The following is a 72,089-nucleotide window of genomic DNA, read 5'->3' on the forward strand; positions in this document are numbered from 1 at the left end:
GGTCTGGTCAAGTCTCGACCGGTCGATGCACGATCCAGACCGCCGTAGTCACGAGCTTTTTGATCGAGACCACCTAGTGTGAATAGTCAACCGGTCATATCCATTGTTTTTATTGTTTTTTGAACACTATTGTACACGTTGTGGCAACGTGCAGATAGAACTTGACTGATTGTGACCGGTAGTGAGAACTGTACATCATAATCCTTGCTGTGACTTGACCGAATCGAGACCGTTAGTATGAATCGAGCTTAACCAATAAAGAACATGAAAAAGATAGAAGGGCTTTAGCATCCCCAGTTTTTTCATTGAAATTGTACCCCTAGATATACAGTAAAAATGGAATTATCTAAATTTTTTTCTAGATATTATATGATAAAATTATCTTGTCTTATCTTGATAGTTTTTTAGTTATATATTCCCAACATTGGTCATGAGCACATAAACAAATATATATTATATTATATTATATTATATTATATTATATATATATATATATATATATATATTATAATTGCGAATGGGACTTTAAGATTATATAATTACTCCACGAAATTACTATTATTTTCTTTAGTTGATATTTGCCGAGTCAAATGACAACTACATTAATATTTATTATGTTCAATATTATATAAAATTATTAAAACATTGTAAATTCTCTCAATTATGTCATATCAATAAATTTATAAAATTATCATAACACCAAATCCTGGTCAACTATTTATAGTCAGTACGACTACAAATTGGCACCCATTTAATCCGAGTAAATAAATAAATTATAAATAGGTCCACGTTAGTGTCCATTACAACATAAATAGAATAATACGAGTAACATTGGACATAGATTATCTGTCTCATTGTTGCTCCCGTCGCAGTATGCCGCCAAAAATATAATTAAATTTAAATGTTTTTTTATTTACAACAATTTATTTTAAAACATTAACCAATGGAATACTGAGGTCTGTTAAAGTTGTAATAGTTTTTATACACTCTCATTTAAGTTCCAAACGATTTTTTCTAAAATTATTAGGCTACAGCATATGTTAGAATACAACCATGTACAAATATAACAATGTATTGTTATTTTAAATATGGATGAAATATTAAAAATTATGTCTTACAGCAATAAATAATATTTATAAATACTTCTCAATGGCGATAAAAGAAGTGCGTTAAAAAAGGTTTAGTTTTTTATTTATTTTATATTAATATTAATACTCATATACTCTTAGCAGAAATGATAAACAATTTAATTTGTATGAATGAAATGATTTAACAAATGCAAATAGAAAAAGACAAATAACATTGGGCATAAATTATCTGTCTCATTGTTTTTATTTAGGTACAACAATTTATTTTTGTCAATTCGAACATTAACTGTATGATAAATTGTTAGCTTCTTCAATCATTTTTGATAATAATTTCATTAATACTGGAAATAATCCTATAACCATAATAGAAACCAAAATACGAATTTTTTTTCTTCAAATTTTGAAAACGAGAACTAAAATCAACGTATTGTTTCTGTACGTACCTATAGTAACTATTCTTGCATAATGTAGTAGGTACTTAGCGATCTAGTGGTACACTTGACAATGGTTATACGATAATGTGCACTGACGTGCGATATATGTGGCGCTCTTTGTTAGCGATAGATAGCGTTTTTACGCTGTTGCAATGAAACAGTTGTGTTTCGATCTATTTACGATCCAAATACTTCAGTAAATCGTTGTAAATGATTTAATGTTATTGAAAAATGCTCATAAATGTTATTAAGTAAATATGGTTTTTAAAAAAAACATCGATTTTTCTCTGCGACCATCGCTAGAATTACGAGCTATTTTTTTCGAGTTTGAGTTTTTTATTTTATAAAGGTTGAAATACGTGAACCGTTAATCGTTTCTCGGCCTTTTGGCTAAGATCAAAGTGTAGTACTTGTTCTTCAAACTCATGACATTGCCGGACACCCGAGTCTCCACCGAAGCAAATGAACACGTGACCGAAACAGCTAAAAGGAAAATCGGCCGTCAACCGACCAAAACAGAGGTCGCTGAATTCCTTTCCGGAGAATGCGAGGGCGCGTTTAGGGAGACCCGTGGCTCCGGCATGTTCAACGTTTGGACAAGAGCGCGCAACGCGTTGAAGCGGCTGGAGGGGTTGGCTGGGGCTTAGACCCGTGCCCCTCCATCCAACACGGCGGTTCCACGATGAGGGCGAAACAGAGGCGAAAAGTGATGAAAACGATACGGGACGGCAAGAGGACTCAGCGCAGCGACGTCTTCGTCGACAAACCAGACCAGGGGCGAGCGATGGAGTGCGTAGGAGCACACTCCACCTCTCACCACTTTTTGAGGAACGGCGACTTCATGCGATTCGCGGACTGGCGGTTTGTCCACCGTGCCCGCCTCAACCTCGTACCGCTAAATGGGGCCTCGTCGTGGAGGGTCGGTGACCGCAGGTGTAGGCGATGTGGGTACATCACAGAAAGTTTAGCCCACGTTACCAATTACTGCATGCCGAAAATCTACATTGTAGATGCGACCGTCGTCTTCGAAAACAGGATGGCGGCGTTCCAGTCAGCGGCAGCCGAAAAGAAGGCAAAGTACGAGGAGCTTCGCTTGGAGATGGCAGCTCAGCACGTGGTGGAGGTGGCTGTGGTGCCATTCATTGTCGAGTCCCCTGGGAGCATGGAATCCCGACAACGACAGCTTCCAGCGGCTAATTTGTAGCCGCTCATACGAGAAGCCAGTGGCGTAACTGGGAAAAAATCTAGGGGGTGGCAATATAATATATTTATTATTACCAAAACCCCGACACCCCTCCCCCTCACCAGTTAAAACATATTTTTATTGTATGTATTTTATACACTATATCTAATTGTTTGATTTTACATAAGTCGTTTAACTCTTTTTATGGTTTAGATAAACATAAATTGTATGTAGCAGGTACTAGGTACCAATATTTTTAAATAATACCCATAAGAGTTCATTAATAAAAGATGCTATTTGTACTTTTGGATTATTTGGGAGGCAAAATTATACCTTTATTTCTCAAAAAAAATATCAGAGGGGGCACTTCCCCTCCCTTCACCCCCTCCCATTTATATTATATTATATATTATAATATAAATATATTAGTTGCGGACCGTGCACGCGAATTGTCGTCCGTTGTAGCGTAGTGGTTAATTCTATAAACATCCAAATACAAATATAAAAATTAATATTATGAGAGGACGCGTTGCAGCGTCTCGTTTTTCAAGGCACGGTGTACCGGGGGAAAAGGTTATTGAGTAAGAATTATCATTGTGCTATGAGACCTGTCTCGCGATCGTATTTATTATTTCATTTTAATATGGATCATCGTAATCGTCATTGCTTTTCGCGTTGGTGCGTTCAACGCAATTTTGTTATCATTGTTATTGGTTGGTTTTTATTTTATGATTTATTTATTTCTGGTGTGAAATTCGTATCAAAATATTAAAATATTGTACTAATGTCATTCGCCACTATGCCTGATGATTTAATTAATGTAATGTTGAATGATGGAATAGTAAACTACTCGTACGAAAAAAAATATGAAATAAAAAATAAAAGACCATGTTCTAGAGAATATATATTGAACTCATAAATAACATTTGTTATGTGTAATAAACATGAATTACATTTTTGTTCTTATACACATTATATTAGTAGGTATTACTATAATTTTCCTGAGAATATTCAAAATTATCGTTGATAATTATTAGGTAATCCAAGTAATTTATAAATAACTTTATTATAAACAAATACCCGAAACTCGGTCGTTCAAGGTGGCACTTTTGCCATTCCGACATTGGGTACGGTCTTCTGTATGCCACGCACAGTGGGAGGAATTGCATTTCTAGCTGGCCAAAAATAGAAAATTTAGGTATGGTGATTAACGATTACAACCAGGAATATTTGTTGCCACTGATATGACGATGGTAAATATATCACATTATGTAATAATTGTTGATTAATGAACTGATAGGAGTAGGTAAAATACTGAAAGATTATTGAATTTAGCGTATCATATGGTAATCGCTTGTTATTCGCAGTTTTCATTTTAGTTTGTCCATTGTCGTTATTTTATAAGTAAAAATCTAATTGTTTTTTTGCTAAATCAAAAATAGATTAACCAATAGAAATAATTAAGTTACATTTGTTCTAAGTACTATTTATTAATTAAAATGTCGTAATAAAAATTCATAGATATCATGAATTTAAAGAAATTCAAATTTATTTAATTTTCATTTTATAGACAATTTTTTTAGAGGCTCTTAGAGGTGTGAAATTTTTTTTAGTTTAAGCTTATATATATACACTTTGAAATATGACATTTATAAGTTGCCCCAATTTGCCCCTTATTGAAATAAATATATTTTTTTAGATGAAAGAAGCAACGTAAAAAATCGCTGTTTATTCGAAGTTTTGAAAAATAATGTTTTTGCATCAAGTACTTATGAATCACGAAACGCAATAAGTACTTATAAAACTCATTGGCTGGGAGAAAAGTGGGAGTTTAGAAGGCAATGAGAAATTTGATTAATGTATTAAAAAAAGTTGAAGAATTTAGTAGTAAGTTAAATAAGAAATAGTTAGACTCAAATCACTTTTTGACTAAATTTTTTTAAAAAAAAATGATGTGATTGGATTTAGAATTTAAAATTCTTTTATTGAAAAAATGTTAAGAATCGTATGAACCTTTTACAAGTTCTGATAGGACACGTTAATCTTTTTTAAAGTCAAGTGATCGTTCTAAGCGCAGACAAATAAAAAAACTTGAGAGAAATAACTTTATCATATAAATGAATCTGTGCAGTAAAATTGACATTGTATGTTGAAGAAAAACGTGCTGCATTCAATCTTGTTTCCCACGCAACCGAGTATTCTTATCAACGTGTGATAAAGATGAGAAAATTTTATAAAAATGAAGCGAAAAATAAATATAGTTCTTAAACAGATGATAAGGATGTAGTATTTATCATTAATACTCGCATGACTAAAAATTCGTATCACAAAACTAGATTAGGTACTAAAAAACATGAGGCTGATATATATCCTTCGTATGATAGAGTTCAGTTAGTTAAAGATAGATGATAACCTGAAAATATTATTATAAGCGAAATAATTCCACTTTAGAGGCAAGGGAAAGTCAAAGGAAGATGCCCAAGAGGCAAGTAATAAAAACTATAATCGATTCAGAGTACATCATTCTCTAAAATCATAACGTATTTATACAAACACATATCTTTTTAATTTCTTATTAGTGTCATCTGATCTATTAATTACAAGTTTAAGAACACAACTGAACAAATCAAAAACTAAATTACCTCCAGAAGCCATTAATTTACTTGATATCGAAAGCTCAGAACAGAAAGAAATAGAAACTTGTAACAGTGAAATAAGTAGTAGTTATTCTGAATTTTTTATTTTTATTAATTTTTTTGTTATCCGATTAAGTATCAGATAAATTAAATAGTTGAAAATAATGCATTTTTTTTTTAAATTTCTTACATAAATGTTTATTGTTAAAAAATAAAATTATTTTGTTTGTAATATTATCCAACTTCATAATTTCAATGTTTACTTGCCTCAACTGTATTTTCTAAACAGTTATCTATCTCGAGATAAGTATTGAAGTAAGTTATTAAAATTAAAGTAAGAAAATGTTTGTGCATATTAAATCAATAAAAAAAATATTTATTTGTGAGTGTCGAACTTTGTTTGATAGGTGCTAAATTTTTGGCCAGCTAGAAATGCAATTCCTCCCACTGTGCGCCGGTCACCGATATCGTCTTGGTCGCCGATCGCGTCCATTTCGTCAGCAGCCTCTCCTTGACCATCTTTTTGGACCTCGAGCACCGTTTCCACGTCGTTTCGACGCGCCATGCCAAACCCGAAATCGTTGTCGGCCGCCAACGACTGCAATATCTGTGACAGATCAACATCGGCGGGAAATGTTGGCGACGATGCGTCCATCTTTTGCTGCACGATGTCATCTGAGATACAACGGTACCGAACTGGCGCCCAACCGTCTCGATATGATTTAGTTATTAAAATTCAAGACTGCGGCGCTCCTGCGTGCTTTGAATTTTTTAATGTTCAACACAATCTCGGACGGATCTCGACGACTCCGGTTGTTACGATAACAATACGGATTGTTGCGGTTCACGATTTTTATGATTTTTATTGGTTAGCAGCATAAATTAGTATATATATACGCAGATCAAACATATACACTACAAACGCGTGTACAAAAATAATTATTGAATTAATATTTAATAAAAAAAAAATAAAAAAAATGTTTGCATAGAGTTCAGATGAGGCAGTCCTCGACCTGCCCTATGAACGACAAGCAGTAGCGTTTTTACTGGAGGGAGTGGTGATAGGTGGACCCCCCCTTGACCCGTGTAAAAACTAAAAATATGAATGAGAAAATTGTTTATTAAAAATCGTTTTGGCGATAATTTTATGTCAATACTGTTTACTTTTTACAAAAATGTTTGCTTCTATAGAAGTTTGACTGTTAATCGAGTTTGAATAAAAAATAATTTTTGTTTTAATTTTTTTATTGATACCTATATTATTATATTATGCCATTGTGGTATAAAGTTTATGGAAATTAAAATTACTTCTCGTGTATCAAGCATTAGAAAAAAATAAATGGGATATGTATGCAAATTTTAAGTAAATGCAAAATATTTTTGCCTCCTCTCCTTGTAGCTTCACAAAACCGCCACTGTCAACAAGGGCATCGAGGTGATAACCAGGGACGCAATTTCAATGAAAAAACTGAAAATGCTGAAGTCCTTCTATCTTTTTCATGTTCTTTAATGATTATAGACACCCGCAAACCATACAATTCAACAGTTACTAAAATATTTGGTAAATATATGAATATTTCTAAATTTAAATTGTTCGCTTTGATTTTATATTTTTATTACGCGTATTACCTGTCTGTAAACACAAATGTTTTATCACATGATTACTTTTATACTTTTAAATTTTGACTGAAGTGAAGGATATTATGGTTTTATAATGATGTTTATATTTTATTTGTTAAACACTTTTTCGGATACAAATACTCGTCCAAAAGTTTTTTCTTGGACCTTTTTTAGATTTTAAATTGGCATGCGGTGGTACTTTAGATAGGTCATTTTTTTAAATCTTAATAGTTTTTCTAGATGTGAGAAAAAAACTATCCTAAAATGGTAAAAATATGCAGTTAATATGACTTTTATATTTCAAATTTTAGTTATTTAGTCATAATCCCAAAAGTAATGTAGCTAGAAACTTTTACCCTACAGCAAAAAAACTCAAAAACTATTACGTTATTCTATACATAATGAGGTATGAGTATTTAAATGTAAATTAACATAAACACATTTGGGGGTGCTAAGCACACCCAAGTCCCCCAAATTGCGCCTATGGTGATAACAGCTGTCTGGCGCAGGGCCGCTATGGGCAGTGTGAGTGTGTACCGGACTGTCTCACTATCTCCTACTGAACAATCCGTCGAACTGGACAGTCGTCATCAGCTTCACGACAAACGCAGTAGCGCAACTAATAGGTGGTTGGCGGGTTATGACCCCCCCCCAAATTTTTCTGAGGTTTTTACAAATTCTACGTAGGAAATAAAATGATTTATCTTGAAGGCACAAAACGGCTGATTGATATGAAATATGAATATTATTTGTATTATAATTGATAATAATAACACGACAATATGGAATGTTTTGTAACGTTCCGTTCAACTTTAAATCATCAATAACATTGCTACTATGATTTTTCTATAATCAATTGTTTAATACTTTTTTGTGGTATCACAATATGAAATAGAAGTTAAACAGTTTAATTTTTAATTTTAATATTTTACTCATAAACCTAACTTACACTTACTTCCTTATCGCTACCAAACACCTACAGAAAATCCTTATTTTTTTCTAAATTCACAACCCCCCCCCACAATACCAGTCCTAGTTGCGCCCCTGGATAGACGTGTTAGTCACCAAAAGGAACATGGAACGTGAGAGACAAGCTCTGTGAGGGACAGCTCTAGAAAAAGGAAGCGAGAAAAAGAGTGTGCCACTAAGACCGGGAATATTTTATTAAAACTATATAACTTGATTTTTTATTTTAAATACTAGACATTATTATTATTATTTATATTTTACTAACATAATACACAGATAAAATATTTTGTATAAAAAATGAAAAAGTAAAGAAAACAATATAACATATATAACAATAATACATAATACAATGCATTATCAACCCTGTATAGTTAAATATATATTATATATTTTAAACAATGGCAACAAGAATAATAAAATAAATATTTTATAAGTATATAAAATTATAGTTTAAATATATATATATATAACCGACATAAGCAATAAAATGCATGAATATAAAAATAATTATTTAATTTTTAGGAAGTGTCAGTTGTAACACGAGGTAATACATGTGTTTGGACACCTTTACTAGCATTGTATACTTGACCAGATGAAAATGGTACCATTTTAGATTCTGTAAAATAAATGAATTTTATAAGGCACAGTAAAAATATTATGATAACAATTTTGTTTTATTGTTTTATCGTATAGACATTGATATATTATTGTAGATCCAAAGCAATAAATTTAATTAAAATTAATAACAATTACTATTATATTACCAGTATTGTGACGAGAATTGGATGGATAGTAACGAAAAATATTTAATGTTGGTATAGGTAAATATCCACTCATCAGTGGCATGACTTCAACAGAAATACTCTGTGTCACTGAATTTGGAGCAAATGTAATGACATCTAAAAAAAAACAATAAATACATAATAAGAATGTTTCAGTTTAACATTGTTTATAAATTTGTTAATATAAAATACAGAAAAACCTCGATAACACTATTCTTGTCCAGGTATTATATGGTTTACAGGTGTTACGTAAATAAATTTTTGAACCAAAAATTAAAGAAGAAATTTTTTTCATGCTCAACCTGATTGAAACATATACAGATACTTCCTCATCATATAATAAAAAACAAAAATATTTGTAATTTTTTCCAAAAATAGTGCTACTTTATTTACTGTTTTCTTTATTATTTACATATTTATTTTACTATAGAATACTTTTTTGAAAATTGTAATACATACATACATGTATTATACATAGTATAAATAAATAAATAAAATTATAAAATATTTTTAATAACTCAAATTTTTTTTTGTCCCCCACCGATTTGAGTTATTGAAGCTTTTTGTAAGTTAAATTTTCGATAGCTCAAATTTATTTTTGCTTTGGACCGATATTAGTTATCGAAGTTCCTCAATATAACTATTATTTTAATTGTTTAAAAATAAATAATATTATACCAGATCCACGACCACAAACTGCCCACATAGTTTTGTCTACAACAATTTCGTATTTGAATGATATTTCATTTGGGGCACTATTTGGTAGTTCAGTTCTTTTAAAATTTGCTGTATATAAACACACTGTATTCATACGACAGAATTCTCCACTTTTACCAGCCATTTCAACTCCACTATCAATTAACATTAAAGTCTATCCAACACACAAAAAAATTATATACACATTTAAAACAAAATTTAAATAATAATTGATATTTACTTTATAATCATTGACTGTAAATTCCAAGTTTAAATCATGAAAACATTCTGGTTTTTTAGGTGATGAATACTTTGTATGAAAATTAAATACTAATGATTCGGCTAAATTTCCTATTGTATCTGTTGACGACAAATCAATTTCCCACAAGTATCCAATAACTTCACCATTTCTTAAGTGCTAAAAAATAAGTTTTTGAGATTAATTAATAAAAATATAATTTATTTAGAATTCACAAAACTAATATAATTTCAAAAGGTTAAGTAATTAAGTAATTTAAAAGTTGGTTTAATTAAAATCAATTAATTTAAAAAAAATACTACAGATATATTACATAGTTTAAGAAAAATGTGCAATTATGAAGAGGTAAATACCTCCGAAAAGGAACAATTCTTCAAGTCCGCAGCATGCAATCTTCTGCCTAAATTTAAACTCCTAATGTTTAACCCAACGATAAAAGAAAATAATTCACTAACTTTGTGAATATTTTTTAATACTTACAGTTATGGAATCCAATGTTGAATTCAACGAAGTTAATTTGACAATAGAATTAATAGGCAATTGACTAATACCAATTATCTCTGGTTTGCACAAAGCTAATGACCAATCAGTATGGCAAGCAATGTTTACACCAACAAATTTACGATAACGACAAGTATGTAACCGATGAGTAATAGTTAATGGAAGACTAAAGTCTATAGAAATACAAATTATATCTTCATCATCTGATGACGTTTCACATTTTATCCATAACTAAAAATATATATATATATAGTTAATATCAATCAGCACTAAAATATTATCTTACAAACAGAAAAGTTACCTTATGATGAGCTGTTCTGGGATGATCTTTTAAAGATGGTAACTGAGCGAATAATTTAATTGGTAAAGTTAGTGAATTACTAGAGTTTATTGAGATTGGAGATTTTACATACATTTCAGAACTATATTCTGTTTCATCTTCCAAACAAAATGTCAACCCTGGAGTGGAATGTAATCTGATTTTTTCAACAATCTAAAAAATAAACAAGCACATTATTTTAAGAGCATGATAAAAGAAAAATTATGTAGTACTTTTTTTGATTTGGTTCCAAACTGAAGAGATAATGTTGCAATTTCTTCAATACCAGCAAATAAACATTTATCATGTATATCAAGATGAGCAGTTGAGTTAACATTTTTTAATGCAAACATAAGACCAAAAGGTATGTTAGTCAATAGCTCTAAACGAGGCTCTAACTTCACAGACAATTTATCCAAAAAATAAATTCCTGATTCTATGTTCTTTGAGTTCTAAAAATATTATTGATATTCAAAAATTAAAAATAATTTTCATAAGAAGAATATAATTCAAAAATTATGAATGATTTGAATATTATATTTTATTTTATTACCATACAACTACTATTTTGTTTTTAGATCAGAATATTAGTTAATATTGTAGTTTGATAAAAATAAATACATCTGTCAGTATTAATATAATTATCAATGTCAATAACGAACGTTAATATTTACATTTAGTGTTAGATCAATAATATTCATTCCAGGAACAACCGCTACATTACTTGCAGAAATAATATCATGAAAATTATTTTTGTTATAATTCGTTAATGGTTTTCTCCTTTGACTATCTTGGCGTCTATTTATAATTTAAATAAATACAAAAGAACCATAAAATAATAACAACCAAATATACCATTGTTTACCTCAAGTATGATTTTTGATTTAAACAAGTGATACCAGTAGAGGCAAAGTGGCCATCTTGTTGATAAATATGATTGTAAGCCATAGGCAAAATATTGCCTTTCTTTATATCATAGCTATATGAACTTCTCACATGGTTAAATTTGTTTTTCATTTTTTTCATAGCTGAGCCAACAACCACAGAAATGGCAATTTTTGGACATATAATAGTTTTAGGGAGATTGCAATTAAACTTCAATGTCACGATTGATGGATAATTATCTTTTTCGTTATTGCTTTTTACATCTATTTGATCTAATACTATTACATTGTCTATTGGATATATATATTCTAAAAACATAAAAATAAAATATTGAAATAAAAAATTAATTTTGTAACTGTGTTACAAATAATGCAAATATTTAAATGTATATCTTTAGGTAGCCTGTATGATATTTTAATTTAAAAAAGTGATCACAAATAACCATAAAAACTAAATGAGAAAAAAAAAAACAAAAAAAGGTTTTATTAGAAATTGTGTTAATCTATATTCTCAAATAATTTATAAATAATAAATATTTCTGACACAATTGTAAGGCAATTTCCCTCCATGTTTGTGAAAATTTCTTTTGTAAGCCTTTTTAATATTTCATCATTTACATTTTATATTATTTAAAAAGTTTTTAAAAACAAAAATTTAAAAGATTTTTTTATATTTATAATTAAATCAAATATTCTTTAATAACATTGAAATTCACTCATGTTTTATCTTATAATTTTTATTTTCCTACTAGTGATTTGAAACAGCTAAGCCATAATTAAAAATTACACGACATAGTGTTTTAGGGATATCCAATTACCACAAAAACGTGTTAGACAACTGACTATTATAAGATACTTTACAATGAATATTGCCTTTTCCCCTCACATTGTATAGAAACTTTTCAATCTCCTGTTAAGAGATGATTTTCAGATTTTTTTTTGCATTTTTATTTTGAGATTAAAATTATATAAGACTAGTAAACAAAAACAAAAAATCAACAAAATCTACATGATCCATAATTTATATTATTTTAACTAAGTTAAAATACAATATAATTTGTATTCATAACCAACTTCGAAAATTTGGTTAACACTTAGATAGAAAGTTTAAAGATGTTGAATCTCGATTCAGGTGTTGGATATTTAAAAAAAAAAAACCAAACGGACATAGTTAATAAGATAAAAAAACGTTTGTAAGAATAATTCTACTAGATATTTAGGAGTAAAAGACAATAGTGTATAAGTGAATGAAATAGAGGGCAATATTGATAAATGCATTAAAAAAATATGTTTCAACAGTGCTATAGAATAAAAAAAGCTCAAAGAATAATGAAAGTAGCATAGGAAATGGGCTGTTTACAATTAGTATTAGTTTAAATAAAGGTTTTATAAAATATGGTTTATTATATTAAGAATCAGACTAATATTTCTGTAGGACTGAAGTGATCTTTTTTTGGATTAGCTTATTAAAATATTGCCTTTATTAGATAAAAATTCTGTGATTACTATGGATAACGCTACACATGACTCAGTAAGAATTTAAAAAATACCAACATCCAAATGGACAATGAAAATTATATAATGGTTTGTGGGTAAAAATGTAAAAGTGAACAGTTCTCTGATTAAAACTCAATTATTGTAGTTAGTATCTTATATATATATATCAACAAGGCCAAAACTGGAGGGTTCAGGGGTCCAGACCTCCCCCAAAATTTTTAAAAGTAGAAACATTTTAGTTTAGTTAAGGTTATTTTTTTTTGTAAATAATTTTATATTATGAAGAATTCTGATGATATAAGTATAACTAGAAAACAATAATTTTTGGTGGTAATTATATAACTAACTCCTTGTTAATAAACACACTGTTATTAAAGTGTGTATGGCATCACTATAGTTTTATTATATATTTTTAATGGTTTTTATGAATATTGAATTTTGTTTTGCTATACATAATTATAAATGGTATTAATGTACTTAATAATTATTTCTGATTTTGAGTTAAATTGAATATTATTTGAGTACAATAAGTTTTTATTATTTTATATTACCCGTTTTTGAATCTTGAATCATACTTAACATCTGATCAAAATGATCTTGTCTAACTTGCATATTACATTCAGACGAAGAAGCTAATTGTAAACAAGTTTTTACAAACCTATAATCAAAATATAATCGAATAATTACATAATAATAATAGACAACAATTAATTAATAAACTTACTGATCTACATTGCCAATTTTTTTAAAACATTTAACTAATTCTAAATTTGTTTGTACTATTAATAATTTCCAGTTGTCTTGTTCGAATAATTTTAAGGCTTGAACTAAAAACATAGTTCTCTTTGTTGTGTCTCCTGACAAAGTGTAGAATTTAGCTAGTTGTAAACCAACTAAACTATGTGCACATCTCATTAATTTATTATGTTTATACGTACTAATGGCTAATTCAGCTAAATCCTAAAAATAAATTGAGATATTAAAATTATAATAACTAGACATACAGTCTATTGTACAGTACCAAATAATGTTTACTAAAATGTTCAGAAGATGAGAGAGTAGTCTTAAGTGTGGCTACAGATTCAGTAGCTGCACTCAAATCGTGACCACTTTGCATTCCACTACATAATACTTGTACAGTATGAAGCTGTTCAGTAGTTTGAACACTACCTGGTAGTAGGCCACAAAGCTCACCTAACTCAAATAACTTAAAAAAAAAAAAACATTTAATAATTAAAATGTATATATTAATTATTGATTTATAGTAAAAATTAAATTATCATATATATAAATATACTTTTTTTAAAGAATAATATAGAAGAGGAGCTGTATGATGAGAACATTCTTCTAAAAGTTCTGGTTTTTTAACAGATTTATAAATTACTAATATTTGAGCACAACATTGTAGAACCCAGCATGCAACTGAACCTTGAGGACATTCAATTTCTAATGTTTTTAAATCACTTACAGATTGATGGAGGAACATTAATGCTCTTTCAGCCACCTATAATACAAAAAGAATTGCTAAAAAATATTAAATTAAATAATCAAGTATACTATATAATAAACAATTTTTGGATCATAATTAAAACTGAGCTTAATATAAGGATAGAAAAAATAAAATCAAAAAATAACACTTACATGCCAAGGTTTGGATGCAGCCATCAATAAAGACGCCTGACGTGAAAACAAATAACATCTGAATTCAAGAAGCGATAGTTGTCTACTCTTAATAGCTTCCCTTTGTTTTCGACTTATATTTTCCATAAATAATACAGCAGACCAACGTTCTAAAGCCCCTTGGAATTTAGTTAACCATTGAGGAACATCTAAAAAATGAATAAAAAAAGTTAATTTACTACTTCAGTAACATAAAAACAATAATTAAATTTGTTTACTTCCAACTTGAGAGTTCAATATAAATTGAGTAAACATGGCATCTAGTTCATCATACTGGATTAAAGCTTCATCGTGTAGTCCAAGCATTTCAAGAGCAAACGCTAACTCTTCCTATGGAAATCATTTAATTATTTATTAAATTTAAAATATATACTGTAAAAAAGGGTTAAATACTTGGTATAAGAAATATTTGCAAAAACTCCAAGAAGGATCATTTCTTTGTTCTCTATAATTTCTTATATTATCTTCATACTTTAAAAACAATCTATCAAATGCAGACAAAATTAAAAGACGAACATTAGTAATTAATGCTCGCCATGCACTGCTACCGCACCTAACTTCTGATTTAGGAGGATTTATTACAGATAGACAGCTAAATAAGAATGAATAATTTAATTTGATGTTACATGATGAAATAAATATAACACAAATACCGATCAGCTTTTTTCTCAGCAAAATCGCTTTTGATCTTGTCAAAGACAGTTGTTCGAGGCAATAACTTATTATGTTTTCTCAGATCATATGTTTCAACTACAACTATTACCCAATCAATTATATTGTGTTTGTTCATTTCATTCATCCATTTGTCAATTTCATCTCTTAACAGTGATTTATACACTTCCATGTCCTGCAATAATGTAGTAAATTTTAATATTAATAAACATCAATTAAGTGCAGGTTTCAATAAGTTGATGGAACAGAAACATGTTAATTTCATCAATATGATTATTTTACAGGCTAAAGAAAAAATAATGGGATACAAGTACTCCAAGTCTTCAATATTTCTCACCAGACACTGTGTCCAAAATGTGTGCATAATAGGACGGCTAACCAGATTTCTACTGCTGATCTGCTCGGCTACAGCATCTTTGTTGAATGGCACAAATTCTGTGGACAGTGTGATCATTTTCATGGGTCTACCGTACTGACGCCTCCATTCTATTGACTCCTGGCTGAGCGACTGGCTAAGCACAACTTTCAGGTTCTCAAACAGTTCTTTATCACCGGCATCTGAAACAGCAAAACACCAATTTCAGTGGGACGATTGACAGGCGTGAGACATTTAAACGTGTGCTTACATGTAATCAGAGGTTTGTGGTCAGATATCCGGAGCGTATCGACACCTCTAACAGGGTTCGCAGCGGACATCATTTCTCGACCACTCGATTCACCGGGCACGACGACATCATAATCCACGGGGACTATTTGACCCCTTCGAGGGGAGTACGCGGTTAGCTGCGACGGGCAAGCTAACACCAACACTTACACCACGACGACATCGACGACGGTTGTGGCTCGCAAATCGCGACCAAGTGACACTACCTTACGACGATTCAACAAATCAAAACATTCGGTAAGACAGTGCAGGACTGATTGGATGATTTTTATTTGTTTTTTTTTTTTTTTTAATTATTCCGACGCGTAGAACCTTCTCAACCCAGAATTATTATATTATTATTATCGTCGTCCAAGTCGTTATCAATAAAATGTGACACAGATTAAAAACACTGGCCAGTCGTAATCGATGTGTAAAAATGTTATCAGATCCAAACAATGAAAACATACAGTGATAGTACTGGTAGTTTTGATAGCTAATTATTTTAATTATAGACGTAATGTCACCATGTTTTGTAAATCCTCTATTAATTTTTACTCTTGAGTTACTCGTGATGGTGCGCAATAGCGACTAATTATCTCAATTACTTTCACTCCTCTCAGTTCCTAATTGCTGCGAAATGAGTTCCGACACGCCGACCACGAGTTTCATTTTCCCCAAACGGGAAGATTGCGTTTACACTCAGTGCTACTGGTACATATTGCTCATATTCCGTGTGCATGGCCATTCTTGTGTTCAGAAAGACACACGCACATGCATATGCATACACAACCACTCACGGGTACCGTCTTTCATTCGATTTTGACTGATAACGACCATAGTTCTTTTAAACTATATAGTTATTAGTTAAAACATAGGTGGATTAGTATACCTCTGGTAATAGATTAAGTTTCGAAAAAAATGTAATTTCCTAAAGCTACAATCGGTACTATGAGAATTAAAATTATATATCTGGTCGGTTGATGAGTTATATTTGAATGTCTGCACATATTGTAGTTAATACAAACCAATGAAATGTATTATTTTTATTTTCACTTTGTAATGTTATAAATATATCATTCTATATTTTCAGTGAAGAAAATATATGGCATTTAGCAAAATCAATATTGGAAAGTAACAAATCTGTTAAAGACTTAAAATGCTATGTAGTCGCCTTGTCCAATTCCAATAAATGTGTTCATCTGTGGAAACAAACCATGAAAGAAAATGACTATCGTGATGGTCTTATTTTCTGGGTAAACAAAATATGTTAAATATATATATATGTGTGTATGTGTGTATTAAACAAATGATGTAGTTTTGATCCTTTGTAATTTATGCTTAAAATATTGAGACATTTATTTAATAATATATATATTTTATAGGATTACCATGTTTTTTGCGTTGTTAAACATAAAAATCAAACTTGGGTTTTTGATATGGACAGTAAATTGCCATTTCCTGTTTCATTCGCCCAATATGATAAAGAAGCGGTAAGACATGATTTTCCTGATATAAAACGGTACAATACATTATTATTATAATATTTTATCATGTATTAAGATTATTTAATATAATTTTAGGTATTTTAAAATTATTGATGCTCAAACATATATTGATACATTTTCATCTGACAGAAATCATATGCTAAAAGGAGGTGTTTGGCTGTCTCCACCACCGACGTATCCACCAATTCTTAATAAAGGTGTGAATCTAATTTAATTTTTTTCCTTCCTGATAAATAAAATTTGAATTAATGTTTTCTAATTCATTCTTATCTTGTCATTTGACTTTAATTCTATAAATTAAAAAATATAAAATTAAATATATACTTAACCTTTTGAGATAATAATATTGTTTATGTTATAAAGCTATACACTATTGCAGTTGGCCTGGGACTTTAAAAATTTATTTAAAAATACTACAGTCAACTTAAAAATAAAACTAGTATAAAGTGAATTAGAATTTATTTATTATGTGTATTGTATGCTCCATGTCATATTTACTGAAAGTTTCTAAGACTGAAATTAGTTAAAAAATATTCAAGAATTCTGTAATAAAGAATTTAAAAAAAAAAATGATTACTTTTTTGTTATTTTTTAAGACTTATAAGTAATATTATATTTCAACAGTTATGTTGGGTGAATATTATTAATTATTCTGTATGATGATTAAAATTAAGAAAAAAGATTAAAGTATTATTTAAATTAATTAGGTAGTAACATTTTGTAATTGTTTTGGCTGTATACCAAATATATTTTTTTATTAAAAATCATAATCATAACTATTTATTATTTATTTAAACATGATATTCTGGATTACATTTTAAACAAAAGTTGTTTTTCTACCAAAAACATTTTATATTGTACTTATTTTTTGGCAAATTTGTTTTGAGACGCTTGATCCGCTTATCCGATATTGATAGGTAATCAATTACTTACTGGTTTTATTCTTAATGTAACTTATATTATTGTTTTATAAATAGTTTATGAATTTGATCTAAAAGTGATGCTAAACATAATTTTAGATTTATTGTAATATTATTAACACGGGACACTTGTTAATATTTTGTTTACTTACATAAGAGTATGCATAATTTAACTATTATATATTGTTATTAAATAAATGTCAGTTTAAAAGTTAAGTATCTTATGAATAATGATAAATTACTAAATCAATCTAATTTTTTGTTATTCCTTTTTTATTATAGAAAAACAAAGTAATTTAGAAAATATCATATCAATGGAAGATCCTTTAGACAAATTTGGAGAAGTATTAAATCTGGAAAATTTCAAAGCAAAATTTTATTGATCAAGTAAATGTTTCAGAATGACTGATTTTATGGATATGTTTTATGCATATTGAATAATAATTGTATTTTATTAATTATAATTAATTAATTATTTCGAATATAAATTATTTTTATTTGGCTTTAGTTGTATTATTCAATATTGATAAGTTTTTATAAAAATATATTAATATTAATATGGTTTTAGTTTGTGAGACAATTTTGATTATGAACTAAAAAAAGAAACATTTTTAAAAAAATATATGTGTATATCAAGTTGAATATTGTCCTTAAAATATGCACAAAAAAAATCTATTTTTTATTTTTATTTATCTTTTTTAGATTTTTTTTTTTTATTGAAACTGAATATTTTTTAGAATCCTCTTTATTAATTTTAGCTGAAAATTATTTAATAATATTTTTTTTTCATTCTAAATAAATGTACTTAATTAATAAAATTATGAACAAAATATTTTAAGTTTCAAAAAAAAAAAATTCATCAAAAATTATAATCAGTTAACGGATATCTCAATATTTATCCATTTTTATTAAAATCATTGATTATTTTTGCTTTTAATAATTCAAAATTGAATATAATAATCAGGCATGCACAGACTTTGTTCGCAGGGTATACAGCTGATAAAATGTGCCCCCTCCCCATATATATATATACTAGCTGTCCCGACACGGCGTTGCCCGCGTATTAGTTGGTTTTTTGGCATTTTCGTAGGCCATGTATTAGTGTTATTATGTATGAGAAAATTTAAAAGTAATAGGTAAAGTATCTAAATGTTGAAATTAAGTACAAACCAACATATATATTTTCTGAATTTACGTCGTACCGAACTTCGCATTTTATACCTTTGAACATTTCTCGAAAATTCTATAACTTTCTTCATTACAACAATTGCAATGCAAAAAATAATATTGAGATAAAAACTATCCTATATATTTATTACAATAATTGCAATGCAAAAAATAATATTGAGATAAAAACCATAGGTTAGGTTAGTTATATAATTCTCGGAACAATTCATATCTACACGCCGACGACGATAAAATACACACAATAGAAAAAAGGTCAGATTACAGGTAGCTATATAGATACTGTCGCGGTCGGTCACGGGAAACCCGAAATACACCATGCAATTATACACATTTATTAAAAAGTTAATTAAAATATTTAAAATATTAAAAAATTTGAAAAAAACTATCCTATATTTTAAGTTGGACCAAATTACACACGGTGTAAAAAATTTCATCAAAATCGGTCCAGTAGTTTCGGAGATTATCGCGAACATACATCGTGACACGAAATTTTTATATATACAGATATAAATGCCCTTAAAATTAATGTGCATGTCACTTTATTATAAACTTATAACTTACTACTTTATATAAGAAAAAAATAAGTTTTTCATCTTATTTTGATTAAAAGTATTTTTTTAATTTCTTTCATGTTTTGTCCTAAATAAACTATTTCCATCAGACTATAGACTGATATTGTATCTATTTTGTGGTCAGATAAAATACAATCACCTTATAGTTCACCTTTAAGTTTTCGTATTCATGGATTTGTTGACGATAACAATTGTTTGAGAGCATCGTCGATAAAAATTGCATTCTTACTCAATGGTTCATTAATCGACAGTCTAGCAGCTTTAAGCCGGGTTCACCCTACATCGTGACGTGTGTTTTACCAGACCATGTGCTTTATAAATATGTGATACCAAAATACAGGTATCTATTTTACGGGCTTTGAGATCAGCAAACTCAGTTATTATATCAACAAAAGTTAATGTTGAACCCAATGCATTTTCCATAGATAAAAGAGTAAGTGAGTTTAATCGTTCTTGACTCGTTGTGACTCGATGTTTCTTTTAGTTTGTAAATCATTTGTTGATTCTTACCTGCCTTCATACGTCCAAAGATTCCTTCATTACTTTTTTAAAATATTTAAAACTCAATGACTTTCGAACATTTGTAAATACTAATAAACATATCCATTTTTAGTTTAGTATTTTTGAGTTTTAACTTTAAGTAGCAATTATAATTATTTTATTCTTATTAAAATCAAATCGCTTCCTAGCTAACTCTTTTTCGTAAACACATCAGTGCATGGTGAGTGGATGTGTGATTATATATAAGTATTATCATAGGCGTGTGCACGGGTGCAGGGAATGCTGCTTTCGCTACATCTGACAATTTATCTTGGATTTAGTGGGCTGGTAGATATTTATTTGAAAGGTATACATAGAATATATAATTTTAAACATATTGAGTTAATAATTAAATTAAAATATAAATGTTCATAAATGTTATTCAAATGAAAAATGATAATATTATTTTATCAATACAAATCTAAAAATAGATGGATATTATTGGGTAAATTTGACGTGCCTACACACTAGATTATACAGTATACAAATACAGACACAACCACAATGACAATATCGCATTAATCATTCAACCAGACGTGCAGCGATACGAAAACGGAATAGATGCCTTAATTAGTAATCAGTTATCACATAACCGAATCGACTATTATGTTTGTAATTGAATAATGATTTTTCACTGCAGTCTGAGTAGTGTCATTTATTACATATGTGATGTTAAATATATTTATAAGAGTATAAATGAATATACTAAATTTCATAAAAATATTATTACTTTTTATTTACAATTTACTATATTTCTTATAACTATAATAGGTTAGTCATAGAGTGATGAATCTATATGGTGGGGGGGATATACCATATAATAATTTGGGTACAAAAGTTATTATATGAAGTTATACAATATTCAATTTTTACACAGGGGGTTAAAAAGAATTCGGGAGGTGGGGATGCTATATAAAGGAAATAAGTGGGCTACTTATTGTTTTTTAGGGCCGGTTAAAAATGTATGCTGCACTCGACATAAAATCCTGCGCACGCCTATGGGTATTATATAGGTAGGTATGTAAACATGTAATGTATATGATATTACGCGTTAGATAAGTGAGTGTGCATGGATGAGTTTTTTGTGTAGATGGGAAATTATTGTGGGTGCAAGGTGCAGAAAGTAGTGACGTACATGGAAGTAAAACAATGGTAGTACAAAGAAATTTGGGATTTTTTGGTAGTGAATTGGTTTAAAGGAGTGTTAGAGTTTGTGGAGGGGTGCTAAATAATTATGAATGGGTTGGTATGTATGAAGGGCTTCTAAGATTGTGGAGGGGGTTTTAGGGTGTAAAAGGTTAGGTGAGTGGGTTCGTCTTTGCGTCGGGGGATTCAGAATGGTCCATCAGTTATTTGTCTAATATTTATAATTCATTTTTTATCGTTAACTCGATCACGGGGAGTATACCGACTACCTCAGTAATTTTTATGATGTTTTTTCTCACTAGGTATCATTATAAATGTATAACCAATATAAGAAACACATTTTTTTTTTAAATATCTTGATAACCATATTGAAAACTAAATTATATATATATATATATGTGTGTGTGTGTGTGTGTGTATATTTTTTATATGTTTTATCTAAAAATTAGATTGATCGGCATTTTTCAAAAATTGCAGTGACAATTCAAACATTCTATACTGCCACCGCTGACATACCTATGATAATAATTAGGGCCCGGATTTTAATGTAAAGTGCATATTTTTTTGTTTGATCATACACAATGCTTTCTAAGAACGTAATTCGTTTCATGTAATGAGGGTTTCAAAGCTATACATTTTATTTTGCATTTTTTTGCATATTTCGACGTTTTTTCATTTTTAAAGCATTTTTAGTGTTATTGGGTCATTTTGTTGGTTTTTAATGCATACATATTTTTCAATATACATACTTCACAAATTTAGCCTATTCAAAATAAAATCAAAAGATAAATTATTTTCTTAATATTTTAGTAGGTTTATCGGGTTTTCCATAAACATTGTCAATCTTTATTTTCCTATTCAGTTTTTATCTTATTTTAATTTATTATTGACTGTGGAACGTCACCAGTATTCGGTCAAATAACAAATAATCAATTAGTTCATGTACATTGCAGACGTTGCTCGTAATATGTGTGTTTGTGATTTTAATGTATTTAATAGTGTGTCACATAATGGCGAGAATAAAAAAATATATATAATTTTTAAGGTAGTTTTTTTAATTTTTAAGGAAATTTTTGAATATTTTTTAGAGCACATTTGTATGATTTTAAGTGCATAATAATGATATATGTTAAACCTAGTTCACTATAATAATTATATTTTTTAGATAAATAGTTATAAGGATTATAAAGTATATATTTTTATAATGTATATTTATAATCAGTGGCGTAACGGGGGAGGGGGGGTGTAAAGGGTTTCCAACCCCCTTTTTTTTTAATGATATTTAACTATTATTCAATAATATTTACATATTATAGTGAAATTATATTTTCATTTTACTATGATTAAGTATAGGTTAGGTTATATTAATTAATTATATTATATAAAAAATTAAGTAGCAAAATAATTTTCATTAAACACAGGACATAATAATAATATCTTAAGATATACTAAGAATATTATGAATTGACTCTTAAACACCCTTCCAGAAAAAATTGTATCTACGCCACTGTTTATATTATAATATATTATAAATTATTACTACTCAATAATTATTACTATTAATAAGCATATATTATATGCTTATCCATTGTAATATGATTAAAGAAACACAAAAAAAAAAAACAAGATTAAAAAAACACAATACAGGTTTAATTTTATTTATTCTCATATAAACAATATAAGTAGTTAAGTTATAATATGAGTAATATGTAATGGACAGTTCTGGAATCCCCGCGACCCGCACAGCCCCACCCAATCACCTACCCGCCACCCCGCACTATGCGGCGCCGTGCTAACCTAACACAAGCCGCTGCGGTGCAAACCTATTGTAATCTACCATAACCCCTCCCTACCCTGCCAATATGATTGGCCTTGTGCAGAGACGTATTTAGAGTTTTGACGCCCCAGGTACCCCTACACGTATACGTATACGATTTTTAAGAAAGGTAATATTTATTATCTATGAATTTTACGCGATCAAATTTTAATAATATCTAATATATAATATAAAAATCGCCATTTGGTCACTGCACAAAATTATAAAACATTAAAATTTTTCGATTGACGAATAAAAATAAATGATGGTTACAAAAAATGCTGCCACCCTTTGATTCCAAAAAAATGTGCCGTCCGGGGCGATGGTACCCACTCGACTCCCTTAAGTACGTCCCTGGCTTTGTGCCGCCATGCAAACCTAACATAATCTATCATAACCCCCTCCCCATCATGGCCAATATGACACCCTCTTCTTCATGTGCCCCCGCCGCCGTGTTAACCTACAGTGATCTAACTTATCTACCTTAACTCATGCTCCTCCCCTTCCCCCTGATATCATACCTTCCGCTCCATGCCGCGCCAAGGATGTACGATCGGTGGCTTTAACCCTTGTGGCATGTAATCAGTGACTTTTACGTAAATACCGTAGCTCATTGGACGGTGCGTGTGAGTAATAACAAAATTTTCACTCTTTACCTCCAAACATTTTTCCAACAGCGCCTTGAAGTCAGAATATACTACGAATAGATGGCGTTGTGTTAAAATGTAAGCCCCACCCCTCGACCTTAAGTAATGTCCCATCTTCAGGCATCCGCTGCAAAATTGGCTTGTGTGTGTCTCAAACTTTTTTGTGCTCACGCAGAGCCGCCTTCTTCTTTTAAACTATATATACAAATATAAAAAATGATTCCAGAACTGTCCATTTTATACTACTAATATATCCATTTAAAAATGTATTAACATTAAAAAATAATTATTAAAAATATAGTGAACCTAAATATCGGGATTTGGGAACTAATTCTTAATATAAATTAAACATCGAAAGCGAATTCTCATTATAAACAGTGATAAAAGAAAAAAAAGGACAGAAAAAAATTTATTTTTACCAAAGGAATAAGAAATTAAATAAGAAATATAAAGTTTATTGCTTCAATATATTTAGATTTATTGTTGATCACAACAATATCAAAATTGTAGTCTTAAATTAAACATATCTATACTTTATAAAACTGTTATATAAAGTAGTTAGGTATAATAATTTAAAACCGTATATATCATATATAATTATCACATTTGAAAGTAGATACGTATCATTTATAATCATCATTATCGTATTTAAATTATGCTTAAAATTTATTTATTCATAGAATATACTTTATTCATATATACTTCATATGGACGCATTTCCAGTGTAAGAAGTTTTTCAATAAAAAATATAATATTTATTAAAAATGTACAGTTTTTTTTTTATAATAAAGGTACCTATATTAACTTACAGGTTATTATCTGAAAAGTGCATTACACAACGATGGCGCCATACGATGTCGAGGATACGTTTAAATTGGTTTCTCAATGATTCCCTTGCGGCCTTGGGTAATCGGCAGGTCGAAAAATTTGTATAGTATCAATAACTCTAATGGCAGGCTGTCAGATTTTTGAAGAGTTGTTCCTTATATTACGTATGGGCACATCAAGACAGTACCTTTATACAGTCGATCCTCTAAGGGACACGTTACATATTATTATTCCGTGATCAAAAACGTCTGTATTTCATTGTTGTACACCTCAATAATATATATATAAGCGCTATTATTACGAGCAAACCTATTATTGGCGGTGTTTTTAAATATATTTATTGGATCAAAGTAAAAAAAAACCGCGCCTGCAGTATACTTTTGGGTATAGGTTATCTTCACAAAATTACAATTTATATATATAATATAAAATCGTTTCGGTTATGTTATTAACGGTTATCTAAAGAAATGTCTATTGAAATTAAATGTATATAAATAAACAGTAGGTTGGTGTATTGTAATTGAGTTACGCTGAAAATAATTCTAGTAGTGTCCATAATCGTACCTAAAGTGAGTATATATTTTTTTCTAATTTATAACAATTAAGTATTATTACAACAAATTCAAAAATTAAGCACTAACACAAGAGCACAACTACAATATATTCCATAGATATTTATTGAGAATTTAAACTGTGATTTCGCTTATTTCCGATTGGTTAAGGATCCACAAGTTAATACCATGTAACGTCAGTAGTATAATTGCAGAACTAAATAATATTGAAAAAATCTGGAATTATATTAAAGAAATGTTATCGCAAAAATTAATTTTGTACACAATATAATAACATCAAATTATGATGAGTTTTGTGAAAAATATTGTCAATAATATTAATAATAATATAAATATAATAAAAAACAACAATAAAATTGATTATATAATACAATGAATATGTTACGTCGAGCTTATGAAATTGCCGATTTCATGAAATCAGCAACGTTGTCGCCGAATACGTGTAATCGGCAATTTGGCTACCAAATTAATGAAATCGACAAATTTTGATTACTGATTTCGTGAGTTAGGCAGTCTTTTTCTGCCAATTGCACGAATTCGGTAACACATTATTATGATATAATTACAAATAGTGACTTATGGCAGTAATTTAAAATGTCCTCCCTCTTATAAAAGTTGGTGACAGTGTGCTGGTGTCAATATCATCTGTGAATCGAGGGTGAGGTGATGTAGCCAACCTTCTTGCAGTTACCATAGAAGAAAAAGATGGCAAATTTCGTATCGGGACTAAAGAAGGGATTTTAAGCACATGGCTGGAGCGGAACAGTTTGGCAGCTACAAAGTACTGTTCCCTAACAACTGCAGACGTTCAACAAAATTAATATTCATTACGGGAACTTGTTAGATTGGGGTCAGTTGAGACCGGACAAGGCTATTGATTGGCTATATAATGACGTTGTACATGTCGTACGATTTGTACATCTAAAAAGTGCACATGTAAAAAAAATAATATGATGTGTAATTCGGCGTGTCACCCAGGTCAAACTTGCCTAAATATTTAAATATAATAAATTTTTTTTTATTTACTTCTTTTACACATTAAAATGTCTTTATTTTATTATATTTCCGGTGTTTTACACATTTATTTAAATACATATAATATTTATTATTACAATTTGATTTTATTATATTTCCAGCGTTTTATAAATTTATTTAAATTAAATTATGCTTTATAACTTTTTAAGAAGGGCCTTGCCAATTTCACGCAATCAGCAGTATTATGTACTTTGAGTTGCTGATTTCACGTATTCGGCGACAACGTTGCTGACAATTTCATGAATCAGCGTAACATGTATAAACTAAATTTAAATCATTGACAAAATATTATACAGGACTTTAACACAAAATTTGTATTATAGTATACAACTAATATTAGTTGGATGCAGTTCGGCAGTATTTTGTTTACGATATATTATAGTCTGTGATGATATCCACCAAGACGTAACACAATGTCAAAAATAAACCCGTACACCACCCAATTATCAATATTTGTGCACCATCCGCCACACCATCTCTACCATGTCTGTTGTTAGTCCTATGTTATTGTATATTATCGAGTTTGCGATATAAATATAATAAATATACTAATAAATTGTAGTGAGATGAATATAATGATGAAACTTTGGTTTCTTCCAATGCATTCGAAACGACTGAAAAATTGAAGTGGAAAGGGTAATTCACAAGATCCAAAGCTACTAAAATCTTAAGATAGAATAATCAAAAAAAGATTACGAAAGTACATAGATCCAAATCCAGATATTGAAAGGATTCTAACTAAGAAAAATACCCGGGAAATTTGAACTCGTTACACATTAACAGAAATATTAAAACACCATTACGCATGCCGAAGAATAAATATCTAGTCTACACGACCAATGTATACAGTAGTTGCTATAATAGCTATGGCATACATAGATATTCAATTATATAGAAACTTTACGGATTCTAGTTAAAACCATAAGCTTAATTTCAGCAGAGAAAATAGCCTAATATGGTTTAACAACAAATACCTATAAAAAATGGTTAATTATACTGAAAAACATTTTCAACGAGTCAAAAAATATTTTAAATTTAAAAATAATAGTTGCACGTTGTATTGTATTATTTATTGTTACTAAGCTACTAAAATACTTTCCATCTGCAATTGAAAATATAAAATGTTCAGATTATAATTGTATACACAGACGCAAATCAATTGCTAATATGATCATTATTCATTGCTATACGGACAATGGATTCGATTGGACATAGTGAAGGGGCCAACTCCACGTACATTTTGAGACAAGCATTTTTGTAATAAAACATTCTGTATATAAAACATTCATCATTATTATTTCTATATAAGATATACCTAAATATCTATATAGTTAAACGGTTTAAATTATTAAATATTTTCATGAATATGCAATGTATACTACATAGTATAATACATGTATATATTTTAATTTATAATCTACAATTTGCACAGATATACATTACAGTTTAGATCATTATAGATAAATATTTGAATTTTGATGCTTTTGTTTAATTATGGTACAAAATAACAAATATTTCTACGCTCTAGTACACAAATATCTAATATAATAAAAATAATAAAGGATACAAGTTCTATAAACGTCCAGTTTCTTGGTATTATATCATTTGTTAAACTCTTAATATTTTTAGAAAAATGTTTACGGACAGTGCACATTTGCAATGGTATAGTGGACGGTATAAAATCATTCAAGTTCATATTCTTTTCATTTTCCCATCCAGAATAACAGTCGCAAAGATCGGTAAAATTGTTCACGCGTCCATTATGACAACGAATTTTCTAAAATATGTATATTTATTAAAAAAAATATTTATCAGAGTAAAATTTTAATTTTCATATTTGTCTACATAAACTACGATAGATGTATATGATTCGTTTTAAATACAATAATTATCATAACATGCAGAATAACGGTGATTTTACTTGACTGATATGAATATTATCGATTTTTTGGAACAATTCATCACTCTTATTGTTTTCTATCCTATACAATACTTCTTGTATGTCTTTTTGTGTGACTGTATTATTTAAATCAACACATTGGTTGGTAGACCAGAGATAAGCCTATTAATATAATAATAAATTATTTTTAATATAATAATTAATGTCTGAGTTATTATATATTTATGTAGTATGGGGCTGGAAACAGGGGCGGGTTTTATCACTAATCAAGGGAGGGTCTAATGGAGGTTTAAAAATTTATTTAGTTGGTTTTTTAAATCTATATAAAATTTTAAATTACAGAATTTGTTTTTAAGTCCCTCATAAGTAAGTAATTTTTTTCACAATAATGACAAAGTTTAAATAATTACATTATTGATATCAATTTTAATCTGAAACTATTTTAAAATATAGGTAAATACATATAATTAACAACAAAGTGAGCTATTTATTTATAAATAAAATATATAAAATAGGTACCATATTTATCTATGACCATTGACGATATTTTATTATAACTATTAATATATAATAATACTGTTCTTTGTAAAATAGATAGTTTAGTCCTAAGGGGGGGGGGCTAATGCCCTCTTAGCCACCCCCTTAAACCCGCCCGTGGCTGGAAAGACTGTAAGCAAAAATTGTGCTATAGACAACCAAAAATTCATCAAAATTAAAACACATAATTTTAATTGTTATACTTATTATTGCAGTTACTACAATGTAGTATGGATGCGTGTTGTATGATAGTTGCTTAGTATAAAATATTTTCTAATTTAGTCTTTTGCCTGGATTATATAAAAACATACTTGTTTCTAAATTAATATTGCAGAATTATTATTAAAGGTTCATTTTATTTATACCTACTTATAACATTTAGAATATATGTTTTAATTGAATGGTTTTCAAAGTGAAAACAATATTTATGAAATGTATAGAATGAAATATTAAAATATATTTACTTGATTTATATTCATATTTGATTGACATTTTGGAATCCGTACACATTTTTTCTCTGATGCACTATAAAATCCTCGATGTCCAGAATATTTCATATGACAATTCACAGGAAGACAAGAATCTAAAGGATCTTCATCTGGGTATTGGCATTTTATTTTTGAACCACCTAAATTATTTTTAACGTATAATTGATTCACTGATTTATTTAATTTAAATTAACATATTAATATATAGATATATATATGTTAACATATAGAACATGGGAGGTTTCATATTTCTCATTTATAAGCCAAATAATTATTGTATAGTGAAAAGTTCAATATATTTTTTAAAATAATATTCTCAAATAGAACTTATACGAGTATTATGTTTTACTTATTAAGTTATTATTAATGTAATTAAATGAAATAACATTGTTGATTAGACTATTTAAATATGTATAGGTATACAAGTATATCTATACTTATACATAACTCATGAGTAGGGCTCGGATTTTAATGCAGTGCGTATTTTTTTGGTTTATTAAATACAATGTTTTATAAGAACATAATTCGTTTCATATAACGAGGGTTTCAAAGCTATACATTTTTTGTTGCATGTTTTGACATTTTTTTTATTTTTAAAGCATTTTTAGTATTATTGGGTCATTTTGCTTGTTATTTTTTCAATATACTTAACAAATTTAGCCTGAAATAAAATCAAAAGATAAATTATTTTCTTGATTTTTAGTAGGTTTATCGGGATTTTACACATTGTCAATTTTTTGATTCAGTTTTTATCTTATCTTAATTTATTATTGACTGTGGAACGTCACCAGTATTCGGTCAAATAACAAATAATCAGTTCATGTACATCGCAAACGTTGCTCGTAATATGAGTGTTTGTGATTTTAATGTAATTAATAGTGTGTTAAATAATGGCCAAATGACCAAAATAAAAAAATATGTTATTTTTAATGTCATTTTTGAGGTAAAATTCATTTTTAAAGACATTTTTGGCTATTTTTTAGAGTATATTTGTATAGTTTTAAGTGCATTTAAATCCGGGCCCTACTCATAAGTTTTTGGTATTTACGTACAATTAAAAAAAAATGTAAATAATATTCATTATAATTTTGATCACATATGTAGCAAGTTATAATAAGTTGATAAAATATTTGAATGTTCACGAATGAACAAAAGTATCGAACAATCTATCAAAAAAAAGATAAATGTTGTGTCACTATCATACACATATATACATTATACGTAGATACTGTTAAATTTGTAAAAATGCTCGAAATATGGTGGTCGAAATGTTACATATATGTAGAATATAGTATGTAGTATCATTAATTATAAATACTATTATTTATAATTATCAAGGGACTTTTCGGCTGCTTGAGGAAAAACTGGATGTGCTGGAATTTTTCTGAAGCTAGATTCGGATTCAGTGTCCAAAAATGCATGCAGGTAAGGCAGTGGCGAACGCATGGAGGGGTTTTAGGGGTTCCCCCCCGAAATGAATGGATGATTAATTTCAAACGTAGTTATCCTACCTTATGTACCTTAAAAAAATGAATTATTTAAAATAAGATTAAAATATGTTAGAAAAAAATGTTTTGTTAAGAAAAGTGAATTCGTAATAATTTGTAATTTTCCAAACGTTCTAAAAGGTATTGGTACTTAAAACTAAAATTTTTGAAATTCCATGATGGCAATACTTCGTAAAAATAATGCGTGTTTGTAACTCGCTTATTATCAGTAAGTAAAAATAAGTAAATATACGTAATCGATATAATATTATTTACAATGGTACATTATGATTGACGGTTTCCCTAAATTTTGTGTTGTATGGTCATGTGATAATGATCGACAATAGTCAATCTATAGTCAATAGTCAATTATTTTAAAATAACGGTAATCAAGCCCGTATTTAGAGGGGCACAAGTAGGCACATGTCCGAGGGCGTCACATCTCAGTCACATCTCATCATATATGAAACATAATATTTCTTTTCATGAAACCTAATGTTTTATTATGTGTAATAATATTTTAGTATTAATTTAAAATAATTTGCACAAATATGCGACGGACAAAAACTGACCAAGTGACAAACTGACAACAATATAATAATTAATAATCACTATCTATCCAAAACATCGTAGACAGATCGGTTAATATTGTTATAAATTTATAAACAAAAATTTTTGACATTTGATCTATTTTTAACAATTATAATATCCGCTCGACAAGACAATATCGCACACGTCCACCGGTGAATTATTTAAATTCTGATGTTACAGTATGTAGATGCTCGGCAGTTTTCGATAATCTTCGCAAATACCCGAAGTCGAAGAAAATTGAATCGAAGTTTATGCGGACACGAGGCTATTTTTGAATAATGGGTATGGTATATAATAATAACAATAATTTTATACTGTTATTGTTGTATAATATATGCCTTATGGTGATGAAAAATTAGAAGCTTGCGTATACCCATTATGTACGAATGATTAGTTAGCGTATACCCATGATAGACGAATTTTCTTAATTTTTTTAAGATATACGCATAAATCCAAAAATAGGGATAAGGGTATACGGCGTATATCCGCGTATACCGTCCAATACACCACTGCTCGTTACATGAAACGAATTATATTCTTTAAAAGAATATAAGAATATAAGAGAGCATTGTGCATGATCAACCAAAAAAATATGCACTTTGCATTGAAATCCGGGCCCTAGTAATAACCCTAATTTGCCGTTTATTAATAAGTTATTAATACACAGCAAATTAGGATTATTACACTCGATTGGATATAGTTCATAATGAAATTCAACAGATCGCGTGATCACAAGTGACAAACATAATTACTGCACAGACGGGGGAAATTTCAGTTATAACATCTAAGAATTTAATTCTATATACACCTTTAGGATTCACGATATTGTATTACAGTAACCTTATTATTATTGATATTTGTCGATTAAATTGGATACGGTGTATTTATTTGTGTGTGTGTGTGTGTGTAACGTGTATGTGCGTGTGTATTCGAAGACGTCAGTCACTTTCGTAATACAAAACAAACGTAAAACAGTAATTATACAGTTAAAAACTATTTCATAAAGTTTAATTTTAAAATATAAAATTAAAGTTGAATAAAAAAAAAAAATTAGCCTTACTTAAATTAAAAACTTGTCACAAGCGTTGTTTCTGTCTATTATTACAGCAGGATTAAACTCAGAAGTAAATATATAAAAAAATATGTATTTGAATTTGGATTAGTATATATTTTGTACGTAAGTACGAGTACATATGAACATTTATTAAAATGTAAATGCATTACGTACAATAAATAATTAAAAACTTTATATTCATGTTTATTTTGCTTACAAGAAGCTCTTTAAATTAATTTAAATATTTTCTATTTATGACGTTTTAATTTTCAAAAAATATTCTGTACACGTGCTACATTTTGTCATAAATAGAGCGCGGATTTCTATGCAATTGCATATTTTTTTCCTTTCTATATTTTTGGATTATTGTCAGTTATCTCCACGGAATCATCATAATTTGAAACTAATGGTGAAATTTTTTTTGCATGTTTCTGCATATTTAGAGGTAATTGCATATTTTTGCATATTTTGGCAAAATTCAAAATTTATTGCATATTGAAGTGAAAATTTAAAAAAAAATGTATAAAATAATATTTTGTCAAGTAGAAAAATTAAAACTAAATTTCATAGTCACTAAATAATAATTTATATATATATATATTTAGTTATAAAATAAATAATCGATTACAACGTAAACTTAATCGCTCTTGCTGTGTCAGTCGGTTATCGACATACCACTTGCTTCAAATATGCCCCAATAACTTCGGTTGATATCGAATGTTCGCTTTCAGTCTTTAAAAATATGTTAACCGATAAACGACACAGCTTTACAAAAGATAAACTTGAAATGCATATGATTATTCATTTTAATAATAAATAAAATTTTAAAAATAAATTAAGTCCAAAAAATTCCTTAAATTTTTTTTGTATTAAGTATTTAAGTAATTAAATATTATAAGTTGAATTATACATTTTAAATAAATAAAAAATTTTTGCATATTTTTTGCATATTTTCATAATTTTGACTGCATTTTTTTGCATATTTTCATGATTTTTACTGCATATTATATGGCATATTTCAATATTTTTAAGTGCATACAAATCCGCGCTCTAGTCATAAATTATCAAAAGGAAAATATAATATCTTTAAAAATTATTTATAGACATTAATATATTTTATTTCTTTTTAATTCATAATAATGGAGAGTTGCAATAATATCTTTTAACGCTGTAAATACCATAATAATTATACGTATGGTATAATTCAAGTATTGTAGTTTATGTTATCTGTATATTTATTTAATTGTTCTAAAAAAAAAATTTTCATGGAATCATTTTATAATTTTTTATTATGAATTTTAAAATAGTAATTATAAGTAGTATAATTATAATAATATAATACAATAATAATTTTTTAAAGGGTGCAATATCGTACATTTTATTGTTGCTGTTTTATAATTTATTAGTTATTTTTTGAAATTTATACGCTCTTCGTACTGTGCTCAAAATCTTATTATACTTATTTATAATTTTTTTTTTTTCAAGAATTTCAAATTTGAATATATTTTGCGATCATTATCGTCTATCTTATACTAGTTGATATTAAAAAAAAAATTTAGATATAACTATGTAACGATGTATAAATGTATTTCGTATGATAATATTTAATAGTTACCTGTTAGTAGACTTGAAAATGTCCTTCGGGTTAAATATGTATCAAAATTAATCCGTTGAATTATTGGAATATTCAAATTTTGATTACTGTTAAATGTTATATTAATGCGAATGTCACATTTTCCACGGCGATTGTATGAATACTATCAAATAAATATAAGACTTTATTAGTACATAAAAACACATCACATCATATAGTCCTATCATAATCATTAAGATTTCTATCGGCTCTACACAATAATTGATAACTGTTTTAAAATATATTCGTAGTATATAATACTAAATATTATTACTCAATATTATAGAATATAATAATAAGAATATGAATATATATATAATATAAATAATATATAACGTATTTATATAACAGACAAATAAAATGCCTATGAGTAATAAACAAAATATAAGTCTAATGTTTGCATTTAGTGTTAATAAATTGGAAATATTTTTTTAGAAATGTATGCGTGTTTTGTGTGATTAGTGATTACAGTATATGTGTTTATACTACTAAAGTACAAAACAAGTATTGCATGATTATTATTTAAATATATACACAGAATTCGAAATTGCCAAGATTAATAGTTAAAAAGCATTTAAACTGAATTCTCTGTAATTAGTTTAATATAATAATAAAATACCTAATACACGGAAAAATGATCAAGTATTCAAATAGATAAAACATGTTTTATAAGTACATATTCTACAACTTTTAAAGTAACGCCACATAATTTTCACTTACACTAATACATTTTTTAATAGATTCACGAACATTTTTAACAAATTTTAAAATATATTAAAATATCAGTAACATTTTGGTACATTTTAAGGCAGCATAATTTTTCTGTATCTCATGCAATATTTATTCAAAATACGAGTAGTTTTGGTGTTAAGCTGATTTAATAAATGTTTTTCAATATTCAATAAAGATAAATTGGTAAACCTATGGTAAAGCATCTTAGCTAGTTTTTATCCACTGCATTATTGAAAAACTTCGCTCACAAGTAGCAGAGCTTATCGGAATTGTGATTACAATTTGCAAAAGTTGATATACATTTGGGAAGGAATCTTTTTTAATTTTATCTTTCATATCTTCTAGTATAAAGTTTGTTGGTAGGCAATTATTAACAATCAACATTTCTGCTTTTAATACATCAATCTTTACACTTAAAATATGTATACAATTATTAATTATTGTTTTGTAATGATTAAAATTTACTTTTGAATTTATATTAACCTTATATTGATTGATAAACTCTAGACTTCTATCATAGTTTAAACTTATAAATTTATCAACTGAAAAAGCCATTGATAAGTTTTTCTTAAAAAAATCTTAAGATTTGCCAATCGATTATTGGAAAATATACAGTATACTACAGTATCCGTAATGTATACCATATAGTTAATCGTCCGACAACTATAGAAATATCCGAATATCCAAATATCCGAATATGGAATGAATTATAATGTATTATATTATGACTTACGACCTAATAGTTATACATTTTTTAGTACATTTTTCATAATTTGAAAACATAAAATTTATGATATTTGACTAAAATAATAATAGTTGGATATAAAAAAAACAAAGAAGGTGCTAAATTTTAACTTGGTGGTGCTAAAGTCTTTTTGCACTGCCCTAGTTGCTCCACTGTAACTCACTGTTACCTCCAAGTTTTTATTAGTTCCGGAATTAATGTTATGGTTTTGTAAGGTCGTCATTTGTAATTTATGTCAATTGAATTATGTAGTTCACTGAATTGGTAATTCATTATTATTACATAAAATGAAATATATAGTTTACAAGAATTTATTGAATTAGGAGTTGACTCACTGAATTAAATCGTTGAAATGAACTGAGTCAAGTGAATTGAACAATAAATTGAATCGAAATTCTCACCTCTAGAAATAACCTAATAAAATAAAAGTAAAAATTGTTGTTAACATTTTAAAATCTATTGTTTGTAGACTAAATTTTTATTTTACATGTTGAAATTAAATTATTTCATGAATAATATCATCTCACTCACATTACGACTAAAAATTAATTTCTAACAACTATACGAATGTATCATTACTGTACAGCACATTTTCTCTAATTTTCAATCAAATTTATTTCATAAATTATTAAGTTATTTTATTTCTAGTTATATTCAATTTAGCGTACTTATTTATTTTTTAAACTTAACTTGGACTAAAAAACATTATATTTAAAAACGCGTTCGTTCAGTTAGCATATTCATTTACTCATAACAGCGACGTTATATAGTATAGTAAAGGATATTCCCCATCGGCTTTTTACTGGTTGCCTATGGTAACACTAAAAAACTACAATAAAAAATAAAGCATTATAACCATTGGAGTGTGTCATAAATATACCTCGGCACATATACAAAATTACTAGGGGAGATATTAGATAATTCTAATTTAAACTTTTTTAACTATATACGTTTATAAATTCAACTTACTAATTCAAATATATGAATAACAAACAGTATTATATTTTGTTTTATCTATATAATTAAACGCATGGTTTTATGTTCCAATGTTATTAAAATACAGCAGACATTTTAATATCTATTACATCGTATATAATATGTCCCTAACATATATTAGTATATCAAAAAGTAGCTGATTTACATAAAAACATTTTTCGGTTTACCTAAACTAAAGCTTAATCATGATTAAGTATAATATACATTTATATGTATAAAGATATATAAAAACTCGCGTCATATGCTATCTACCCAGTGGCGCACACAGGATTTTTTTTCGGGGGGGTACAACCCCTTAACCCCCTGCGTGCACCACTGTATCTACCTGTACTTTGATCGCGTTATATGTTATCTACCTTTCGGGTGATATCTACTTTGTATGGAGACTGATATTGTAGGTATAACCGTATAATTATAAACATCAACTCAAACGAATGGAGGGCTTACAGCAATTTAAGTGATCACGGCTATGTGCATATAACTGTAAGCCACCAGCTCCACTTCATTGATCCAGAAACAGGGGCCAATATCCAATCTACAGAGTCTACGTGGAGACGTGTCAAAGTAAAATATGGTATAAAAATACGTGGTGCCACTAATTTATTGGAACGGGAGTTGATGGAAGAGTGGTAGCGTTCACTCAATGCATCAAAGAAGTTTTTTGACCAGTTTTTTGAAGACTTGAAAAATAGTTCATTAATGTAATAATGCCCAGATGCCCAAAACGACACCTACAGATTGCTGGGTGGAAAATTGTAGACAACATACAACGCCAACAAACAATTATGGTAGATACATTTCTCATGTAGATAGCATACGGCGCGAGTTCCGATTCCTTATATATATAAAAGAACAGGCCTTTTTTATGTACCCATTTTGTGACGAAGCTATTTAACATTTTTCCAATTTTTTTCCCAGAATTGTTCCAAATACCTTCCTAAGTGTCATCACATCACCCGATTTTCAAAATTTCGATTTTAAAGGGTTGAATTCGGTAAAAATAATTTTTTATATGTAATTTGTATATCTATATTCAATAATAACAATAGCAGTTGACCGATTATGGTTGCTATGACTTATGTAGGATTATATGAAAAACCGCATTATTTTGACAACCACAAATAACCGAGCTGACTCAATAAACTCGCTAATAATTAGTGGATTTCAAGCACTAGAAATGGATTACTTTTCTATCGATACAGTTATTAATAGTGAAGAATCGGTACATTTTCCTACCGAGTTTTTAAATTCACAAATACCATCTGGTATGCCTCCTCATAAAATATCACTGAAGGTGGGAGTTCCAATCATATTATTGAAAAATTTGAATTCTTTTAGATTATGTAATGGGACTAGGCTCCATGTAACCTTTTTCACAAAAAATATCATTAAAGCTGAAATTTTGACCGGATGTGCTAAGGGAGAAAAAAATATTTTTACCGAAAATACCATTATACCACAACGATTTTCCAGTTAAGTTTAGAAGAATTCAGTTTCCAATAAAAGTATGTTTTGTGATGACAATAAACAAAGCTCAAGGTCAGACTTTAACTTACTGTCGTGTAGATTTTGAAAATAACTGTTTTTCACATGGGCAATTGTATGTGGCATTGTCTAGAGTTGGAAGACCTGACCATTTATACCTTTATGCACAATTAAATAAAACTCAGAATGTGGTATACCAAGAGGTTTTGACTTAAGCCATATTAGAATTGAGCAATTACGTAAAGAGTCATCAGTAAATATTATTATTATTTTTTTTGTTATTGATTGTTATTAATTCAGCTACTACTATTACTATTTAGCTTTTGATAGCATTAAGTAAAATACATTTTTTTTCTTTAAAACACAAAAATGTGTGTTGATTTTACAATTTCATTTTGAGAAAGCAAAAACTACACATGGGCGAAGTCGGGTAATTCAGCTAGTATATATATAAATTTAAAAAAATAAAAATAATAACTTTCTTTCCTTTGTATTATATTTATATAAATACAATTGAAAGTATAATGTAAAGTAAATTAAATTTTGATTTTAAATTAATATGTAGGACAAGTCATTGATATTTCAATAGGCAGCAGGTAGAAATGTATAAATTATATATATTTACTATATAATATTATTTATATTTTACTCAATAAATTTTAAACCAAAAATGTAATCAAAAATAGATATGTAGCAAAAATACTTTATTATGAATACTGAATAGTTATGATTAAATAATATATTAAACAATAAAAAAAAAATATTTTATTAGTTTTTATATATTATTCGAATTATATTATTATCATTTTTTAGATATACATACATATTATAACGGAATCCCACAAGGGTCAAGCCTACCAACAGCCTTCATTTTTAATAGCCATAAATTAAATTTTCAATACCATTAGAAAAACCATCAAATACACTCTTTTCGTAGAATATTTTTCGATTAACATATTTTTTATAGAAATAGACAAACAATCACAATACAAAATCTACTCCACAAAACAAAACGCAATATCATAAAATGGTTTTAAGAAACTGGCTTTAAATGTTCATCAAATAAAACACAAAGCATATACTTTCCGAAAAAATTAATCAAAATCTACCAACTTGTATAATAAACGGTTCAAGAATACCAAATAAAAACACAATAAAAATAATAGGCATAAAAGTTGATACTAAATTATCATGGTTTCCCCACCTGAATTATAATAAAAAAGAAACATCCCAAAGAATATACATCATTAAAGTACTAGCCCACACAATTTGGGGTTCCAAAAGTAAGTTATTAATACAATTACATAAAGCATTAGTCAGATCAAAATTAGAATACAGTGCAGAAATATACTCTTAAGCAAAAATCACAATCTTAAAAACTATAGACTATCAATCAAAATCAAATCAAACTATAGACTCAAAATTAATTAATGCAGGAGTTCCACAGGGCTCAAAATTAGTACAACTATGATTTAATATATTTCTATCTGATATCCCATCTAATGAAAACACTAATCTTACATTATATGACGATGACAGTGTTTTCTACTCAACCTCAAAGGAACTAATATGTATAAAAACAAACATACAAGAACACCTTGATAAAATTCATGGCTGGGCAAAATATGGCGTATTGTTTTTTATCCATCAAAAAGCTGTGCAGTGCTGTTTATTCTCCGATTTCCTCTAAATCCTACTCCTTTCTATATAGGCGGAGAATATTATTTGGTCGCCAAAAATCAAATACCTTGGTATTATTCTTGATTGGAAACTCACCTGGAACGCTCACAACAAAGCAAACTACAACAAGATTATTAAAGACTTAAATGTTATATCCACTTTTAAATCGATATACTAAGTTAAATTGGAAATGTTCCTTATTACTTTACAAACAACCACTATGTCCCCTCATACTCTATGCATCACCAATTTGGAGATATGCCTCAAATTCCCATATCAACAAAATACAAATATTTCAATCTAAAATTTTAAGATCTATATTAAATGCCCCATGGTTCATGTCATGTTCACCAGAAACATGACACTTCACATTGATTTTTAGATTTTCACAGTCAAAACTTATATAAAAATATTATCGATCAAATTCAATTGATTGTATTTTAAAATACAATTGTCCAAATCAAAAAGAATACAATTATATCGCTTATCTGATTATCCCCAGCACCGTCAACTTAAACGGGGTCGTCCATAGGATAATTAAAGCTTTCAAATTTAATCTACGATTTTCTATTGCATTTTATACGTAATCAGTTGTTAATTTACAGTAGGTATGTTAATATTAGATTATTATTATTTTTTTTTCATAAACAGTTGCAAATATTATAAATGTCAAACTACATTATAATTATCATCAAGCTTAGATGACGTCATCGTCAGTAAAACTTTTATTATTAAAAAAGAATAATAATAATAATAATAATAAAAAAAAAATAGCTATCAGTCGCATGAATTTAATCGAAATAAATTATTTGGATAACGGACAAAAAACATTTTCCCATCATCGGAGTTCGTGATCGTAGGTTTTCGGTCTAAATTCCTCGTATTGTTTTATACAAATATAACAACGATTTAATTTAGATTTCCGTTCGAAATTTTTATATGTTTAGTCGCTAGTATACTAAACATAGTACGTATAATACACCACAGTGGTGGTTGGGTCAGAGTTAGTAGTTATTTTTCCCACATCGATTGACCGTATATTTATATGTGTATGTGTGTGCATTATGTATATGTATATAATGTATATGTACGTCCGGTTTTTTCATTATTACCTACACTTTTTTTTTCCTTATTATTTTCCTATTCTATAAATTATTAACATGGCGGCCGTCAAATAATTGCTTTACGTCAATTACTGCATAACCGAGTTCCGACGTCGATATTATTATTATCATCATCATCATCGTCGTCGTCGTCATCATTGTCATCATCATTGCTGTAGTCGTTATTATCATCATAATAACACATATATACACAATGCACCCGAGGAAACAATACAACCGGTTGCTGCGGTTTCATTGGATAGCGAAAGGCTACGCCCAGTGAACTCCAGTTTTCTCTTCGCGTTAAGGACGAAACGGATTGTAGGACCATAATATCAACATTGGGGATCGGGGTGAAGTGTGAGTTTTGTAAAATAATAGGTTATGTGTACAACATACGCGTGTATACATTCTTCCGTCAATGTTGGTTGAACACTTTTTAAAAACTATGAAAATATATTATATACTCGAGTACACAGATAAAATAAATTTATAATAATTTCTTTATAAAATACAAGAATAACAAATAATCACATCACGAAATAGCTTATACAACCTAATGTTTCATTTGTATAAAATAATACAAAAAAATGTATTTTAATTATATAACTCCTTGATCAACGCATAATCAATGTTAAATAAATCGAATGCAAACATGCTAATGATGGACGGGCAAATGTAAACTCCCCTAAAAAAATTAAATAGCAAATTCCCTAATAGTAAACTCCCCTAAAAACATTTTGATACCGTATTACACTTACATAAACTCCCCTAAAAAAATTAGAATCATTTAGCGTAACCCAGAGGACACCACGTGGAGGCGGTTCTAGTTATCCTCCAAAAATATTTGTATTTTTAACTGCATATATATTTTTTTATTCATATTTTATAATTAGAGAAACTAATTTTCGTCGTTATACTATTAAAATTATTAAAGTTGATATTATTATGTTGATTATTTTTTTATGGAATAATAATGTGAAACGGTTTTTATATAATGAAATGAAGTAATTTTTTGTTCTTTATAATTTTATATTAGCTAGTTTAATAATTGTTGACGTCTTTTTAATTTATTATTATTGCAACTATATGGATTGTGTATGCTTTGTAATTTTATGTAAATTTCTGATAGAATATTATTTAGTGTATCAATAAACATAAAAATATTTAGATGGATACGGTTAAAATTTGATTTAAAATGAGCATGGAATGATTCACAAGCATTTGTGGATTTTTTTGATTCGAAAGATGCTTCTGCCCAGACGGTAGGTGAAAAAATTGCCATATTGTTTCAAATATGGACTAGCATAGTTTTTGTGCTGACCTCTTCAATTATCAATTATCAAGAGGTACAAAATTTAATTCAATACCAGTAATTTTTAGCCAAAATGATATCAATAAAAAGTATAAGGAACCGCGAAATGTTTGTTCATAATGGTTATTTGTATGATATTTTTCTAATTATAAAATATGAAAAAGGAAATATATATGCAATTAAAAATACGAATATTTTTGGAGGATAACTAGAACCGCCTCTACATGGTGTCTTCTGGGTTACTCTAAATGGTTCTAATTTTATTAGGGGAATTTACGTTAGTGTAATACGGTAGCAAAATGTTTTTAAGAAAATTTACATTAGTGTAATACAGTAACAAAATATTTTTAGGGGAATTTACATTAATGTAATACGGCAGCAAAATGTTTTTAGGAGAATTTACATGTGCCCTAATAGACAAGTATTTTCTTAAAAAAAAAAAATAGATTTGCGGATGCCAATTTCAGATTAAGTACCTGGATATATGTATTGATTTGAATTTTATAATTTAAGGAGACATATCAAATTAATTTAAATTATTATTAACACTTACTATTTAAATATTTAATACTACATGTAGGTACTAACATGATTTATTAGAAAATATGTTGTAACCAATTTAGTGCTAGGTAGGTATAGGAATTCTCAACTTAATGGACTGGACCATTTTATACTTTTAAATTTTCTTAATTGTTATTTAATTTGCTATATATATTCTAAATAGCTTACATTATTCAGGTACGGGAGTGTAATATTTTTGGTACGTCTTGCTTCTAAATCAGTACTGGTTCCAATTAATTTTATATGCTAGAACAAAGTAACATAAAATAAATAAAAAAATATCAGTGTATTTAAATTATTACTGAAATTCTAATAAGTTAGATAAATGTAACCTCCCGACTAAATAAAAGTAACATTACAAACTTAAACATATAAAGTTGCTGACATTTCTTAATTTTTTGTTGTTCAAAATCTATGATTTCCCACAAACATAAAAAAAATTTAAATTATCACTGTACCACTAGATTAATAATATTATTAATAAATAATTAAAATAATGCAAAGTACCTATTACGAAAACCTTAATTTCATGTTTACATATTTTTCAGTAGTTGAAGAAATAAATAATATACTTCTATTTTTATCAGTTATTGTAATATTTTAATATTGCACATATTATATTATTCTATTATATGACCCAAGTGACGGAAAACTTTAATGATTAATGATTTCCGGGCTCTCAATTTAAATCATACAACAAATGAAATTAGTATACATTTATAAATTATTTCTTCGATTTTCCTAGAAAATTTGTGTATAACTTAAAATATAATTTTTAATTAAATGCTTATAGACGTTAAAATTATTTTATATATTAAGTCTTATTTTAATGATTTTATAGTTTTATAATTTTGCTGGTCAAAAAAAAATATCAGCATTCCTGCATAAGTTCTACATAAACAATGTACACTATCGTGAAAAAATACCATTGCATAATATTGTTATATTTTTTTAATGATTTTACAGTAGAATATATACCTGCGGCTTCATAAAAATAAAAGTTAATTAAAAAAACAGTGAAACAAACAAGGAAATATATTATGCGCCAGTTACAATAGCACTTATTTTTTGCGGAACGTAGAACCCAAAAACACTGAATAATAGGTAACATGCAGAATAAGAAAATTATAATATTCATCACTGTCACGTTACTCTAATATACCATAACCATAAATCTCATTAAAATAGTACATTTGCATACATACATTACAATCGATATCGGTTTCGGTTATTTGTTCGCAACACGTTTTCATATCCGCGACCACAAGTGCAGGGCGGTTACCGAAATTCTTCAACGAAACGTCTGTGTGTAACATTCAAACGGGACATGTCAAATTCTAAGGAGTAGAAAAGGAATAACGTATGCATGTTGTACGATCACAGTGTTTTCACATACTGCATTTGCGAACAAATGTTATACGGACGTATAGCGCCGCACGCATGACGAAATATTTTTTTGCGACAAGTGATGCGTTTTTTTTTATTTTCGTCAACTCCTTACGATTCGCGGAGTGAAACCAAGTACAACAGTACATCTTGCATACGAATCACACGAATAAAATTATCATTCCGACGTAGTGTTTGTCGTGATCAACGTCAACGTCGGCAGATAATTCGAACAAATGAAACGCTCCGTCGTCATCGCCGTGTCGTATGGGTTGTATGTACGAGTACAATGCGAAACGACGTATCACGTGGTCGGACAACAGGGGTGGGGGGAAACGATAAATTAAAAAAAAACTAATGTCGTACACACACGCGCGCGCGTACGAACATATACACGTACATATCAATGTAATGTATATATACGAGGAGGTACGCGCACACATAAACAAAAAGGAGCGTACGTCGCGTTGTTACTATTATGTGACCGAAACGAGACTGGGCGAGCAGTGCATATAAGATATAAACGGTGTATTGTTCATGTTGACAACATGCGAAAATGAACACGGGCCCGTAATGCAGTTGATCACGCGAACCCTCCGGTGAACAACGCACCTATACGGGAGTACACGCGATAGCGCGCGAGTGTGCGAGGAACTAAAATGATACGAATACGCACACACCGTATAATAAGTTTGTACAGGGTGATTTTGTTTTAATTGTCCGCGGGCAGCGCACGGCCTTCCCGGTTGATTCGCGAACACGGTGTTTTGATCGAATCTGGAGTCGTTAACGTTGTGCGTGTTGCGCGCGCGTGCATTTGTTCAAGTGTTTTGACGTGCAGCCTATTGACGTTTTTATGGATGATCGATCAACCGGATGACGAGTAAAGTGTAGTCAAATAAATAAAGATGGACCGCACTGAATCGTAGTCACTTAAATTTTTTGAAAAAAAAAAAACTATATACCATCTAGTAACTATTACACGCGCTGAAACGAACCGATAATCGGTTACATACCGGTGTGACATGCCGATGTGATCGTTCGTTCGTCGAGTAAAAATATAAAAAACAAATCATCCTGTATGCGCGCCGAACGAGAGTCTATTTCGCCTTCGGCGGGGCGCGGTTACGAGGGCCACCCCGAACTGAAGCCACCGCTACGACCCTGGGACCGGGTCGGCCGGAAACTTCAATCAAAACCGCGTATCGCGTATTATATTGTTGCACGCACACCTCGCACAATTCCTGAGCTGCTGCTGCCACTACTGCTATTGGCGCGGCGGTGCACAGATCAACACGGGTAGCCGACGATACCGGAAACGCGTGGAAGCAAGTGGTCGTCGGTGAAGTTTAAATGTATTATTAACGCGAAGATTGAAGGAATAGCCCGTGTTCTTTATCATCACGATGAGCGTGCGCGCATGTGTGTGCGCGCGCGCGCTTGCGTGTGTATGTGTGTGTGTGTGTGTGTGTGTGTGTGTGTGTGTAAATATACGTCGCATTACATGTGTATGGAAAAAAAATATGCTGTACGAAAGTAATATTGAATACTTGTAAGTTACAATCTGTACCGGCATATATTATTATTTTATTTACATAAATGCAACATAATGATTCAGACAAACACTATATATGTAAGACTAACTGACGATAAATGCGATATCACGTGTACAGATCTATGTATATTTACGATTTACCTACCACGTATGTGTAAGTGTACGTGCGCGGTTCAGCGATGATATCATTATACACTCGATTACTTTTTTATTACTTTTTTAAATTTAATTTTACTTCTCAATATTGTATACGATGTAGAATAATAATGTTGAGTTAACGTTTTTCGACCACAGAATCCTTACGGTATCCATTGTATACGGTAGAAACTCGCTCGCGAACATTAAACTTGGTCGTACGGATAACCGAAGCCATAATATTATCACCACTTTTATGGTCATTACCAAATTAAATCATGAATAAAATATTCAATACGTGTGCCCTTCGTGATCTATATCAGCGTATGTTAAGGTGTCCATAATATATTATTGTTTAAAGGCCATCGTAATTATAATAATTTTTCAATAATTATTCAATACTGGTATATTAATTACACTTACAAAATATTATGGCGAAATCCCCTTCCTTCCAGGGAATTACACCAAAGTCCTGAGGATAATGTAATTTAAGAGAGAAAAATATTATAATATTAAAAAAACAAAAAAAAAACATTCAATATCTATTTACCGTTACATTGACATTGTTTTGAACATAAACAATTAAAAACACTAGCAATAAGAGAACTAATATAAATGACATTGTTATTATGTTTTGTTGTGTACTTGAGTGCATAATATTTTCATATATCTTCACTTAAATCCATACATACGTTACAAAAACTTTAAACATAGATGTATACATAAGTATGATGTAAACAAGCATTGCCATAGAAAACGTAAGATATTTTCCCAGCGCTTATGTGATAAAAATTATATATATAACAACTAATTTGTAATATATAGTAATAATAATAATAGTGCAAATAATAATTATGTAATTATTTAGCTGTATTGGTTGTTTTTCTATTGAAAAATATACCATGAATAACGAGAACGATTTATTTTGATTATTAAAACTACTTATTAATATAGTAAAGTAATATTATATTTTTACATACTAGATGCGTATACAATCTCATAAAGTAATGCCAATTTAATTTAATACATAGTTGTTTAGTCATCTTACCGTTATAATATATTATATTCTTTAGTATTATTATATATTATAATCTCTCTTATCTCAGAATTTAAATTATATTATAATATATTTATAATAATGCAATTGATTGGTTTAATAATTATAATTAATAATTATAAATATTTGTGTGAATAATATTTTTAAGTTTTTACTAGTAACAAACTTATACTAACAATTACTGTTATACTACTAACTTCTATATTAACATATTATTAATAACTATAAATCAAATACACGAAAATACATTATAATGTTTTGACTGAATAATGTTGAGAAAGAAAGAAAGATTTATTAATAAATATACCTATAAATTATAAATACTTAAATAATAGTCAAAAATTATTTTAGTTACCATAGAATATTTAGTAAAAATTTAATTTATAGTTAGTTATAAATGTTTAAGCGCCTATAAAGTTGTTTTCAAAATGAAAATTTAGTTGAAGTATTTATTAAAAATTATGATTATAGGTTCTATGCTTGTAATGAAAAATGTCTATCTTCTGTGTATTTATCTTCTTTCATTATAACAAAATTGTAATAATCTGGCGAAAATAAAAACAAAATAAAATTAAAAAAAAAAAATTATTTTTATTTTTCAACAAATCTGTGATAAATAGAAAATAAAATGAAAACAATTTCTCGTTATTATTTATACTGACGTCAGACTGTTCGTGTTTCTTGAGAAATTTTATGATGACCATTAAAAAGTGATAAGTATCAATTTGATTAACTTATGACTAATACGTTTATGTAACTATATATTGGTGACAATAAATTTATAATCTCTAAAATAAATATGTGTGTGTGGTCGTGTCATGTCTATGTGTTCAGTTATAGATTCGGGAATTAGGCTTATTTCATTTTAATGAAATAAAAAGTACGAATTTTAAAATGTATTAGTATTTAAAATTGTATAACAGTATAGTTATTTTATTATATAATACATTTTCGTATATGACATTTCGCATTTATAATAATTCTAATACTTGAACATTCGATTTGAACACTTTATCCAAATACATGGCCTTCAGTGAAATAATTTTCGTACAGCAACTCGCTCTCATATTTATCTCGTACCAGATATCTTTATATACGAGTAAACTTGGATAACTTGTTTATTTTTAAGAGTCAATACTTTTACGTATAAACATATAATTTAAATTTATATTTAAAAAATAAATGTATTATAAAGGTTACATTTCTCAAAATGTTAAATATTGGAGAACATAAAATAGTATATTTATATAAAATGAAGAATTCAATACTCACATCGGTTATGATTGTAATAAGACGAGGGGTTATGGCCTACGACCAACGTCTATCTTACAAACTAGTTTTATATCGATACGAAGATAATAATAATGTGTACGTAGTTTTTTAAGCGAAGGAAGTGTTATAGCGTGACCAAAATGCGATTGAAAAATAAGTAGGGAAAAATATTATATAGGAATAAATGAGATAAAATTATAGAAAAACACAACACAAAAATCGAAGGCCAACCGATAGTGGACGATTATAATAACAATCCCAAGCCTATAATTACGTATCGGAGCCCTGAGGATTTTGCCCCTTCACTCATGTATCTCAGTCTCAATTATGGCGTTTGAGTATATATATACGATGTATTATGGAATTAAAAAAAAAAAAAATATTTGACGGATGTCGAATGCCACCAGGGGCTGATTTCTTAAATTTAATCGAAAAAATCTTTTTATTATTTTGTAGTTATCAAATTGCAAATTTTATTTTAACTTCATATTATATTCAGAACACACTACATACTTTAAGTAGAAGTTATGACTTATTTTCAATTAAATAGTTTTTTACAGTTATAGAAGTGTTTGGAAATTGCAGTGTTTGAAAAGAATGTGTCCAATCAAGGGATATTTGAATGCGTTAAATTTTAACTTGAACGTGAATAAATTTTTTTCGTTAATTTAATAAAAAAAATTCATAGTAATAATTATTATTTTCAATGATACCAAATAATATTGGATATAATTTTTTTTTCTTATCAGTTATGATTCCGGACCGTGGTTCTAGAAGATAACGTCCATAATAATAGTACGATATATAGAGATTTTTTGGCCTCATTGAACGTGTAATAAACGCATTTTTTTTATCAATTCGTTCATTTTATTGAACAATAAACGTGAACGTGATTGCGTTCACTATTTTAGTGAACTTTCTAAAAATTGGGATATTATACGTATACGGAATCGTGGAAACAAAATGTTTTTTTTTTAAATATGTATTATATTTTTTTAAATTACTCTAAATATGATTTGATCGAAAAAAAATAAAAAAATAAAATGGATGATTTTAAAAATGAATAACTCATAGATATAATACAGTCATATCATTATTTAAATTAAATGAAGGTTTTCGATTTTGGTCTAAGAATATATCGATTTTATAACTATATTTTTTTATCCATTATCAAATAGTCGAGTTACTTAGTCCAACTACTGCACTAAAATAGGATATTATTGGATGGAAAATTAGATCCCATAGATATTTAAACAAGTATTTTGAAATTTTTTTAGGAATTCATTTAATGTTTCTACAAGGACTTAAAAAATATGATACTTTTTTATTTTTTTACATTATAATATGTAATTTAAATAAATGAAAATATTTTTATAATATTTATAATGATTATGAAATAATACCGAGTAGTAATTATCGGTATGTTATTGTTTTTATTATTACTTATAATATTGATTTTATTGTTGATGATATTGTGGAAAATAAAAATTTCGGATAACTATATAATATAGCTATTATAGAAGAGTTCTTTTTTAATTTTCCGAACGTGTAAACTTGAGTTGATTGTTTTTTGAATAAATTGATAAAATGTATTTTATACTAATATTTAACAGCTGCAAAATATATTAATTATGAATTATCAACCAAGAAAAATTTCATCATTAAGATGCATTTTTTTCAACAACAAATAAAATACATTAAACGATCTTCAAAAGATCATCATATTATATAATAATATTACTTATTAATACCATATAATAGTTTTATCTACAATTTTTTTATTATAAGAAATGTCGATACTTAATATACCATATTTATTTTTTTTCAGGAAATTGTTTAGATAGTCAAATATAGGTATAATATCTCAGTTTAATTCTATTCACCAAAACTATTTGGATTTATCATTTTATAATATATTATACTGTCTGCGTAAAATATTGTCACATTAAAGAATTATTTAGTAGTCGACCATCTTGGTATGCAGTTATCTGTAATAACTTAAAACTATTAGGTAACTTATATTTAACGTATATTTAGTTCTTTAATTTTTATATTATGATGCATTTACAAAACATTCATTAGAAGTTGTTATTTATACTAATTTTGTTAATGTATTTTACTTGATAAATCATAATTATATTTTGTGTTTTGTTAAAAGTACTAAAACAACCAGGGGCGGATCCAAACATTTTTCACGGGGTAGCATTTATCCATAGATATACAAATAGAATATATGTATGGTAATTTGTAACTTTAGGAACAAAGTTAAATTTTATAATAATTAATGAAATAAAATAACTTTATATTATGGTATTATAAATTAATGGTATACTTTATTTTTAATACAAAATTCAATTACAAATTCAAATACAAAGTTCTCATTTTTTTTCTTTAGAAATGTTATTAATTATACTTTTTTTATGCTATTTTCATAGTCAATATTTATATCCTTATGGATATTATATAAAATATAACTTAACTAAGTTTAAGTAGCTATAAAGAGAAAAAACTTCTCTCTGCTTTACGACAGATATTGGCATCTTAACGAAAATGTTAAGAAATTATCCATACATTGTACAGTAATTTCCCACTGTGCATTTAAAGTTATAAAACATTGTTGCGATGTAAGCTTTATTTTACAATGCTAACATCGCACTCAATGTTTCAAAAACATTGCAGGGTTGTATAATTATAACACTATTTTAGGGTTTGTTCCATCAACATCAAATGTACCTTCAATTTACAACGTTCTAGAAACAAGTTTCTGTAACGTTACCTTGATGTTTCTTCATACAATTGACATTGTATAATCTACAACTATTTGTTTTTGTAAAATATAAAATATACTAAAAATAATATCTGAAAACAACCGGGAATCGGGATTACCCATATTGCTAATAAACCGCGTCCCACCGTTTATGGCCAGCCATTGTGTTTATAAATACATGCACATCATTTAGCCTGTACGTATCACTTACCAGCCCATATGAATTATGATTAGTGATTCGTTATACGTATTTACATCTTTTAAGTTTTAACATTGTTATTAATTGTTCTGTGTGCCTGTACGTGATCGTGAATCGCCTGAATTCTTACTTGGTGAATTTTCTATACTTTCGTCGTTCAATTATAATATTAATGTATTATTACTTAAATTAATTTTATTTTTGAAAATTATGTGAATAAATAAACTAAAATATATTATATGTTTTTATTAAGAAAAATCTATCTACACTCTACAGTGTAATTATTATATAATTCACATTATGTACGTTACTATCTATAGGTATTATTTAGTTATCGTTGTTATTGCGACGTTACATTAATGTTTCAAAATACGTTACATATGCGTTGAAAATTACTCTAATGCTGGGTCGTCTATTTTGGTCATTAGCGTATGCATAAACGTTGTTTCAACATGATTGCACCAAAAAAGGCAATGTTACAATGTTGCTTGAAACATCCCATACAAGTAAATACAACAAAATATTGCACGGTGGGTTTAATCTAAATGATTTAATGTCTCACGAGCAAAATGTATATTTTTAAATTAAGGATTTACTAATAAAAAGCTATTGTTTTTTTTTTCACGGAAATTCCCGAAATGACGTTCGACGATCGATGGTTAACAATTTCCTGAAGTAACGAGGATAACGTTTCAATAATTTTTATTACATTATACTGTATAATATTATCGATTGATACAAGATACAACACAACAAAGAATATACAATAAAATTATTGGTGTGTGGGTTGTATGTACATATAAACAATTATAAACGATTTTGTACGATGTAAATTGTTCATATTATATTGGTAAAAAAAAGTTTAGGATTCTAAAATTATATTTAAAACATAATTGAATAATTTTTTTTGCCATGTATGCAAAATAAAATTTTTTGGAAGATTTAGGGGGAGGGCACCTTTCTGCCTCCTCTTAGATTTGCATTTGAAAATAATTGGTTTTGGCAGAATTCTTTTTTTCTTGGTTAAACTTTTTGTTATCAGAAATTATATTCTTGACAAGAATATAATTAAAAACTACAAAATACAGTAATATTTTTTATTTTTTATTGCTTTTCAACTATTAATAATTAAAAATATTTACTAAATAATTATAAATTGTATAATTATTTGTTACTATTTTAAGAATATTAATTATATAGCATTTTTTATTTTTATTTTTGTCTTTTTATCTTTTAGGATTAAGTTGAACTTTCTACATATATATTGTTAACTAACTCGTTTTACTAATATTGACTGGGTTGATTCCATATATTATATCATATTATTTACTCATAAAATTTCGAAATCAATAAAAAATAAATTATAATAGTTATTTATTAGGCTTAATAGAATTAAAAGTAATTATTTATTTATTATGTTTTTTTTTTTTATTATTTAAATATATTCTTCAACTGCTGAGGTTATTGGCGTTATTTAAAATTAAAGTTTTTACAAAAAATGTTGATAACAATATAATGAAGTCTATGTTATTTTAATTATATGTGATATAATCTAAGTTTTTGTCATATTTTCCGGAACAGGTTCGTCTCTTTGAAGATATTAAGGATTAATGTTGTCACCTGATTGGGTGCAAGTATTTTACAAAAATTGTAGGGGAGAATTTAGTCTCTTCCTGGAGTCCTTCATCATGAGGCATTTGATAATAATGGCAGGTGTTAAACTATTGTTGTGGTGTTGCATGAGGTGCATTTTCGTTTTTATTTTTTGTTCATTTGGTATTCGTGAGTGTACATGATGCTCATGTAATCTAGAGTATATATTATTTCCATCGAGCTACCACATATACAGAGCAAAAATTTGTTTATCACTTCTAGTTGAAAATAAAAGTACACTTAAACTGTACAAACTATATTATTTTGTCGTTACCTAAATTATGTTAAGTTTTTATATGTGTTATAAAATTCGTTTTTCGATATAATTATAAAGTTCTAATTTTTGGAATTATTGTATATGAATGGTTTATAAAACTTTGATAAACTATATTTTTCATTGGTTAAAGTTAAATAATCATGACAAAATATTCAAACAATATTGTTTTATATTTTGGTTATTATTATAAGTTTCTTACACAATATAATTCTTCCCGTAATTTATATTTTTAATTTAAATTTTTTAACATATATTTTGAACACAACAGACTGTTATTACTGTTTCTGACATTTGCTAAAAATAATAATGTATATTATCGACTCTAATCAAAGCATAAAATGCTTTGAAAGGTAGTTTAGTAAAGAACTTTTGAACTTGTTTTTATACAAAATAAATGGACTTAGTATTGTATATAAGTTATTGTATTATATCCTTATATTTGATAATTTATATTATTATTAATGGTAGTATACATAATATTTCCATGCAAAGGGATTTTTTAAACAATAAATATTATAATAATTTATACGTTAATGCATATAATAAATCATAAAGGTGCACTAATTTATATAAATTATAAAATATGCAAATTAGATTATTTTACTTTTATAAGTATTTATACTAACACATCAGTTAAGATATATTGCTCTTGAAAATTTTGCGGGTGTTCAATATTTATTATATATTTATGTAATAACTTTCAACTGAGCAGAAACTGAGAATCGAGTCAACGGAACTATATACTTTCATATAAACAATATTATTACTTTATAACACATGATTAGTTACTCACAAACATTTTTCAAATTAATACTATTTTTTTAAGAAAATTAAAAAATAAGACTAATGAATAATATAGATGATGAACCATATTACATTAAGTATATGAAATTATCTATTAGGAGTATATTATAATACGATTAATGATGCATAATTTCAAATAGATCCATACGGCGTATTTTGTACAATTTTAATACATTTGAATAAATATGTTTATTTAGATTTTTGGTAATGTTTTGAAAATTTTTTATTTTTATATTATAATAAAAATAAATAATTACAAATAATAATAGTGAGACATTATATCATGGAAAAATACCTAATCATTTATTTAAATGGTATTTCAAACAAATTTTAGTCTAGATAAATATGTTTTAATATGTTATAAAATCATTATAATTTTGATGATTTTGTACTTAATTAAAAATTGAATAAATAAATATTGAAATGGGTCTATTTTTAACTCACATATTACTAATTATTATTATTATGTTTTAAATAACGTCTGCGTCATAATTTAGCGTTTAAAAAAAGTCACAGTTTATAAGTGATATACGAGTTTTACAAGATTTATTGCCAGTAATATTACGATTTACACTACGTTGATATTTTTGTGTTCATATAAATAAATATATCTTTACATATTATGGGTTGCTTATAAGTACCTATAGGTACTGGCCTGGTTGTAGTTTTACCAACAGCGTGATTCCACAGAAATCGTGTTTTAATTAAAAATTTCACTTTATAAAAATTTCAAAATAATGCAATAAATAAATAAAATAAGTAAGAAATAACGAAATTTCGAGTTGTTCATAATCTTTAATGATTACTGGCCAAATGAATGATAAATTAACGGTCATTTGTGTTGGTGACTGTATACAAATATGTAAATAATAAATTACGTATCAGGTTACATATGTTATAACAATAAGGGTGTTTTGAGGTAATAAAAATATCTATATAGATATAGGTAGTATAAATTCGATAATTCTTAATGTGTCATATCATGCGTCCTAACTACAGGTATACAGTTAGTACGTAAGGGTGACTTAAACATAAATGTGTTATATGTTCAAAATAGCGTTTAAAAATTTGCAAAATACGAATAAATATCGTACGTATGCATCGTATATGTGTATCATACATTTATATTGAAATCATACCAATCAGTTCTATTATCTACTGTACTATTAATGTAAATGAGATCGTGAGAAAAATATACGAAAAAGAGAAAATCATCGGAGTCGATAGCATTATGTATATCATATTTATAGCATGTATATCATATGCAAGTACGTTATAAATATATTTAAACATATATGTGAGATGATTTCCTGCGGATATTAGCGATTTTACTCCATATTACCTTTATACTTGTATGTTCGACTGACCTATAACCAGACTAGGGTAATATTCCGAATACAATATTCGGAATACTGTATTCAGAATACTTTTTAAGTATTTCGAATACTTTTTAAATACTTTTTTTGAAAGTATTCAATAAAGTATTTTGAATACTTATAACGAGTATTCTGAATACTGTATTTCAAATCATCTCTTTTTCAAATGATTTTATTACTTCTACGTCGTATATTGTATAAGCTAATCAGTGCTGGCCCTAGGGGGGGGGGCAAGCGGTGCGATCGCACTGAGCCCCGCGCTTGTATTGAGGCCCACAGGGGTTTATTTATGAGGGGGCTGAGGGGGCTTCAACCCCCTTCCCGAAATTCAGAAATTGTTTATAAAATCTGCTTATTATGTCTTATCAGATGTAAATCGTAAAAGTTCAATATAATTTTATAAAAAATGATTAGTAACAACGAACAAGTTATTCATGTAAATGGGCTGACGATTTTGATCATAATGATTATACCATTGAGTTCGGTACATTGTGCTTAATTTTGACGTAAGGTACTGCTGCATTATCGTAATTTCGATTTCTTTTACCTAGAATTGATTTATTGATATAAACGCGTTGTGGCGTCTCAATCACCGTACAATTTTTATACGAACCCCTATGAGCTAAAAAATTTCCGAGAAATGACGGCGACAACCAATAACATAATTACGGTGATCGGTTTACATCGTATAGTTGTTACTTGTTTCCGCTATTATAGGTATATTTTGTATAATAATTTTCCAACTTTTGTTTTTAATAGGCTGAATTAGTGATTTTCAGTTGGAGAAAATACCACAGCCCTCCCCCTCCCCCCCAAAAAAAATATCTAAATACGCCCCTGGGGCCCCACAAATTATATATTACGATTATTACTTTATTTGTAAATAAAAATAATATAGTTCCAGTATGCAAATCGCCACCCGCGTGGTCTTCTCAGTAAACGGGTTGTTATCGATGAAAATTAAGATACTACCAATTACGCATAGCTTTGAAGTATTTTACGCGCATGCACTTGTAAAATTGTTTATCGTCGACAACAGTTCGAAATACAGTTATAGTATATATATATAACTAAATATATTTAGTTATATAATAATACGAAAAAACTTAGATTTATATAAACAATTAATAAATTAATATATTTGTATGGGACCCCGCAAAATTCTGCACCTGGCCCCAAAAACCGTCGGGCCAGCACTGAAGCTAATATCAGGTATTTATTATTATTGTAAACCATAAACTATAACAGTTATGTATTATAAAAATACAATAAAATAACATATATTTAGTCTACAATTTCAAATATTTCTGTTGAGTGGACATCTATTATTTTTTTAGCATGAAAACTAGAAGTATTTTAAAAGTATTCGGAATGCTTTTGAAGTATTCTAAATAATGTATTCGGAATACAATTTGTATAAAGTATTTGAATAGGTACATATTCGGAATATGATTTTTTGTAAGTATTCGAGTATTTATTCTAAATACTTTTAAAAAGTATTTTATCCAAGTCTGCCTATAACTTATTAAAAGACTAAATTTAACATGCGTTGAGACAAGTGTATATATATATATAAACTATAGTTTATTCATCTACAGCAATTTCATGCTTGAATTTAGTAAGAAAATATCCACACAACTGCAATGTTCCTGCATTACACATATTATTACACTGTTCCTATGCATGCTACAATTATAGCCCGATCGACGTTTAGTCCTTCATTTATTCAGTTTATCCTATTTATATAAAAACACCATTTAGATTCGACAAAGACTGAAATCGCCTTCAAATATATTCAGATTTTAACCAAAAAATATGCTTTAGAAATACCAAATGTATACAGTACACAATATTTTCTACGATTAAATCTAGGCAGATAATTTTTATTCGTACAGTAGTATTTAAATTATTATTTAAATTCAGTATTCGTATCTGCCTAGGTTTAATCGTATTTGAGAAAAAATCGAGAAATTAGCTTTTTAAAGTATTAACTCAATAAAATTTAACAATTATTTTTCACTTCATTGATTTAATTTGAAAAATAAAAATGTATGGTACTAATCGCAGCCGTGGATTATCATTATATAATTTTAATTTGTGTTCAAAAATCTAATAGATGAATACAATACTTTACTTTTCACGAAATACACGATTTTATTTTATTTATATAATTTGTTCCCGGACCGGCTAAAAAATGTAAAAAATAATTTTAAAATAAAAATGTATGAGTGGTCTAACAAATTCCAACAAGTATCCAACAATGTCCAACAAGTCTATCTAAAAATTGTTGGGAGGTTTTTGAAAAGTTCTGCTACATTGTAACGCTAACTTCACGGCCCTCGTGCATAATATGTTGCGTGTGTGCGTGTATACTTGTGAATGTGTTCGCGACATGATAAATTAGCCGATTGCGATGTACGGGTATTAAACCATATTCATACGTATACAAAACGATCATTAAGGGCTTTTGTCGAACGGATGCGGAATATGAGTGCATAATTTGATTTGTGTCTCGCCTGACTGGACTCCTACGGCGGCGACGATTACCCGCGGGGAACCCGGTTGGGGGTGCTGGCCATGTTCCCGGTGTTTGCATATAGGAGTATCTGTATTTATGTATACGTAATAAAAAATATATATCTATATAAGTTAGGATATATATATATATATCCTAACTTATATATATATCCTATTTATAAGCCTTTTTGATTCTTTTGTATCCACAAGCGATCGAACACTTGCGCGCGCATTTAAAGTACACACACGAAACATAATAATTATTGTTGTGGAAAGAAGTCGTAAGGTTCGTTACTCTCGCTTCCCCACCAACGTTTAATTGCCGCAGGGTATAAATTATCACCAATTTTATGTTATACCTGGCTAACTTGGATTAACTATATTATAACTACAACGTATTAACCTGACTTATTAGATTAATGTAGATACTCGCGACTATTACTACTTATTCTTTATTTCTGTCCAACTATGGTGGATCTGAGGATAAGGATAGAGTGAGCCTTTCCTCACTTTTGATTTTTTTTTATAAGAAATCAAAAAAATTGATTCATTAACTTTATAATCAGGTAGATCATAAATTCATATTATTACATTGGTTGAGACTATAAAAAATAACCCAGATAAATATGATAATAGTGGATTAATGTGGAAAACATATTAGGTTTAATGGCTATTTCTTAGGTCAGGTTAGTTAAGTTAGTTGGTAATTTCCATGCCTGGGCACTAACGAGTTAATAATTTAAAAGTTATTTTAATTAAACTTATTAACTTAACTAATTTTCTTGCAAATTAACTTGAAATTAACGTATTATTTTTTCATTTATTCCAATTAAGTAAATTTTGATTTTTCAAGACCAGTAAAATATTTTTGTAAAATACTGCATTCGATAACAAGTTCAGGAAATTTAGAAAACTATAAAAATAAAAATTTCAAAAAATTTTTAGATAAGACCTTAATATTCATTACGGTATTAACTCTTAATAGGGCTCCCGTCGATCTTGGGAAAATTACTCAACCCAGTGACGGATTAGGGGGCAGGCTAAAAGGCTTATAGCTTAGGGCGACTTTTTTTTTTATAGAATTAAGTGTTATTACTGACTTATTAGGTATATTTATTTTAATATATATATTTTTTTTATATTTGTCATATAAACGTGAATAAAAATAATTTTAAAAAGTTATAATAGTATATTAATATGTATATTGTAAGATGCGTACCTATAGGCTATAGTTAGAATATTACAATTTGAAAATATTTCATTTTTAATGAAATAATTACAGTTAGTAGCTAGTTATTATTAATAACTTATTAGTACCTATGTACTTATTGGGAACATCCGACTATCCGAGTACCCAGTGGCGTAGCCAGGATTTTTGAGTGGGGGAGGGCTAACCACTTTTTTAGGATAAGTAAAGTAAGAGAGGATATGAGAATTCACCCTTAACCCCCCCACCATCTACCACCAAGTTTCTAAACGTAATTCAAGCATTTTAGTATAGTTTTAAAAATATTTATTAATATATAATTTATAATAATAATAATAATTTTGGTTTCAGTGTTCAGTCACTTGCTCCACTCTGACAGCTGCATTCTCTTAGGCGAATTTCTGGCAAATTCAGTTATTATTTCACTTTCATCGAATTGCTCTTTTTTTATTTATATTAGCCATAGCTAACCCATTCAGTCTGTTTTCCGACATGGTGCTTCTTAAAAAATTTTTTAAGCGATTAAGTGCTGAAAACGTTCTTTCCGGAGTGAAAGAGGTAACTGGTAACGTGACGAATAATTGAAAAAGTATTTTAATGTTAGGTCGAAGATTGGTGCGATGAGAGAGTGAATCAAGAGCAGAATTCGGTTTTGGAATAGTATTTTGACTCCATTGTTGCCTCCATATGAACAGGTCAGCCCTGATTGTAGATGAGGTATCATCATGGAAATCTTGGACATATAATTTAGCAGCTTTTATAATATTTTTATCGTCATACATATTTAAATTGGCCGGAATAAGTCCTTCAAGCGGCATAACATTAATAAGCCTTTGATTAAAACGAGCATTGATTCTATTAAATAGTCAAGATACATTATACATATAAACACGGCCCATGGTGGAGGCTATAGCCCCCTTAGCCCCCCCCCCTTGGCTACGCCACTGCGAGTACCTATAAGTATTTTCATATCTGGTTATTTATATTTCTGTTATGTGACTGTATAAGCATTGTTTATTTGTACTGGTAATAATGATACCTGAAGTGAAATAATAGACATGAAATATTTTATTTTTAGAAGTTTTCTATTTTAAATATGTTCTATTTTTTTTTTTTTTTTTGATAAAAAAACTGAATAAAATTTGAAGAGAAGGGTTTGGACCAAATATTGTTGGTTTCTTAGTAGAGTGATAGGGGGACAGAGTGATTAAGCCTAGAGGCGCCAAAACGCTAAATCCGCCACTGACTCAACCGTCTTAAGACTATTGAGTAAAAATATCCATGCCACCCATGAATTACATTACCATTGTCATGAAAAGTGGTCGTAAATCTATATTACAAAAATAGGTACATATTATCATTGACTAAATAATTCTTAATCACAATTGTACTCTATTATTATTAGAATTATTCTATAATCTATGATACTATTAAATAAGATTGATATTATTGAATATTATTGAATAAGAAAATTAATTTTTTAGCTGATCAATATTTTGTGATGACTCTTTTATTGATATTCAATAAGTATTTTGATTAACCTGTCCATTGTATTGATTTTTGTTTAGATTTTAATAAAATTAAATAATATTATATATTTATTTTCTGTATAATTTTATAGTTACACTTTAAGCTGTAATAATTATTTTAAGTTTTCATACTGTTATTAAACATTAAAAAGAATACTTTTTTAAATTATATTGATCATATGTGATTTGTATATATTGATGTTTTAAACAATTTAAGTTAATGATATTTTTTAACTTAATTGATGTAATTCTCATGTACATTAACTTAATTGAACATGAACTCAATTAGCTTAACTTAACTGAGTTAAAAAATATATTAACTTGTCCAGCCTTCCTAAAATCCTTAACTTTATTTTTTATTTAAAATTCAAAAAATTTAAGCATAGCCTTTATCAAACTATATACATATGTATTCTTTAAACATTTTCTTTTGAAAAATTTTCAGTCAATGTTTGCCAATTATAAAATAACTCGATTACTTATCCAACCCATCTTTCGCATATAGATATGATACAATATTATAATTATAATATATTGTTGATAATTAGTATTTATTAGGACTACCATTAATTTTATAATAGTCTATTATAAAATCAAAGGAATTACCAAATAGATATATAATGTAATATAATTAATGTGTACGCACAGTTAACCTAATCCTTGGCTATTTAGGTATATGCATACATAAGAAATACAATTATAATATAGTATTATATATATAATATAATATTAATATAATATTAATATTAATATTAATATAATATTATATAATATAATATTGTATTCTATATAATATAGATAAACGTATACAATAAACATTAAATCTTATACGAGTACGATTTTCTCCAGAGTAAATCACTATTCATATTCGCGTGTAATATATATATTTATAATTGATATAATAATATAGTATAACTATCGTTTATTTATGTGCTGCACGTACATATTTTATCCTCCATGGAATAGAATAGTAAATAGTAAATATAATGGCGTTATATAGTAAAGCATTTTGTTGTACCTCACGAATAGCATGACCAGGGACTGGAACCTATAGGTTTTTTCCATTCCGGTTTCGGTTTCGGTTGTTCAATTAATATTTTAAGGGTTCCAGTTTAGGTTTTGGTTTTTTAAAAGAGTAAGAGTTCTAGAACCGGTTAATTTCGGTTAATTATGATTATTAGAGATTTATTAAAAAATAATATGAAATTATTTATTTATTCTTGTTTAAATTTTAATTGTTTCATTTCATGAAAGGTAAAAAAATAATTATAAATATATTAAATATATATATTTATATATATATATATATATATTATATCAGTTTATTATATTTCTTTGAGTTAGGTTAAGTTATTGTATTCCAACTCATAGCAAGAATTTAATGTATTTTCGTTGAGTATGTGCTATAAATTATAAATTACACAAAATGTCTACATTAGTTTTAGCATTATATTAAAATGATTAGTTTACATGAGAAAAAATATTGATAATATATATGGCCCAAACATTCCAATCATTTTATACAATGTCCGAACGGCTGAGAAATGACAACGACCAATTTTTTCACTTGGATCATATTAAATGGACATTAATATTCTAAAAATATTGTAAGTAGAATTATTTTAATTAAGAAGTTTCATATAAATATAAATCAATTTAAAATAATGTTTTGTTTTTGAATTTTTTGACTGAGTATTTTAAGTAATTTAAGTATTTTAATATTTGGTAATATTTTACTATCTTTTAATATTTATTGAAATTAATGGATAAAAAAATAAAATAAAATATGAATTCCAATGATATAAACCCATTGCGCAATCTTGGAATTCTATAATTTAAATAATTTAAATAATCAAATTTTTTTAAAGCATATTTTTGCATATTTCGATGTTTACCCACTTATTTTTATTTTAAGGTCTTATTTTACGTTTTTAATTACATATTTGATTTTTTAGTTTTTTGTTCATATTTTTCAAATATTTACTTGGTATTGTAATATAAGGGGTAAATCTGTTTACGAAAAATGTAGAAAATTATTATCAAAAAATGAAGACTTCGACATACTAAAATATCTAAATTTTTAAATTGAGAAAGTGAATATTAACCGACGAAGATTTATCTCAAAATTAAATATTTTTTTAAAAATACACCAATTACTTGTATAGATGTGGAAATATAACTTTTTAGATGTAAAAATGCGTTAACTGAAAAACGCCAATCAATGGTTTTTGAAAAATGAACTAAAATGATTGTCATAGATTGCATTAATGCGCATTAAAAAAAAAAAAAAAAAAAAAAATCATGGAGAATATATTTTTGGCATTTATTGATTTATTTTTTTCTAAAAAATTAAAACTACAAAATGATTTTGGTTAGTAAATCCCTTTAAAATGAAAAAGAAAAAGTATTTACAGTAGGGTTATAAATTTTAAATGTAATTTTTTTTATGCATTATTCTAATTAAATGTTCAAAAACTCATTTTTTTTCCACTAAATCTCGAGTGCATATTTTTTTCTTGACCTAATTCATATTTGGTTGGTTCTTAATTATGGGTGTAGTATGAATGGGATTGTGAATGCTGTAGCCCCCATATAAATTTCTGTAGCCTTCTCATTTTATCTAAAATTAATAAATTCTTGTTTGGATACGAATTCGTTTTGTACCAAAAAGGTAGGAATACTGGTCGCACGAATTGGGTGCGCACACTGAACACGTTTTAGTCTATAAAATAGTCAGTGTTTCGGTGATATCGCATTCGTGACATCCTGGCACGCAATGGATAATCCATTTTCGACGTACGAACGTTAATGAAATCCAGACAAGTTCGGATTGTTTAGTACGTCGGAGTTACACATACGTATACGTACGAACACCTTGCACCCAGTCTGCGCGCTCACATAGTATTTGGTAGGCCCGGGATCGTTCGTGCGTGTACGTACAAGATCACACGAATCAAATTCGTAAGAAAACGCATTCAATGTGCGCGCGGCCTTACGACGTGTCCTACGTGGCGTCCGTTAAATACGTCCGATGCGATAATCCGTCAAGAAATAAAAACAAATATATATAAATTAATACAACTGTCCAAAGTGTACGGCAAATGCGATAATCCGCTAACGGATCGGACGCAAATTTGAAAAACAAAATTATTTGTTTTTGCCGTATGCGATAATGCGTTTGATATAAAATCAACGTCGATCGAGTGCTAAAATTTGATATTATATTATTATAAATTGAGTATCTACTACTGATGAGCACAACTGACTGACGAGTGACGACTACGTACTACAAATAATCGACTATTTATAACTATTATTAACACTATTAATACACTATTTATAATACAATAATATTTTATTATTGGATGATTCGGTGTACAGACGTTTTTTCCGACCTACACACTAACTGTCGTTAACATACGACAGTAAAACTTACTAGAGCAATGTACTCTTAAATCGCCTGTGATGGACTGACGAAAAATTGTTATACAAAAATCGTATACATTGCAATATCACATTGACGGATGCTTCTTAGGACACGGCATTAGCAGTCCATTGTGTTTTGACAATTATTGCACTAACATACATAAAACTACTTACTTTTATCACATACATGTTTATTTATAGATCAACGTCGTATTAATTTTTTGGATTTACTCTGTGCCATCGTTGGGCCATGCATTGTCGCGTCGTCCGAAGATAATATTATAATGATAACGGATAATAATTTGAGTGAAACACACACATAATAATTATTTATTTATCGGTATTTTTCTCGAAATTGGTGACTGGTCTGTCTTTGTTGTTTACTTATGTACTGCTAATCAAACACACGCCTGTCTTATATTTTTCTATAAAGTATATTATTTCATACATTTTTAATTAATTTTGATATGTTTGTTTCTTTTTTTTTTTTTCATTTTTTTTATTTTTTAAAAAAAATGTTCAGTATATTTAATATAAAGAAAAAGCCTGACAAGAAAACATTACCACCAATTAGGGACGATGACTTAGCAGTGGATGATACAAGTCCAATAAATAGTAAAATTAAAATTAATAATTCGTCAATACCTGATGATCTTAACAATATTCAACTCGAGCATTCTGAAATTGCATTAAATGACTTATTTCTGTTAGACTCGGGGAACTTGGAAGCAGGACCAACTCAAATTAAACTAAACGGAAGTACTTAAGGTGTGCAAAAAACATAGATGTTTTTAAAACACCAAGGTTTATGTTCGATACATCGATGTTTCACTATCGATATTTAGTCTGCTATATCGAAGAAAACATCGATGTTTTATTGATGTTATGAAATTTTTTATAATAGTTTTTTTCTTAAAATTATTTGTATTACAATTTTACCTCACACCAAATGTTGTCAGTTGTCACAAATGTTTATATGGTTATTCAGTACATTTTTTAAACGTGTTAACTAGGCGACACAAATGTCGTCTAGTGATAATGTTTTGTTGCTTAGTTGATAGTGTTTTGAAAAATTGGGTAAAACACAATTAACTGTTGAAAAAAGATATTTTATTAATTATTTTAAAAAAAATATATAAGTTTAATTTAAAAACTCAAAATGAGTTGTTTGTTTTTTTATGTATTGTAAAATAAAATGTCAGGTAAAGAATGAGACACCTATAAATTGTTTTTTCTAGGAAATGTTCTCTTTCGCTTTAATTCAAATTAAAGATAAGGAGTTTCTGGAATACATTTTTCTAGTCCTATAATATAGCCCCCACAGATAATAATACCATGAATAATACGCCCATGTTTTTGATGCATATAAATCCGTACTATAGTTATAATTAATTAATGTTAAGCACTATAATTTAGATAAGCAGTAAATATTTAAATGCCATCAATATATGTATACTCGTATTATAAAATTTGAGATTTGATGTTTGTAGTTAGGATAGGAAAAATCTCTAACCAGAAAATAAAATTATATTAATCTTGGAAGCTACTGTTTATTTTTTTTCCTTCCATGGTTGTTCTCATGATTGTTATGATATTATTTTCAAGAGCTGTGTTTGCTGTCTCTGTCTCAATATATATCAAATATAATGGCGTGCTAGTTTTATATACTATCAAATGTAATAAATTATGGTAGATTAATGATGATGGAATAAGAGTATCATACATTTGTTTTCACTATATGGTATATGAGTATGTTTCTACAATAATATACGTATTAGGGTAAATGCACCTTCACAAGATCATTGAGCCATCAAATGATGAACTTAATTCTTTTTTTGTAATATTTTTGCTAATTTATTTTTATTTAAAATATAATAATACATTACAAGTAGTTTTTTCTTTGGTCTTCTATATCGATACGTCTGGACGATACGAAAGCAAAAATTAAACTGAAACGTGAAGTCTGAAAATATGACTAGGTAAATAAAATACGGGTGTCGCGTATTTATGTGTACATTTGAACACAACCAAGAATTGCTTTATGATACGCGTCCATGTAAAACGAGACTAATGATAAAGAGAATAATATTGATAATTTTTCCGTAAATAATTAATAACTGTTAGATTTTTAGTAAATACCCATAATCGAATGTTCTTAACATGTACAGATTTATATTACTAACAGTGAATATATTTCACTTGAAGTATTTTCAAATTTTTTTTAATCATTGTATTATTGTCACTAAATACATCGTACTTATTATTATAACATTTAAAATTATTTTAATTTTTGTTTATATAAAAAATATAATGAAATAAATTTACTTAATAACTCTTAATTCTAGAAAAAAGCCGCCTTAGGCTATAGCCAATTTATCCTGCCTTTTCAGTTCGGTATAACTTGTTAGTTCAGCCTCGGGGATAATTTGTTTGACAAATGAAGTTCTCGGAAGTCCTCGGTCTCTTTTATCTTCAATTATTTTTTCTATTATTCTATGGGTTAGTTCATTTTCTTGTCTCAATATATGACCCATCATGTTCCATCGTCTTGTTCTGTTGGTTTTGAGTATCTCTCTTCGTTCATCTATTTTACTGAGTATGTTTTCGTTGGTACGGTATTCTATCCAACTCATTCTCAATATCCTTCTTCAACACCTCATTTTGAAGCTTTTGAGTGATCGTTGTTGTGCCTTATTTAATATTCATGTTTCGCAACCATATAGTGCAACACTCCATACATCTTATGAATTGATTAACGCGATTTTTACGATATTTATTTTCATAATTTTTTTTCAGCATTTTGTCGCCGCGAACAATGACGCCGCTACCAGGTATAGGCGCGGATCTAGAACTCAAATTTGGGAGGGGGGATCATTTTTTCGAAAGAACAACAATTTAATACACAATTACAAAGTTATGAAAGTAAATTATTAATTAAAATTAGAACGTTATTAATATATGAAATTGTTAGTTTTTAAAATTAAATAACAAAGTTTAATCTCCTTTGTTTTCTTTTTCAAAATTTAGAAATAATATCATCGACATTTATGGATATATTCTTATGAATATTAAGCATAGCGAGACCGGTGAAGCGTTCTTCTTACAAATTTGAATGATGCCATGTCTTAATGCGCCTGAGAGTAGAGAATGATCGCATGTATAGTATTTTGTAACAAGTTGTCAGAACCTAAATTAGCGATTAGCGGTACCGTAGCAAGTATATGGTATAATTATACTAATATTAATATTACTACTAATATTAATATCATATAGACATATAGGTAACGGATTGACAATAATCTTATCTAAGGTAAATTATGTTTCCGTCGAAGGTTGGGTTATTATACTTAAGTATAATTACTCGCCAACAATATTATTATAATACTATATATAGTCTAGAAGTTGGATAGAAAAAATAATTTTATGAACAAGTAGTGATGTAGTTAAAATGTATATAAATATAATATGTTGTATAACATTATTATTGCAAGGAAAAATCTAATTGAAAAAAATGAAAAAAGCAATTTATGCATATTTTAAATTTTAAATAAACACGAAGGACCTAATTTTAATGTTTTTTTGGGGGGTCATGACCCCGATGACCCCCTCCTCCTTGGATCCGTGCCTGACCAGGGACTGGTGGTCGAATATCGTATATCTACGTGCAGCAACAGCAGCAGAGCACACACCATGTACAAGTCGTGTGCACCTATGTTCATGTATAATATAACAGCAGCGTTGTGATAGTCGGGTCGATTGTTTGTGCTACGCTACATCGCATCCGCGATATCACGCAGGCAATAGCGATCAGTAGCAGGCCCGACGCGACGGCGGACTCCCGCGAGACACCGACACGGTCGAACAGTCGCAGTACACTCGCACAGAGACACGGGTAGAAGCAACACACGCACGCACGTACACAAACACAGGCACACGCAAACATGCGTACGGAAACACGGATAGGGTACAACGCACACACTCGCACGGAAAAGCGTAAAAAGCGAAGAGGTAGTCGTCAGCCATTGCGGCGGTCGGCGTGCCATTGGTCGGCGACCCGCCGCCAATCCAAGCGGAATGGAAAACGGACCGAGCACACCCGAGCCCTCTTGCCACCGGAGGGGGAAGACAGACTCGTCGTCGCGGTCACCACCACCGCACTGCCGGCCGTCAACGACACCTACCTCCACCGCCGCCGACGCCACGGACGCGGTGCGACCCGAACCCGACGGCGGCGCGAACGAGCACGCGCGCGCGCAGACCCTCTCACCGGTGCGAGAGCAACAGCAGTCCGTACGTGCGTACCGTGCCCGTCGTTTTTCTGTCGCCGTTCGTCGGTTACCGCCAACACCAAACCAGTGCGTCTCGTTGTGCCATCGCGTACGGTGTTTTTCTCTGCGTGCGTGCGTGCGTCCGCGTGTCTGCAAAAGTTCATCTATGCTTGTGCGCGTGTGTATAATACGATTGTGTGTGTGTGTGTGTGTGTGTTCGTCGTCGTTTAAGTTGCTTTTGTTTCTTTCCTCTTTGGCCGGCACCTTCGCGGTCCGCATACTAGATTTCGCGAGAATTTTCTCGTATGTCGACCGCGCGACGTACCGCCGTTTAGCGCGTTCGGATTTATGTTGCGCCGAAAAGTGCACGTCGTCTTATCTCGTCGTGTCGTGTACGACCGTTCAGCGTTAGTCCGCATCGATTTCGGACGAAAATGTGAGTCCACAGCATTATAAATATTAATATAAAATTCATAACAGGTACCTACATATAGTATGATAAAAGAGCACGAACGAACGGGGCGGGAACGTCAAGTCACACTTTTTATTCAAAGACTCCTGAATAGCGATTTAATTTTCGCTGAACACTGTATACTCGGTAGGTACATACTTTGAACTAGATATCGAGTTCTACTCAGTGCTAACCAACAACCAACTTCCAAGTTGAATTGTACTTCTCGAAATTCGATTGTTCATATTTTATTAGTATATTCGCCTGTGTATAAACTTTTTCATCCGCGCAATATCCTGAGCGTAAATGGGAGATATACATGAATGCACTTTTATGCATTTTGTAGTAGTCGGCTTCGATCGACCGATTTCTTCATACTTCATACACTTAATGTAAATTTATATTAATACTACACATGCGGATATATTCTGAAACTGCCTTATATTTTCAATAACCCTCCTTAAAAATCATGAACGATATCTAATTCCGTTATTCACTATCCTTTTGATTTATCTTATCTATATAATTTATTTATACTTACTGTTTATTTTTCAAAATTGCTTTTGATTTTGTGTTTTTACGCTTTTTAAAATAATTAACTTCACGCAATATACTGAAAGGTAGATATAATTCATCCAGTGCCTCCGTGTACGATCGTTAGGTTAGTATAGGTAAGGTTGGAAATATTAACTATAAACTATGATAGATTATGATAGAATCTCAAAGTATTTGGTTTTGATGGAATAAGTGCCGTTTTCAAAATTTTGAATGTTCATAAAGTTTATATTGTTAGGCGTTATTATCTGGTACGAGTTATAGAGTTTGAAAGTAAACTCGTACAATATACTAATATCTACTATTTATGATTTTACCAATTACCTATTTAATATTAAAAATAAAGTTCAGAAAAAATTAGAAGCTCCCAGAATCCTGCAGATTGCGGTGATGCATTCACTGACCACGAATACGGGTTTTCTAAGGATTTTTATGGATTCGTATCTATACTCAAGACATTTTTTGCCGACATTCTTATCCTTATAGTGTTCTATACTCCACGGTTGAGTATTACAATTAATTCATGTAATATAGAATTCAGATAACCGTGAAAGAGTGTGAGAAACTTTTTGCAATTTAGTTATTTCTTATATTAGTTTATTATTGAGTGTATTTTATAACGATTTACTAATACTGTATATGACGACGGGTAAAGTATGCATTAGTCCATTTTCAAAATCTTTGATATCAATTATAGGTTGTGATAGAATGGCACTTATACTATCCTAAATCCTAAATTTTTCTTAAAAGTCACATATGTTTATAATACGTTAGTAGTTATAATAAATTGGAAAAAAACATTTTTCAAAATATCCATTCTTGTTATTTGCTTTACTTTGCCTATGGTGCACAAAAATATATCACTACATAATATGGTAGTATATATAAATAACATAATATAATAGTATATTTAAGTAAACGACATAAAAGATTAATATTATGATATTCAGCATGTAACTGTATGACATTAAAGTTTATACGTACATGGCTAAACTCCCGTTTAAGGAAATTAACATTTTTAATTGTCTATGTATATTCCATGGGAATATAAAACAATAATAGATGTAGGTATTTCAACAAAGAGTGTAAAAATAGACATGGCTTGTTATAATAATCTATATCAATAATCTATTATTTTACATTGTCTTTACAATATAGTTTTATAAATAACTATTGTGTCGTAGTTTACCTGTGTATTTATATAATACCTGAAATAATTGCCAGTATTGATGGGTATATCTAATATTACCCATGGGTATTTATAAATGTTATACATAACAAAACAATCTGATATACAAATGGCTATAGCCAAAAATAAAGTTGTGGTAAATTCAATTATTTTATACTTATTTAATCTAAACATTATGAGATGTTATAAACATATGTAATTGTATACTTCTACTAAATTTTCATTTACTTATAACAGTTAACATTAAAATCAAAATCCCGTAATTTGATTTTATGTTTCTCGAACGAATAAAAATGTTCATTTATACGATTAATTTAGTTCTCACCTTTAGTTGAAACAGGTTGAGTTTAACAATTTAACAAAACAATGCGAACCATGTTTTTTTTTATTTCAAAAAGTATTATAGAAATAGAAAATAAAAAAATAAATTAGTATATTAATACTATTGATGCTTAATTTTGTATTTTTCATCGATTATAAATTATAGTAATATACTTATGTCTGTGTTATAATTTTTACCACGAATATTGGAAATATAAGTATAAACTTTATAGTGACGCATTATTATTTAAATTTATTCAATAAGAATAACAGATACCTATATTTTATAGTAGTAAATATAGTATTATGTTAAACTGTAAAGCAATTGAAATTATTACATTTTGATACATATATGTTTGTATTTATGTTAATATATTAGTTTTCATTGTGAGGGGAAAGTTTAATGTTATATTCCTATAATAAAAATCGTTGTTAAGATTTTCTATTTTAGATAATCTAATAAATTGATTTGATAAAAATGTGTAGGTTGTTATAGTTACTTTTATACAAGATTAGTCAAACAGAAATATATTTCTATATTGTTGATAGATATATAGATAGATGTTGGTGTTATCTGATTCTTATAATTATAAATATTTAGTTGGCAAATATTTAAGTATAAATGCTATACGCTTAACTGTAATTTTATTTGCGAGTATGATAATAATAATAAAAAAAAAAAAAAAATTATTAAAAAAAAATTGATTTTAGAAAAGAAAGTTTTTAGAAGAACATTTTACCGATCTGTATCTAACGTTTCAAAAATTTTATACTTATATTTATAGTTATTAATTATTGTATTAGATAAAACTTTCTATTTGTAACGGAAATTGTTTTAAAACCGTACCAATGAATCGCGACAGTGTCACATATAGATTACCAGCAGAATAATAATTGTTATCGTAATGTACTCGGCGCACGCATTGAACAAAATTTGTTCTAATCGACCGAAGACAACATTTAATGTTGTCTTCGGTTGATTGGGTTTCCTATGCACAATGTGTACCGTTGCTCAGTGTGCATATTAGGCTATTTATTATTTTATTTATTTACATTTTTAAAAAATAATATTGTAATTTGAAAAAACTAGACGTTCACATTTTAACCATAAAGAATAGATTAATTTGTGTTTAAGCAGGTGTTAAAACTTAAAAGCTTGGAATAACGATGAAAGCGTGTATTTTATTTTCTTAATTAAAAAGA

The 72,089-nt window shown here is 28.4% G+C and overlaps 4 protein-coding genes across 12 annotated transcripts in view; 2 read left to right on the forward strand and 2 right to left on the reverse strand.

The window, feature by feature from the left end:
• Positions 1-8,380: 8,380 nt before the first annotated feature.
• On the reverse strand, positions 8,381-16,193 carry LOC112685422 (trafficking protein particle complex subunit 10). 2 transcript variants are annotated; one of them, XM_025557287.1, is made up of 19 exons: positions 15,847-16,189; positions 15,558-15,778; positions 15,202-15,395; positions 14,942-15,140; positions 14,767-14,878; positions 14,510-14,697; positions 14,166-14,372; positions 13,890-14,075; positions 13,593-13,828; positions 13,420-13,526; positions 11,353-11,680; positions 11,162-11,285; positions 10,721-10,939; positions 10,470-10,661; positions 10,148-10,399; positions 9,650-9,826; positions 9,391-9,583; positions 8,695-8,829; positions 8,381-8,546 (listed from the first exon to the last, which is right to left on the reverse strand). In XM_025557287.1, exons 1-19 carry the CDS (start codon positions 15,917-15,919, stop codon positions 8,449-8,451), a joined length of 3,441 nt encoding a protein of 1,146 aa, XP_025413072.1. In that variant the 5' UTR covers positions 15,920-16,189; the 3' UTR covers positions 8,381-8,448. The 2 variants fall into 2 exon arrangements, with proteins under 2 accessions (XP_025413072.1, XP_025413073.1); XM_025557288.1 differs by lacking the exons at positions 8,381-8,546; positions 8,695-8,829; positions 9,391-9,583 and adding an exon at positions 10,021-10,067 and having other exon boundaries at positions 9,734-9,826; positions 15,847-16,193.
• A 146-nt stretch (positions 16,194-16,339) lies between these two features.
• On the forward strand, positions 16,340-18,723 carry LOC112685425 (protein N-terminal glutamine amidohydrolase). 2 transcript variants are annotated; one of them, XM_025557294.1, is made up of 5 exons: positions 16,340-16,665; positions 16,957-17,119; positions 17,249-17,385; positions 17,447-17,568; positions 18,574-18,723. In XM_025557294.1, exons 1-5 carry the CDS (start codon positions 16,604-16,606, stop codon positions 18,672-18,674), a joined length of 585 nt encoding a protein of 194 aa, XP_025413079.1. In that variant the 5' UTR covers positions 16,340-16,603; the 3' UTR covers positions 18,675-18,723. The 2 variants fall into 2 exon arrangements, with proteins under 2 accessions (XP_025413079.1, XP_025413078.1); XM_025557293.1 differs by having other exon boundaries at positions 16,340-16,577; positions 18,574-18,720.
• A 6,254-nt stretch (positions 18,724-24,977) lies between these two features.
• On the reverse strand, positions 24,978-44,807 carry LOC112685424. Of its 3 annotated transcripts, XM_025557290.1 has the most exons (8): positions 44,339-44,807; positions 44,148-44,279; positions 43,111-43,188; positions 34,308-34,449; positions 29,537-29,700; positions 28,557-28,697; positions 28,203-28,412; positions 24,978-25,816 (listed from the first exon to the last, which is right to left on the reverse strand). In XM_025557290.1, the coding sequence occupies exons 2-8, from the start codon at positions 44,256-44,258 to the stop codon at positions 25,715-25,717; spliced, it is 948 nt and encodes a 315-aa protein (XP_025413075.1). In that variant the 5' UTR covers positions 44,259-44,279; positions 44,339-44,807; the 3' UTR covers positions 24,978-25,714. The 3 variants fall into 3 exon arrangements, with proteins under 3 accessions (XP_025413075.1, XP_025413074.1, XP_025413076.1); XM_025557289.1 differs by having other exon boundaries at positions 44,148-44,807; XM_025557291.1 differs by lacking the exon at positions 43,111-43,188 and having other exon boundaries at positions 44,148-44,807.
• A 23,436-nt stretch (positions 44,808-68,243) lies between these two features.
• The window catches only part of LOC112685429 (aryl hydrocarbon receptor protein 1-like), a 69,155-nt gene continuing 65,309 nt past the window's right edge, over positions 68,244-72,089 (forward strand). Inside the window, exon 1 of one of the 5 annotated variants that reach the window (XM_025557302.1) lies at positions 68,244-68,806. The gene's annotated coding sequence lies outside the window, so the exon portion shown is untranslated. Of the gene's footprint in view, positions 68,807-68,865; positions 68,969-72,089 lie in introns of those variants that run through there. The other 4 variants (XM_025557304.1, XM_025557305.1, XM_025557306.1 and 1 more) reach the window with 4 other exon arrangements.

Source organism: Sipha flava, unplaced genomic scaffold, assembly GCF_003268045.1.
Source record: "Sipha flava isolate LNK unplaced genomic scaffold, YSA_version1 276_pilon_pilon, whole genome shotgun sequence".
Lineage (NCBI taxonomy): Eukaryota > Metazoa > Arthropoda > Insecta > Hemiptera > Aphididae > Sipha > Sipha flava.

Coding starts and splice junctions, on each gene's coding strand:
- LOC112685422 (XM_025557287.1), bottom strand. CDS start 15,919: ATGATGTCCGCTGCGAACCCTGTTAGAGGTGTCGATACGCTCCGGATA. Junction 14,879..14,941: donor GCAAATATTTCTTATACCAA/GTATTTAACCCT, acceptor TGATTTCCATAG/GAAGAGTTAGCGTTTGCTCT. Junction 14,698..14,766: donor ATTGAACTCTCAAGTTGGAA/GTAAACAAATTT, acceptor TTCATTTTTTAG/ATGTTCCTCAATGGTTAACT.
- LOC112685425 (XM_025557293.1), top strand. CDS start 16,504: ATGAGTTCCGACACGCCGACCACGAGTTTCATTTTCCCCAAACGGGAA. Junction 17,120..17,248: donor GTGATGGTCTTATTTTCTGG/GTAAACAAAATA, acceptor TATATTTTATAG/GATTACCATGTTTTTTGCGT. Junction 17,386..17,446: donor GATTTTCCTGATATAAAACG/GTACAATACATT, acceptor ATATAATTTTAG/GTATTTTAAAATTATTGATG.
- LOC112685424 (XM_025557290.1), bottom strand. CDS start 44,258: ATGTTACACACAGACGTTTCGTTGAAGAATTTCGGTAACCGCCCTGCA. Junction 28,413..28,556: donor ATAATATTCATATCAGTCAA/GTAAAATCACCG, acceptor TACATATTTTAG/AAAATTCGTTGTCATAATGG. Junction 25,817..28,202: donor ACTGGACGTTTATAGAACTT/GTATCCTTTATT, acceptor ATATAATTCCAG/ATTTTTTCAATATTATTTAG.